General features: G+C 33.7%; 2 protein-coding genes across 4 annotated transcripts; one reads left to right on the plus strand and one right to left on the minus strand.

Annotated features, from left to right (window-relative positions):
• The first annotated feature begins 3,012 nt into the window (after positions 1 to 3,012).
• On the plus strand, positions 3,013 to 18,282 carry LOC110025912 (autophagy-related protein 18h-like). 2 transcript variants are annotated; one of them, XM_020726605.1, is made up of 9 exons: positions 3,013 to 3,497; positions 5,042 to 5,500; positions 5,654 to 6,088; positions 6,234 to 6,479; positions 6,568 to 7,392; positions 7,489 to 7,652; positions 16,918 to 17,045; positions 17,124 to 17,672; positions 17,958 to 18,282. In XM_020726605.1, exons 1-9 carry the CDS (start codon positions 3,327 to 3,329, stop codon positions 17,960 to 17,962), a joined length of 2,982 nt encoding a protein of 993 aa, XP_020582264.1. In that variant the 5' UTR covers positions 3,013 to 3,326; the 3' UTR covers positions 17,963 to 18,282. The 2 variants fall into 2 exon arrangements, with proteins under 2 accessions (XP_020582264.1, XP_020582265.1); XM_020726606.1 differs by having other exon boundaries at positions 17,127 to 17,672.
• Positions 18,283 to 22,603: 4,321 nt separating this feature from the next.
• On the minus strand, positions 22,604 to 59,180 carry LOC110025919. 2 transcript variants are annotated; one of them, XM_020726614.1, is made up of 7 exons: positions 58,833 to 59,180; positions 32,572 to 32,652; positions 31,281 to 31,318; positions 29,821 to 29,900; positions 29,050 to 29,133; positions 23,184 to 23,292; positions 22,604 to 22,857 (listed from the first exon to the last, which is right to left on the minus strand). In XM_020726614.1, the coding sequence occupies exons 1-7, from the start codon at positions 59,124 to 59,126 to the stop codon at positions 22,719 to 22,721; spliced, it is 825 nt and encodes a 274-aa protein (XP_020582273.1). In that variant the 5' UTR covers positions 59,127 to 59,180; the 3' UTR covers positions 22,604 to 22,718. The 2 variants fall into 2 exon arrangements, with proteins under 2 accessions (XP_020582273.1, XP_020582272.1); XM_020726613.1 differs by lacking the exon at positions 29,050 to 29,133.
• Between the last annotated feature and the right edge of the window lie 317 nt (positions 59,181 to 59,497).

A 59,497-nucleotide genomic window follows, 5' to 3' on the forward strand; every position in this document is an offset into this window, starting at 1 on the left:
ATATATTATTATATTAATAATATTATTATTATTATTATTATTATTGAAAGCTCTCACTTCATTTTTGCTGAACACCTCTTCGCAGCAAAATGAGGGTCTCATTCAGTAAAATCGACGTTCCAGACGCGATCACACAGTCCGTTTTGTCATCCGGAGTCTTTTTAGATCACTTTTCCAGCAATTGGGCCAAAAATGATAATTTGCGCATTCTTAGCGCACCCGTGAAGCCGTGGCAAAAATGACGTTCTCTCTAAGTGAAATCGAAGTTCTTGACTCACTCACATGGTCTGTTTCATCATCCAGGGTCATCTAGACAACTTCGCTGATGATCGAGCCAATTTGAGCCAATTTCACGCGTGACACTACAAATAATATTCGTTGACCCGATCAAAGTCGTCCAATGAATTGAATGTCGATCGGCCTTCGCCTAAGAGAAAGCCAAAGTCTAGTCAAACAACCCCAGCTGTGTGCCCCTCAACACGCACCGATGGGTCTCGAACGAATGTCTCAAGCTGCGGGTGACTTATTTGCACGAAATGTTACCCTGATACGCTTAAGTGGACATCCCACATATGTGATATCAAAAAAATGATGCCAACTTCTGCTTATTCTTTAGTCTAAGGATGATGAACTGATGCAAACTTAAGGCTAATCCCCTAACTTTAACAAAAAATTTTCAGTCCATGATCGACAAATTATGTCCCTTTATCGATATGATGACCAGTAGCAACCCATACTGACAAATGAGGTTTATTTATATGAAGTTACAAACACATTCTATTGTAATACGATAGAACACCTTTGTTTCTATCCACTTTGAAAAGTAGTTCATAGTGATCATGAGGAACTTGTATTGGTCCTTTGATGGTGGGAATAACCCAAGGATATTGAGACCCAAGATAACTAAAGGCAAATGGTTGATAATTGACTATATGAAGGAGGAACTAAATGTGAAAGATTTTATTTTGATTCCTTCCATGAATGATAATCCCATGCTTTTAGCAAAGATACTTTGGAGCCTATAAAAGGCCAATGCACGATACTATTTAACCTCTCTTAAGAAAAAAAAAACATGAATGAAAAATTAGGAAGTAAAAGATCATCTAACTTCATGTATGATTGACAACCCCATGCTCTTGGTACAAACACACTGAGCCCAAAAGTGGCACTTATATTAAGCCTATATTAGGCCATATTTAATTTTTTTTTAAGTTAAAAAAAACTAAAGCCTACAAAATCAGACTTAAGATATGTGAAATTTCTTCTGATTTATGGGTTATTTTTAAAAGAAAAGGATTATGAGTTACGAAAACTTATGCAAATTTAGTAAAATTTGAGCCTTAATATTAAAATTTCAAGTATTTGTTTAGTTATTTAAAATCATTATATGATAATTTAAAATGTGCCTCTTGTGCGTGTGTACCTTTGAGTGCTTATATACACGCACTTATCGTTGGCATCGATGGTAGTAACCCACTTTCTCTAAACCCAAGCATGCTTATTTCTCTTTATTTTGATGATTTTGACTCAATTTTTGGAGCACAATGGAGCATCTAAAATTAATTTTATGTAAGTTTACAGTTTAATATTTCAATATTTTTTGCTTTAATTAAAGTTTCAAATTTAAAAATAATTGAAATTATGATTGATAAGATTTTACTTTACGACCCTGTTGGGGGTCTGTATTGATGTTAAAGATGTGACTATGCTTTATAATTAATAATTTTATGTCTCAAATCCTCTTAGAACTAAATATATTGTTAAAGTGACAAATGCTTTAACAACCAAAAGTATGGGACAATTAACATTTCATTGAAGAATTAACTTGATCAAGTACATATCTTCTTGTATTTTAGAATTAAAAACTTTTAAAATCAAATTCAAAATAACACAATCGTTGAATTTAGTAAATTTATAATTAAATTAAACTTCTCGATAAGATAAACCCAACAATATTATCTAATTTGAGTTGAAATGAGAGTTGATCAAACACTTAAAACATAATTGAATGTTTTATGATGTTAAAACAAGGATCATCTCTAAACCCTACATGTTTATGATTTGTTGAGTATCTCAATGAACCGAATTCAATGAGGCTAAAATCACATAATTTGGATTTATTAAGACACTTGAATGCTTGAAAATCAATCTATATCCAAAAAATTTGAGATGAGTCATATGTTGAAGCTTTTTAAAATTTTAATTAAATTCGTCAAAATTCTACTCTAAAAAATTATAAATAGACTCATGTTCTCCATATGAGTGGGACTTGGACTTGACTTTGGAGTGAACTTGAAGATTGAAGGAATTTTATGTTTGAACACAATCACTATCATCCGATCACTATCGCCCAACTACTGTTGTCCAATCACCATCATTTCGTTGTCATCACCCAACTAGTAAGCAGGACTATCATTACTCAGCCATTGTCATACCATCTAACCACAATCACCTAACTGTTATTGGTAGATTTTCATCTCTCAACTGTTATCATCCTATCAGTCTATTCAAATCAATTGGGACGAGTCATTTGTACTCTACATTCCTGTTATCATAGTGACAAGAGAATAAACTACTGTGAATTGTATTATTTTGAAATCTCATATTTTTTACAATTAAGAGGGAAAAACATTCTTATACTATTAAAATAAGACGGGCTTAAATAAATATATAATATATAAAAATTAAACTGAATTTTATAATATATATAAATATATAATATAAATTTTAATTAATATTAGAATAAATATTTTAAATCGTCTCAAATAAAAATTGAACTGAAATAAATATAACTCATTATCCAACTCGTTGACACGAATTCTTGCTCAATTCAAATAAAAAAAATATCAAAATATCGTTTTTTCTCAAAGCTGTTTGACCCGCAATTTACGGCGGATAACGGATAATGGATTCTTCGTGCGCCGGAGATCCGGCGGAGCAGCAGAATAATTTTTTTCTTTTTCTAAAATTGTAATTGCAGGTTTTGACGGGAAGCAACGCAACACGAAGAGTAGATGAGAGGAATGGGATTGGGAGACCGATTGGGTTGGTTCGGTTTTGTCTTTCGTGTTAGGGAGGAAGCGTACTGAGATATGGCCGCTGAGTCAAACTCTCGGAGCTGGAGGGAGTAGACGAAGAGGTTGGGTAACGGGGAAATCTTTGTCGACGATCGAGATCGGAACTCGGATGGTATTTAGGATCTCCATCGGCGGCGTTCATCGCGGATGGAAGGCGGTCGGTAAGGGTTGGTGGCGAGGGAGGCGGGAAGGTTCGCCGGAGGAGACGGGGAGTCGTCAGGGACGACTGCTGTGTTTGTTTTGGAGAGCATGAGGCGAGGCAAGGGCCGGAACGGGCTGCTTCCTAGTTCACTTCGTATCATCTCTTCTTGCCTGAAGACGGTGTCCGCAAACGCCGGCAACGTTGCTAATAGCGTTCGATCGGCCGGGGCCTCTGTGGCTTCCTCGATCTCAGTGCCCCCGGAGGATGAGAAAGACCAGGTTCTCTCTCGATCGAGAATTTTTCACAACTTGAATAAAATTTTGGCTCATTTCAATAGGTTGGTTGCTTGCTAGGAATGATTGCCTTTGGGATTCTGCAATTTTGGTGGTTTTGATGTACTTTGTGTAAAGTTAGTTGACGCTGCTTTGTTTGTGGTTCAAAAATGAAAGGCAAGTCGTAACGATAGAGTTGAGTGAAACCATTTGCTTTACATTGTTAAACTGGTTCATATAACATTTGATTCCATGGTCTTGAACATAGAGGTTTACATTTTTTATGTCTTTACTTCTGCCACTTTTTGTATTAGCTACTTGGGTTTTGTACTTGTTTTTAGCATGAAAGTTATAATAACATTATGTCTATCAGAACCATCCAATTTTTTCTAACTGGCTGGTGAACACCTAATTTTCACCAGATGGTAGGTATATAGAATGGCGCAATCTTTCTTCATTTAACATCATGCAGGTACTAAAACGCCTAGGAAACCACTAAAACGCCTAGGATTCTTATTTGCCAAACTATTCTTAATTAAAAAAAAAGGCAGTAAAAGCTATGTAAAATATCTGAAAGACTGCAACACAATTTTATCAAGGGTAGAAGTGGAAAATGGATGGATTGATTTACATTGAAAAATAAAAGTAAAATTGATTAAGGATAAGTAACCAGTGGCTGGAGGATATCAATTATAAAAATGACAGATTGACTATTATAACATCCTTACAAAAATGGCAGTGGAAAGTTTAACTATGTATCCTGTGATGCTGGTGCAGTTTCATGGGTTTTACTCTGTTGAGGTTCCCTTCAAATGAGAAGTATCACTACATGATTCCTTGATGTGCTTTACTGAATTCATGACCTTTGAGCCTTTGCAAATGATTTAATTGATTAAAAGTTGATATTACTGCTTACAGGGATTGCTTTATGATTAATCCCTTTATAATTTCCCAAGCATTTTATTAGCAAATATGAGATTTTGTGGGCATTTACCTTTTTAAATTAAGCTGTACATCCAAATATCTAGAATCAGTTGATTTAAAAGGCTAGATAATTAAGATACTTATGTGCAAAAAAATGTGCAACCTTTGTAGATTGTCGTCTATAGTATTCTGATTTGGTAATGAGTCTTTGTTTAGTTCAAACTTCCAGGAGAATGTATTTGGTTAAAAGACCATTTTTTTATTTTCTCTTAATTAATTTTCTTGATATACTTTTGTTAAATTTGGTGGTATTACATGTTAGTGGATTGGTTTTTCTTGCTTTATAACTAAAGTTTGATTGGGTTACCTTTTGGCTCACTTACATATTTTCAATGTTATGATATCTATCACACAATTTTTCTAGTTTATTACATCAATTTTTGTACAAATTGTCTATTAAGCATTTTAATTTGTCTAGGAACATGCTTTGAGTTTTACCGCTTGGCTTTGACAGACTAGATTTCAGCTTATCTTCCTTCAAACATGTTATTTCTGTACAATTTGTCCATTAAGCATTTAAATTTATTCTCAGAACATGCCCTGTTTAAGTCTTTATACTTGAGCAGGTATTATGGGTTGGCTTTGACAAGCTAGAGCTTGGTCCAGCTTCTTTCAAACATGTTCTTCTACTTGGTTATACCAATGGCTTCCAAGTGCTTGATGTTGAAGATGCCTCAAATGTCTGTGAGCTGGTATCAAGGCGTGATGGCCCAGTTACATTCTTACAGATTCAGCCCATGCCAGCCAAGTCAGAATGGGACGGCTTTAGAACATCACATCCAATGCTGTTGACTGTTGCTGGTGATGAAACCAAGGGCTCAGGCATGGTTCAAGGTGGCCGCTTAAGTGCATTGATTCGAGATGGTTTGAGTGAGCCTCAGCAAGGAAACTGCTTAAGCGCTCCTACTGTTGTTCGCTTTTATTCGCTAAAATCACACACTTATGTGCACTTCCTCAGATTTCGGTCTGCCGTGTACTTAGTTCGATGCAGTCCCCGCATTGTGGCTGTGGCTCTTGCAGCACAAGTAAAATTCTTTTTCTTAAAAAAAGTTGAAAGTATGATCACTAAAAACAGAAAATCTGGTCTTATATTTATTTGTTTAAACACGTTTATTGGTCTCAAAAATAGTTAATAAACTTTTTGTTTAAACATATAATTATTCCTCATATTCCTGCAGATATATTGCTTTGATGCAGTTACTCTTGAGAACAAATTCAGCGTATTAACTTACCCATTGCAAGGAGCAGCTGGAGTTAACATTGGCTATGGTCCCATGGCTGTTGGTCCGAGGTGGTTAGCATATGCATCTAATAACCCACTTTTGTCAAATGTGGGGCGCCTCAGTCCACAGAACCTCACTCCCTCTCCTGGTGTTAGCCCATCAACTTCACCAGGTAGTGGTAGCTTAGTTGCTCGTTATGCAATGGAGTCTAGCAAGCAGTTGGCTTCTGGAATACTTAGCATTGGAGACATGGGTTATAAAACTTTGTCAAAATACTACCAAGAGCTTGTTCCTGATGGTTCTTGCTCCCCCTTGGCACCAAATTCTAATAGGAGAACTGGAAGGCTTCCACCGGCAACACATTCTTGTGAGGCTGATAATGCTGGAATGGTTAGTTTCAAGTTCATCATTTAATGTACATCATATTGCGAATTGTTTTCACATACTTCACCTTATGAATTAGCTCCTTATTATACTTCTGAATTTGCTTTTTGGTTTAACCATCTATCACCTTTACTAACAATCTTCAATGCAGGTAATGATCAAGGATTTTATTTCTAAAGAGGTTATTTCTCAATTTAGAGCTCATACGAGCCCAATATCTGCTCTTTGTTTTGATCCTAGCGGAACCCTTCTAGTCACAGCTTCTGTAAATGGGCACAACCTGAATGTGTTCAGAATAATGCCCACCTGCATGAAAAATGCTTCAAACTCCACATGTTATGATTGGTCTTCCTCACATGTACATCTTTACAAACTTTATCGTGGATTAACGCCAGCTGTAAGTACCCATGAATCTTGCTCTTAATATTGGAGCTTTGAAACCTATAGATAGTTAATGGTTTCCTTTTTCTCTGTTTTTATTTCAGGTCATACAGGACATCTGTTTTAGTCATTATAGTCAGTGGATTGCAATAGTTTCATCTAGGGGTACATGTCATATTTTCTTAATGTCCCCATTTGGTGGTGATGCTAGTCTTCAACTACAGAGTCCTTACTTTGATGGGCCAAATCCTATTCCTAATCTTACAATGCCATGGTGGTCAAGTTTATCTTGCATGATAGAGCAGCATTTTCTTCAACCTCCACCACCTTTGACGGTTTCTGTAGTTAGTAGAATTAAAAATTTTAGCTCTGGATGGCTTAATACCGTCAGTAGTGTCACTGCATCTGCAGCTGGGAAGATGCCCATACCCTCGGGTGCAATAGCTGCTGTTTTCCACAATTCTATAAGCCACCCCATCCCACCAGTTAATGCAAACAATTGTTCATTGGAACATCTTTTGGTCTACTCTCCATCTGGTCATTTGATTCAACATGAACTGCTACCATCATTAGGGGAAGAGTCTAGTGATAGCAGCTCAAGAAGCGAATCTGGTCCTCTATTGCAGTTTCAAGATGAGGAGTTACATGTAAATATTGAATCAGTTCAATGGTGGGATGTATGTAGGAGGTCTAATTGGCCTGAAAGGGAACAAAATATTCCTCAAGTTATCTTTTATGGTCAGAATAATGTAGAGACAGTTGAGAATACGTCTGACAGCACTATTGGCAATAATTCATGTTCTGCGCCATCTACCGATTTTTTGACTGGAAAAAAGTCTTTAAAGACTCATGAACGGCCCCATTGGTACCTTTCGAATGCAGAAGTGCAGGTTTGCTCCGGAAGGATGCCAATCTGGCAGAAGAAGAAAGTAATAATTTTAATCCTTGTTTTATGTTTGTAATTCTTTTTCTTTTTAAATATCAATAAGCCTAAATGAAATTCAATGTTTTTTAATTTGTTCTAGATATGCTTTTATGTGATGATGCTATCAAAAGCTAACGAGAACACTGCTTGTGGTTGTGATGGTGGAGAGATTGAAATTGAAAAACTGGCATTCCATGAAGTTGAAATAAAGCGAAAAGACTTGCTGCCTGTTTTCAAGCGCTCCCATCTTGTTTGCGAGGATGGGTAATGTCTAACAACCTCTCTTAGTTTTTTTTATTTTTTATTTTTTTATTTTTGTATTTGTATGTTTTCATGTTGATAAACATATATCTTGTTTATTGCTTGATTATAACGTTTGCTTCTTATAGAAAATTTCGTAATCTTTGATAAAAAGCTGACTTTATTATCGATACCTTGTGTGGGTATAAGCAGGTACAGTTTCATGTTAGGTTACCTATGGTATAGGTATTTAACTTGATTTTTTCATAATGATCAATCGATATTATAGTTGCTCTATACTAATTGTGACTCAATATTCTTGGAAAAAGTTAAATCTTGGAATATTCTTGTAGAGACCAGACGACTGTGATCGTTTCTTGTAGTTTTAAGAGATCCGTCAACCATGATTTGAAAACTTGATGGCTTTCCAAAGTAAACTCTCTCAGTTTAGGGTTTCATATGAATCTGAAAAATCAAGGCATACCCACTTGGGTTAGGATTTTTTGGAGTGCAAATCTCTTGGTTTTAAATTCTATTTGAAGACTATCTTAGGTTTTCAACATTTACGAGTGACAATGGTTAGGATTCTAGTATGTTTCGTGTTGGTGGTTGATATTTTGTTGAAAGGAACTCATTTTGTATTTGAGAGTTTCTTTTAGGTTTCTTCATTGTTTGTGAAGGTGTGTTAGAACATCAGAAGGATGACAAATGTTCCTTTTTGTGTATTCCTATTGCAGCTTCTTTGATATTTAATTGTATCCTCTCTCCCCTCTTATGGATATAGGTCTGATTAAAGTCAAACCATATTATACTTTATTTCTTTTGCATTGTTTGTTTTTTTCTTTGTGATTTTTTTGTCACATTGTACGTAATTATGATGATATTTTCATCTTTAGTCCTTCGGTGCTCTCGTTACAATAAATTGATTAAGGCGCATGAGATTATTGAGTTTAGTTTACCAAATCATTTAAGTGAAAAATATATTGGGGTTGAAATACCAAGTGCTTGACTTGCAGCCATAGTAGCAAGCTTTTGGGTTTAAAATGATATGATCATTTTTGTATTAGGCCCAATTCTATCCTTCTATAGTTTAATCTCTAGCAACTTATACAATACTTGTTATACTTGTTATAGAGTATGATGACCATGAAGTTTGAAACCAAGAAGTTTGATGGCTTCTGATTTCGGACGATCAAGATTCTTATAACAAGTTAAGTTTTGGAGGAACAAGTAAGGAGTGATTGTCATTATACTTTGATGTAGATTGTATAGATGCAATTGTTACTTGTGACTATGAGAGCTCTCTTGGCTTAGGTTTGTAGGTTTAAATTTTTTACAACACACCCTCTTGGATTGTTTTTTGTGTGCGTTTCAAGAAGCAAGGCATACCTTCTCAACTAGGATTACTTGGAGTGCTCTTTTTTTTCAATTTTCTCTTCAATAATTTGAAGATGACGTAGGATTTCTTCAATTTGGATTGGCAACATCAATTGGGGTTTTGAAATTTCATCTTAATGGTTGATTTATTTTTTTTGGGTGATCATCTTACATTTGAGATTTTTTTTTTGTGTTTATGTTTTGTTTATGAGAGATTGTTCTTGGGGATTTGCGAAGGATACTGAGTGTCCTTTCTTTATGCACACTAATTATGGCTTTTCAGATGTTAGATCAATTTCTCTCTCTTCCAATTAATGCGGGCTTCATTGAAGAAATCATTTTATTATTGTTTTATTTTTTTTCTTGTGTTTGTTTACCTTAATAATAATAATAATAATAACAAGAACAAGAACAATAACAATAATAAGTGATGATCATGCATGTCTTGTCGCTAAAGCCAACTAATTGTTCTTTCTGAGAAAATGAAAACACGGAATACTCTTTCATTTACTCCCCATTATCTCCTACCATCCTTGTGCTGATTTCTTTCTTCTGCTCTTTGTCTACTCGAAGTTGCTTGTTTTTTCAGTGTTTGTGTTTGACTCTATTGTCACCCTAAGACTCTCTCGCTCTTTGCTCTCTCTCTATCTCTTCCGAATTCCTTAATCACTCTAAGCCTGCTCCATATGTCTGCTCTCTTCATGCCAAAGCATCTAACATTGCTCTTATTAACACCACATAGCCTTGCTTCAACAACAATTATCTTACCCTTTTATGAGCAGGATTTTTGCGAGTGTAATGACCCAACATTATATGATTTTAAGATTTGTGATTTTTTGTGCACTAATACATGCATAATTTTCGATACCATCTCATAATAATTACGTTGCACATAAAAATATAAATCAAAATTTTGAATAATTCTTTAAATTTTAATTTAATTATAAACCAAAGCGGAAATGGGCACTTCAAAATTTACATTGCACATCAAAATATAAACCAAAGCGGAAATGGGCGATCAGATGGTGAGAAATAAATTTTTTATTGTCTACTAACCAGAAAAATTTATTGAAAAAAAAAGGTGAGCAAAACAAGCCAGTGATTATTCATAGTCTTAAACTACAACAATGTAAGAGAAAAGAAAAATAGTATGTATCCAATAAATTTCCACTCAAATACGTAATTGTAAACTTCATTTTTTTATTTCAAATAAATATTTCATAATAATAATAATAATAATAATAATATTATTATTATTATTATTATTATCACAAATAAAAAACTACACTTACCACTTATGTCGATTTCCTTCATCTCTTCCTCGACACCAAGCCAGGGCTTGGCAACCTCTCTATGGCAGAAGAAAACCGCAAGACTCTTCTTACCCGCACGCAAGAGACCTGTTTGACACTTCCTCCTTCGGCTTCAGCTCCCTTCTTCCTCGCTTATTTTTCGCACCATGGAGCTTGATGAACCCCTCCTTCAATCGAACTCCAAGCACACACACTTCCTCACCTTCGTTGATCGCACACAGAGATCTCTTCTTTAAGCGCAATTCAACATGACATCACAAGTGATCGACTATGCCTTCACTTTAGTCGCGGCTCAACCCATAGCGGTACAAGAAGCAAATCTCCTCCCTCCACCTTTCTTCGCAAGAGTTCGACATGACAAAGACGTCGCACGTGAGGCTCCTTCTTCAATTGAACTTGCACGGGGATTCGACTCTCCTGGTAAGTTCTTACCTCTCGTGTCTATTTATAATGTACACTCGTCTCCTAGAATTCCGACTCCTTGCTTTTTCTCCCTTTGTTTGGCTGCCCGATCCTTTATTTCCTCTTCCCCAATTCCTTATTTCCTCTCCCCCGGGTAATAAATAAGGTAACATTACAGTAGAAATAATTGATTTTAACTAGTATTGAAATTCATCTTTAGATAATTTTATCTATTCATATTTTGTTTGGATATTATTTTAGATGCTTTCTTTATTATGATTTCAAAATTCAATTTGATCAAAATTATACCGAATAATTAAAACTACCTTGCAGTTTGGTTTGTAACTATCTATATGATTTGTTTGGTTTGATTTTACTTGAGATTTGTTTCAGTTCAATATGTTTGACAAATTTGCTAGCCAATCTAACCAAATTGACTGCATACTCCTACTTGGTGTCATTGATCTTCAATTCAATCTGAGCTTGGAGACCACTTCATGTCACTGGTCTTTGATTTGCTTATAGTTTTTCTTACTTTCATTGATCATTGATTATGATTCAAGGAAATGAATGCTTGCCTCCAAGTACTACAATTGACCAAAACCTTGTGATAACCGTATTGTCATTATGTAGCTGTATGGTCATCGTGCAACTTCAATATTACTAACATACGTGCAACCTCTATTTGGAAGTAGATGGATCATGGAATGCTATCATTAGTTTTGAAACCACTAATGAGAAGGGAATTTTTTTTGTTGAAATTGTTATGCGTAGGCCATACATTGCGGATCTTAAAAATAAAATATTTATATAAACCATTATTTTTTTTAATTATCAATTACCATCCTAGTAAAAATTTTGGCATATTCTAGTATGGACTCATGCTTAATTTTAAATCAACTATATTGTTTCAAAAAACATGCTAACATGGAAAAATATATAGGAACAAAACACAAATGCCAAATATATGCTAGCACATGAAAGACCATGCTAACAATTTAAAGGCATATTACATAATACATTTATGAAGCAAAGAGTTCTATAAGGTAGCCTGCACATTGTTAGATGACGTACAAGGAATTAGCATTTGAACATTGCCTTAAAAAATGAAATAATTCCAGTACAACAAAATGTGAGTTGGTGCATTAAAAGAGGTGCTAAGGCAACTCTAAATTGAGTATATTGAATTGTTATATAAGACATGAAATGACTAATAAATTTAAGTTGCTCAAGGAAATTGTGCCAATATATCTTGGCATATATACAAACATCCCATACATTTGCCAATATCATATAATGACCCCCACATTCCTATTAATGCAGTCACTGCCCATTCTAAATGCACTAATATATCTAAAGCACGATAATACCACTTAGGCATCAATTCAAATGCATATAATGCTAATCTAGTTGATTAATCAAATAAGTTAAGGACCCAACTTTGATCTAATTGATTTTTATTTGATCTCAGGGCCTTAGTGTTTCTCTCTATATATATGTGCTAAAAAAATGTACTTCATTACAAATCAAATTCCATTATATGGGCTACCTTTTCTATAAGTTGAGATTGTAAGCCTCCTATTTGGCAAGATATTTAAACTTTACTAAACAATTAAATAAACCTAATAAATTATGTCAATTTTGATTAAATTATATATATTTAATTAAGTTTAGTATATTGATTATATATTTAAATCTATAATATCAAACATATAATTATGCTTGATTATGGCTTGACTTGATAAGAAAACTAACAAATAAGCTTGTTTGAGATTTTAGAACTTTGGGACATGTTTAAGCTTTAGTTTGAACTTGATATGAAAACGAATGAATAAACTTGAACAAGATCGTACTTGGCTTTGTGTTATTTATAGTCCTAAAACAATGGAATAGACAATCCAACAAGAATCATGAGTCAACAAAACTTCGAATGGTAAGAAATTATGAACACATGATTTAACAATGATCACGAAATTCTTGGACAAAAAAAATAGTTAACTATACATGAAAAGTGGTGAGTGATGGCTGATACATCCATATCAAACCATATGGCACAAATCACCAAGCTATTGTAACCCATTGATATGATCAGGCATCAAATTTTTTTGCACATTAACTTTGTTGGATATTAAAACATAAATGTGAAAAGAAAAGATGCCTGAGGAGTGGAGGAGAGTATTTTATTTCCCATGTTATTTTCTTTTCTGTTATGTTACTGTAGTCTAAAACATAAATGTGCATCCTCTTTATTCTTATACATGGGGACGGAAATACTCTTCCTCCACTCCCCGGGCATCTTTTTAGTTTTTATAATAATATTAAAGAATTTAGTAAGCCAAGAAACTCAAATCTTCTATTTTCATACTTCAATTGAGATATCATCAGGCCCTACAGATCTTCCACCATTGGTTTTCTTTAAAGTTTTTCCAATTTTACTTTACTAATTAGATAATAAAAATGAAACATTTTTATTATTATTAACGATACTAAAATCACTAAGGTCAATCACATTTTCCAAAACTTTATTAAATAGTTTATCAAAATAACTCATCCTCCTATTTTGAATATTTTTTTTTAAGAATAATACTTTTTGATTTTTATCTTTAATACACTTGAGCTAAATTTCTATTTTTCTATTTCCTTTATTTGGCTAGTTTGTGCAGATATTTTTCTCTCTTTAGTATCTAATCTATTATAAAAATCACTTAAAGCATAATTTTTAGCGTCATAGATTGTTCTCTTAGACTCTCTACGTGTCGTTTGATATTTTTCTCAATTCTCTAAGCTTTTACTACGTTTGATATTTTTCTCAATTCTCTAAGCTTTTATATTTAACCAATTTTTATAACATACCTTCTTATATTTTATCTTTTATTGCACGTTATTATGCCACCACCATCTATTTTTATTTATAGAAAATTTTTCTTTTGATTTTTCAAGTAAACTTCTGTCATTTGTTCAATATTTTTTGTTGTTCAATAGTTTTTGTTACTTTATCCCACAGAATTTGCTTCTTCATGAACGTCCCAAAATTTGAAATCGTGAATTTTACTCATAAAAATAATTTTATTTGTGTCTTTAGGTGCCCTTCTACGACAATGATTCCTAATATTCTTTATTTTACAACTCTTCATTTTAAAATATAGAACTAATAATCGATGTTGAGTACTTAAATCCTCACTTAATTGAGTACTATTGAGTACTTAAATCTTCACTTAGAATGATCTTACAATCATTACATTCTCGACGATCTCTTCTCATAAAAAAATAATCAATTTGTGTTTTATTAGATCCTTCTTATAAGTAATAATATGTTCATCTCTTTTCTTGAATAAAATATTAGCAATAACAAAATCATACACTAAAACAAAATCTAATATAGCTCTAACTTCTTCATTAATCACTGCAAAATCATAGCCATCATGACTATTTCTAAAATCTTCTACCACTCTACCGACATGTTCATTTAAATCTCCTCCAATAAATTTTTTTTTTCAAGAAGTATCATTTGTATTAAGTCTTTTAACTCATTCCAGAATTTATCTTTAGAATCTATATCTAAACCTATTTGAGGAGCATAAGCACTTATAATATTAAAAATCTTAGTATCAACAATAATCATAATGCTTATAATTTCATCTCCAACTATTAATTTTTACAACATTATCTTTCAAACTCTTATCTATAATTACACTTATCACATTTATAATGCGACTCTTACATAAATACCAAAGTTTAAAACCCAAGTTATCAGTCTCCTTTGCCTTTTCTCCTACCCATTTAGGGTCTGTTTAGGGCAGCTTATTTGTATTTCTTCAAGAGGTATTATTTGTATTAAGTCTTCTAAGTCAATCCAGAATTTATTTTTTAGACCCTATATCTAAACCAACTTGAGGAGCATAAGCACTAATAATATTAAAAATCTTAGTATCAATGATAATCTTAAAGACTATAATTCCATCTCTAAATCTATTAATTTTTACAACATTATGTTTCAAACTCTTATCTATAATTGCACCTACACCATTTCTAGTGCGACTCTTACCAGAGTACCAAAGTTTAAAACCTATCAATCTCCTTAGCACATAAGATATTAAGCGTTATATGAATCATAATATCAACTAATTTCATTATTTACCAGTAAGATTACCTATATTTCCAAGATTCTATCCTAATATTAGTTTCATAGGCTAACTCCTTTACCCGCAATCGTCCGTAATATGAGAACTCTTGCTTATTTGAAACTACACCTGAGCGTCGGTGTAGTGACCTTTGCACACTTTCACTGTATTCAGATTATACAACGCTTCGCTTCCAGGGGACGCTCTAGCACTTACACAATGATAAAAAAAATCATGTCATGATTTTTTTGACAAGTTTTACTCTGGTTGTCGACTACTTAACGCAACCCTCCACTTTTCACATTTGGGCTTGGGACCAACAATGACAACTCTCCACAATGATTAGTACTTAAAATCTTTTTTGGACAACTCTTTAATATTCTAAAAAATTCTGAATTGATATAATTAATTATCCTATTTTTTATATAATATTTTTTAACAAGATTTTAAGTACCATTAGAAAATTTGTAGTTGCTTAATATCTCAAACTTTAAAATGTTTTTTGTACCATTTATAAATTAACATATGTCACTAATCAATTTATATTTAAGTTTATATATATGATTAACCGCTTAAAATAAAGTATTAGTTAACACAAATTAAGTCCAACTCACAATTTAGATTTAGGTTTTGAAGTTTATTCATAAGAAAATCTAAGTAGAAATTTATCCGACTCGGTAAGCACAATAAAACTGATCTTCCGTTCTTCACACACCTACTCAATTTTATCGTCTCATTTGAGTCACATAACACTCTTGCTCTCCCTCGTCTGCTTTCATTTAAATAGTAATTTTAGTTAAAATTTAAAATGTTATTAACATTTTATTAAAAAAATTAATCTTAATTTCATTTTAATTGATTATATAAAATTGAATGAGATCCACTTGACCTCGACATACTCGACTCTTCTGTTCTGCACAAGATTGCACAAAAAGCCCTCCTGCACTGCTCGACTTCATTGTGTTTGATGCAATCTTCAAGCTCACTTACCACTGCTCACAATCTCGCTTGCTTGGCTCGTCTGTGTCACTCCCTCTTAGCGCACTGGTCTGCTTGCTTCGTCTCCTGATCGGCATGAGAACCTCCTCTGCTAGCGTGCTCACCGAAGCTATTCACTGCTGGTATCACTTTCCCTTTATTACTCAATTTTAATCTTGTGGAACCCTCCTCATCACTCTCTCAAGCATGCTATTTGTCTCATCTCTAATTCTCCCGCTCGATTTTGTCCTCCTTCAACTGTCTTATAAGCAGTGAACACCGTTCGCTTCGCCTTCCTATCCAACTCTTTCACTTCATCTCACTGTGTAATAAGACGAACCAGGGCTAGTCGGTTTAATATTACTGGACATTACAGCACGTAGCTTTAAATGTAAGACTTTTGAGAGCATCTCAGGAAGAGAAAGTGTTCTGAGAAGATACCTTCTCTACCCCCCTGATCGGGTCTAAAGACAATATGGAGCAAACAAAGGAGAGATCACATCATGCACAAGCACGAAAGAGAAATAATCCCAACCGAATTTTACAACATAATAAATAGAACCACAAAGGTTCAAATTGATGCAGAGAAAATTTGGCTATTAACATTGAAAAAAAAAAGGAATATTGTTATCTGCAGCCGGGGTCCAACTCAACCAAAAATATAATGAGAAGAGTTTTAAAAAATATGCGCACCGACTGATAAAACCTCCATAGAGCCTTTGTCTTGTAGGATTGTTTATGCAAAATTTGTTCAACAACAACAACAACAACAAAGCCTTAATCCTGTAGGATTGTTTATGTAAAATTTGTTCAACAACAACAACAACAACAACGCCTTAATCCCACTATTGAATCATTTTTCTTCATTGCGTCCTATTTAATGTTATATTTTCATTTAGTTCTAGTACATGAATCCTTTTTCTTCATTGCGTCCTTTTTAATGTTATATTTTCATTTAGTTCTAGTAAATTTGTTCGATTAATAAAAATGTAAATGGAAAGACTATTACTGAAGTAGAGAGTTACTTTTCTGAATTGCTTTACTTGAAAGGCATTCTGTCATGCTAAGTATCTAATTGCCTTTTTATACCTCTTGCAGTTGCGTTGGTGGCGAGAGAGATCAGAATTCAACAACATATAATTTTGAAGGTGCCAATGAGTTGGTCAAGGGTACCTCTACTGTTGGGTACACCATGACACCTCCAGTCGGTCCCGTATCAGATGCTGGTAATAATAAAATAAATGAGTCGGTTATACAAACTCTTTCATTTTCCTTCTTATTTGATATTTTATTTGCATCGACAGCGGCTGCTGGTTCAGCATCATCATGCACTGCAGACAACATGTATAACTTCAGTGGAGTTTGTACTGAAGAACCCGCGCCTTCTAACTCGCAATTTGTGAGCAAGTTGCTTTGTCAAAATAGCAATTTTAATAATTTCGATGAAACCATAGTTTCCTCTGAAAAAAATAATCCTGCTGGAAATAGAGTAATTTACCCCAACACAGGTTTCTGCTCTTCTTATGCTAATTGCTCTCCAGTGGATATCCCCACTGTGAAAGGTATAGCAGTTGTAAATTCAACCAATAGCTTAAGCAGTGGACTGTCAAATGGTAGCACACCAGACTCAAATATGGAACACATGGAAGTTTCTGCTTCTCATAATTCGATCAAGTTCCCTCGAAATTTTCATGAAGGTTATTGCAATGTTTCAGATCTCGATGACTGCCGTGAGTTAACTGATGCTGTCACAGATGTGGACAGCAGCATCAGCAGCCACTGTGAGAGAGGAAAATCAGAGGATGGGGACAATAATGATGAGATGCTGGGAGGAGTATTTGTGTATTCAGAAGGTATTTTTCTAAATGAGAGAGGTGTCCAAATGATTCCCTGACTCTTTGTAGTAAATCATTTTAGTCCCACAGTCTGTAAAAGCAGTCTCAAACTCCCTGGGGACTATTTCAGCCTATATTTCAATAGTCTAGGGACTAATTTGGCACTTCTCTATATTACTGGACTAAAATGTGCTCATGTAAATAAAGAGCGGACTCTTTTGGCACTTCATTCTTTCTTAAATTGCAGCTTGATCATTCTGATAAAAGATATCTTATTGTTTTGCTTATGTTTTTGTCGTACAGGTTGACAGAATATTACCAGTTTGGACTTGTATAATAGTGGTTGAATATCTTAATATTTGAAGAATGTTGGACGCCAATTTCATTTTATATGGGTCTTTTCAAAATGTTTTTGGCTATTTGGGAATGCAGAAATCTCACTTTATCTGAGCGAACGGTGACTGACAAGGTGGTCATACTCATCAGATGGCAGGAAACCTGAATGTGGATTCTGCATCTTCATTTTCTTCTTCTTCTTCTTCTTATTTTGCTGGTATATTTTGTAGATGTGCTTCTGTAATTCATAAACTCTTCAAGGGGAGTTGTTTGCTGTTCTGTTTTGCCCAGCCCTGAGGTGAAAACTCCCATGTCTCTCTGTACAGAATTGTAAGTTGGTCTTATTCATGGAAATATGAATCATTATACTCCGTGGGACGAATTCTTGAATATTCTTTTTATATTTAAGCTATGAGAACCTTTTTGGTAATTAATCTTTAGGTCCTATTTCGTTCCCTGCATTATGGTGTAAAGTAAATCAAATGTAGGGATTTTTAAAAATTTTGGTGTTTGGCTGGATGAAAATGGAGGTTCTGTTTGGGGCAGCTGTAGCTTATTGAATAATCTGATGATAAGCTATGTGAGGTAGTTATTACAAATTTTTATTTTTTTTGGAATGCCAGATCTTTGTCAATAAGCTCCCACCGCACCTAGATAGGTGCGGTGAAAATGCTAGTGTTTGTTTGGTTGAGAATACACTATAAAATGCAATTTGTCGTGGCTGCCACTATTGCCCCCCCCCCTTATTTGCCACACAGACCAGGTGCATTTTCAAAACGCCACCGCACCAAATAAGCTGCCCCAAACGGGCCCTGGAATGTACTGTAAATTTTTGAAGAATTTTTATTTTACTTTGTAGTTCAATATTAGTGTATTTTGTATTCATTGAAATAAATCAAATACAGGGATTTTTAAAATTTTAGTGTTTGTTTGGTTGAGAATAGAAAATTTTAAAATTTTTAAGATTTTTTATTTTACATTGTAGTTCAAAATTATTGTATTTAGAATTCATTGACTTTAGTGGATTTTTCAAATACACTATAAAATGCAATTTGTCGTGGCTGCCACCTATTGCCCTCCACCATTATTGGCAGCCCACTGTTGCCGTCGGCAGCAGATCACCGGTCTCCCAACTCCGCCTGCGACCACTTGCCGTTGTCTGCCGCTCTGTCACCAACGGCAAGCGTCACAAACAATTATTGTCGCCACCATTATCATCGTGCATATTTTATATCAATTATGTTTTTTTTTAAACCAAACACAAATTTAAATTTATGTATCTATATTATACCAAATCATATAATTTCAAAGTTTTTTCTAAAACATTACATTTCAATTATGTTATATTCTTTTTACAGTATTTTCATCTTCAACAAAAGGGCCGTTCCGGTTTGTGCACCGTCATCCTGCAAACTTGCGTGGTTTCTTATTGGTCTGCAATCTTCTCAATGACCCCTGAAAGAGTGCAGGACGTTAGAAATAATCTTTAGGCATTATGGGGATCACCGTAAGGGTGAATTTAGGAATCTTTTTTAGTATTATGATATTTGAATTTTCTTATTTCAAATTTGATTTCAGATTGTATTAATTGGAATATCTCCCTCTTTATGGATGTCTATTATTAGTCTTGTTTTAATTTTTGCAAATATTTTAATTCTATAGCATAAAATAAAGAACGTTTGAGGGAGATGGGAGTTATCCAATTAGACAATTCAAAGGGACAAGTTTGGGGACAAGTTTGGGGACAAGTTTCAACAATATCAGATCAAGATTAATTGTTAGCAATAATGTCATATGATTTTGGGGTGATTATGGTTTTAAAAATGCGACCGGGCCAATTTGTCCAACGAATTTCAATGTGAACTTGACTTTATGGTTGATTAGGTTTAGGCTCAAAATCATTTATTCGCAGAACCGATTAGAATCGGAGTTGAAACGAACATTGAACTAGTGAATCAAATTATTTTTTGATAAATCAGAAATTTTTAATATTTATCATTTTTTTGATTGAAATGATTAAAAAAATATATTTAGATTACAGTTTACGTTAGGTTAGCGAAAATTTCGACGCTAGTGTCTGTAATAGCCTATTAACTAGATGACACCGCTAATTCGATGCATTAGCGTCGAACATAAGGCAACACTAATTAGCGTCCGCCATCGTCGATGCTGAATAGCGTCCGCCATCGTCGATGCTGAATAGCGTCCGCCATCGTCGATGCTGAATAGCGTCCGCCATCGTCGATGCTGAATAGCGTCCGCCATCGTCGATGCTGAATAGCGTCCGCCATCGTCGATGCTGAATAGCGTCCGCCAATGTCTACGCTAATTAGCATTGGATAGGCTCAAAGCAAAAGCGGCGTTAGTCCATTTTAACGCCAGAATTATTTCGACACTAATCCGACGCTAATCAGGCATTTTCCTGTTGTGGGGCCATCTAGAATAAATATTACTCATAAGTGATATAGGCTGATGAGAGCTGGAGGCATTTTCTAAAATTTCGACGCTAGTGTCTGCAATAGCCTGTTCGCTACATGACACCGCTAATTCGATGCATTAGCGTCAAACATAAGCCAACACTAATTAGGGTCCGACATCGTCGATGCTGAATAGCGTCCACCAATGTCTACGCTAATTAGCATTGGATATGCTCAACGCAAAGGCGTCGTTATGTTACCGTCGATCGACTTTTCAATGTAAATATATAATGACAATTTTTTGAAGTAAAAGCGGACACAAATAAAAATTTGACGCAAAATCAATTAGCGACGTCCATTTTAACGGCAGAATTATTTCGACACTAATCCCACGCTAATTAGGCATTTTCCTGTAGTGGGGCCATCTAGAATAAATATTACTCAGAAGTGATATAGGCTGATGAGAGCTGGAGGCATTTTCAAAATGCCAATAACTATGCATAGCACCATAATCACAGGCATGACAGAAAAATATGAACTGATATGAAATCTTATGGAGTTAATAAATGCAAAAAAATCGTAAGAGTTCTTACTTGCTGAGACGAGCATAAAGAGACAAATGAACTTTTGCCTGCTTAAAACTATTCACAATGCTGGGACAGCCCCAGGCATCTACAGAGAAGCTGGATCCGAGGCTTCCTGCCCATTAGCCTCGAGTGACTTCTTATAACAAACCATGAAATTAGTAGCATATTAATAGATAACCCAAGTTCAATAAATATTCTTTTGAGAAGAGCTTAAAATTGAATTACTTTTTAAATTTAAAATTGAATTTTTAAATCATTTTTTTGAGGCCTAAGAGTTCAAATTTGAATTATTTTTCAATTTTTAAAGTTAAAATTTGAATCATTTTTTTGAGGCCTATGAACAGGAAGGGAAGAGGGGTCACTGTAAGGAAAAGATATTTAATTCAGATGAGCTGCGGCTGGATTAGGCGTGGGTGATAGTTCTTTGATAGTCTTGACGGCAATTAAGGTAGTATTGGTGGTATTGTGATATAATAATACCACAATATCACCAACATAGTAGGAGCAACTATATGAGAAATGCAGCCTGAAAAGATTCAGATTTTTTATATAATTTTAATTAAGTGTAATTAAAATTAATTAACATCATTAATAATTCTTAAAAGCTTTTTTGACGTTAAATTACCAAAAAAGATATAGATAACTTCTAAGAAAGATGTGCACAATATTAAAAATTTGCTTCAAGGTAATTAAGACTTTGTCACAAGCTACGGCTGATTTCTAGTTATACTATGGGAAATGGATGGGCTTGGCTTATTTTTCTCAAGATAAAAGATAAAAGAAAGTTCATCATTATCAAGATCAATTGCTTCACTAAGTGAATTAGTGCAAAAACAAAATAGAGCACAATTCTATTTGAACCAACATCATTCGTAGAAATAAACATTACAAAAGGATCACAGTAATAATGGTTTATAGTTCTAAGAGTTTTGTCCCAGTAAAAAAATTCACCTCAAATTCACCGTTCAAAGATGAATGACAGAATAATCAGAGAGAACGTTTATTCTCAATATGCTGAGAAATAAAAATGGAATGTGCCAAAATTAAATGGGCTAAACTGCTACCCTTATAATTAGCATTGATATTAGTCAAGGGTCAATATCGAGCACCAAACAAAAATGAGCTTTGGCAATGACAAATGAATCATCATTCAGAGCGGAGCCTCGGATCCAGTATTTAAGGTGGCCAAAATCATCAAATGTCTAATTTTTTCAAGTATTGGGTAAAAAAAATATATCAAGGGGGGGCAAAATTACTAAATTGTCTAAACTACTTTAAAAAAATACCATTTACATAGATAAATCTCAAATTCCAGAGGGGCAATTGCGCATTCTGGGGATAACCTGATTCGGGCCCTGATCACTTAACAATGAAAAATACTCTAAAATACTCTACAAACCCTATATTCATCTCTATTGAATATATCTTTTTTTTTAAATGCATAGAAATATAATTCATTCAATTATTTCAAGAGGAGGGACTTTTTTAATTACTGAACTCTATCAAATATGGGCTTTTAGATTGAACTTAATCAACAAGCTCTCTCTCTAAATTTGTCATTTTGGGGCCTTACGCTGTCCAAACAAACTCAGACTGACATAAATTTAGCTGGTTAGAATCATGATGTCATAAAATGAACCGTTTTGATTACAAATAACATTGAAAATTGAGTATATTTACCCCTCCAAAAGCTTGGTTAAAATATAGAACTTACATATTTAATGTTAAGACCAATCAACATACTCTGTCTCAATCGTCGGTTTCCTCTTTAGGTTTTGATACCTTCTGTTCTCAAAAATAGCCTTTGAAATAAGTGATTCGAGGAAAGCAGCTTCGCCCACATCCCAGGGACTATTCAGCACCCTGCAGTAAGAAAGAGAAGACGAGTTTGAAAGGAATAGCACAAAGTGGTATTTCTTAGCAGGAAGATTTGCAAACAAACAACTTATATCCTATGCATTTACATATATCATGCCTAAACTTCAATTTTTACATATATGCCATCAATTACCTATGAATGAAAAGCTATGTATTTCACCTTTTTCAAGTTAAAATAGTGATATTTTTTATGTGATTTAGAAGATTTGGGCAGTATAAATGTAAAAAATAAAATTTAGGTATTAGACATGTAAATACATAGGAATTGGGTGGTATGTATGTAAATGCCCCTTCTTAGTAATAACATCCACCTTTGGAGTACATCCTGCAAAATGGCTCTCTGGGAAGGGGTGACATAATGGATGCATCTCCTTGGGCACTGCCCAACAGCTAGCTGGACTTGGTAATCATCAACATGACCTGCAAAAGATTCATAAGATGGGGTCCGAAAAGAATAGACCACTCACTATTTATATATGGTTAATTTTAGTCCCAATTTAACCCCACAAGATCACAATTCTCCAATTTAGTCCCTCAATTACATAGAGTTGATCTAACATTTCCTCAAGAACTAAATTGGAATCAATTTTTAATAGTTGGAAAATAAAATTGGGATCGATTTTGTATTTTAATTTCTATATGATGAACTATTTTGGATTAATTTTATATAGTGGAGAGAATACCTTGGGATAATGTAATACTCTCAGATTAAATTGACCATGCAAGAATAGTCAGAGATTTATTTTGGAATTTAATCTGATAGGATGAAAACAGAAATTTTATGGTTTTCTTTATTTTTTGAAAGTAAAGCTTATAAATGTTTAAACATCTTATTAAATCTTAAAGGTAAGCTTCTAGATGAATTATACTGCAAAAAGATAAACTATTTCTAGGGTCGCTAAAAGAAACTTCTGCTGTACAACCAACATAAACTTGGCAAGAAACATTAATTGTTATAATTGGAAAAATAGATCTAGCACATAACAAAAATTATCAAGTGGAACTTCTGTTTATTTTTTTTATTTCTTTTTAAACCATGGATAGATTCATTTTAATTTATGACAATATATTGGAAGTGCCTCGCCTAATCCTGAAGGAAAAACCTGTATTTACTATAGCCTAAGTTGAAATTATATTTTTATACTATATAATAGGTTACCTTGCTTTAGAAAAATTTTTCATTTTAGGGAAGGCTAAATTCAGTGTTTTATGTAGTTTTACATTGCCTTTCTTTGGAAATATTTAGATCTGATTACATTTTTTTTGCACTTAAATAGATGTTTACTGCCTAAACTCGGAAAAAAATTCCTACATTTACATGAATTAGAAGCTCAAATCATTATTTTATTATATTTTAGGTTAGCTTTGTTAAGAAAAAAATTAATTTTAGGCAATTCATGTTCACTAAAGTAGATGGTTTATTGTCTCACTTATGAAGAAAAATATATAATTAACTACCTTTAGAGGTTAAAATCAGTGTTTCATGTTGATTTAGGTTAGCTTTCCTTAAAAAAATATTTTGGCTTTATTATATTTTTTGCATTTAATAAATGTATACTGCTTAAACTCTAATGAAAAATCTTATATTTACTTGAACTAAAAGCCCAAATCATTATTTTATTACATTTTAGGTTAACTTGTGTAGAAAAATTTTAATTTTAGACAATTTTTGTTCAATAAAGTAGATGTATATTATCTCACTTCTGAATAGAATCTTAAAATTAAATATCTTTAAAAGCTAAAATTAGTGCTTAATGTTGTTTTAGGCTACTTTTCTTTGAAAATATTTTGAATTTATTACATTTTTTTTGCACATAAATGGATATGTAATCCCAAAACTCTTAAGAAAAAACCTACATTCACTTAAACCAAAAGCTAAAATCATTCGTTTATTATGTTTTAGGTCGCTTTATTTTTAAAAAAAATGATTTTATTTTATTTCTAATATTGAATATCATGTGTAAAATATGCATGTGTCAGAATGATGCAATCCAAAAATATTATGAACAAATTAAAGGCAAACTGTTTGCTATAATTGTTCAGAATGAAAATAAGGCATATAATTTGTGTTGTTATTATGCACACCAGACTGAATTTAGTGTGAGGAATGGCCATATTAGTTATTGGCCAAATTCAAAAAAATATAAAACCAAAGGACTTTTTAAGCACTAAATCCGGTTTCAAAAAAGTTAATAAATTTAATAGCATCGTAAAATTTCAAAAATCAGACACCAGATGTGGTTGCTCAATCATGATTACATATGAAGTTGATCTTAATTGTAACTGAAAAATAGGGAGGTAAACAAGCCCAGCTTGAGTGAGCCTAGGCTTGGCTCGTGTTCGCTTGTTTATATATCAAGCGCAAAAAGTTTATTTGTGTTTGACTAGTTTGCTTAGTGTCTGAACACGGGCTCTTCGCAAACAACAAACCATTTTGACAACATAGCTATGTCAAATTGTTAAGACAATTGGCTCATTCAAATAATTATTCAGAGCATTCTTCCGTATAATTGATGATAAACATCATTTAACAATATTCACTGATCAAGATTAAACAATGACGAGCGTTATAGAAGATGTATTGCCCCAAACTCATCTTAAATTATGCTAGTGATATATATCTAAGAAAATTCTTTCTAATGTACATTTTTTCAATAGTAATAAAACAGTTCAGAATCTATTCTATACATGCTTGAGTACAAGCGATTATTCAGAAGAAGAGTTTGACCAAAATGGGTTGAAATGTCGGAAACAAATGATTCATGATCATGCATGACTAGACCAACTACATAAAATTAGAAATAAGTGGTCAATTATATTCAATAAAGATTCCTTTTGTATGAGAATCTTATCGACATAATTTAGCGAGTATATACATAATTTATGCAATGGTGTCTCTAAACCTACTAGTTCTATTAATGCCTGTTTTTTGTGAATGGAAAAAAAAAACATATCTCCGTAGCGACGAAATGAACATAATGAGAATATCAAATGTAATCGGTTTGTATTTGTTCTAATTGTTAGAGGCAAACCCGTATTTGTTCCAATTGTTAGAGGCGGACCCGTGTTGAGAGCATACCTTCTGCTCTACTCCAAACTCACTTTCAGGAATATTATGCTCTCCCAAAATTGAGAATGATCAACATCATTCTCTAACTCAAATTCATTTACCGCAGCAGCCACACTTATATCTACATTTTTCTTTCTCCTTTTTGTATGTCTTCAAGAGCCAGATGTATACGTCTTCTTAACTCTTCTATCATCTCTCAATTTAACAACAAAAGAAATACTAGTCAAAAAAGTTTGATCGGTAGGTTCATTTTCCTGTGCTTGATTGGATTCAGAATTAAGTTGATCACACTCCACAACTTCAGAACTCTCAGATGCTCCATCTTTTTCTTTCTCTTCATAGACAGGGACAATACTCCCCTTATTAAAACCTTCGACTTGTGTTGGAATGCCAGACCCACTAAACCTCGACTCCATCTAATTCAATCTCAAATCAAAGTCAGTCAGCATGTTAGTTATCTTATCGACAAGTGCATTTTCATTTCACTAACCCTACTCTCAAGGGTTTAAATTATATTATATTTTTTTTACAAGAGTCGAAGGTAATTCATTTATTGTTGTTGATTCATTAGATAAAGGAAAGCTATGTGTGTTATGAGAAGATTTAGGGGATAGTGATGAGACAATGAGGCGTCTTTAATCAATTGAAGGGAATGTGATAAATGACCTTTTGTTGATAGAAAGGGAGACAGTGAATGGTTTGTAGCTGATGAAAGGTCAAATGATGAATGGTCTATACTTGATGGAAGGGGATGTAGTACAATAAGTAGTTCTTCCTCCTCTAAAGTCATCCAGTTGAATGATTCAAAAACCTACATTAATCATATTAAGCACTTAACATTTACTTTACGTGAATGTATTATATGAAGAAATTAAAGGAATGAACACTATTGTTACCTGTTGAGTATGCAAGAAAGAAAAAATTTCTTCACAGAATTTTGTGCTACATGAAACAAACACTGGCCATCTCAGTATACGAGATCTTGCATCAGATATCAAAAGATGTAGCATTAAAATATGTTCAAAAAATCAAATCTGCATAAAATGTTATGTTAATTGCTTTAAATAATATAAATTCTTTCCTAGAAGCATGCATACTCACCATTAAGGGAGTCAAGAAACCACTCATATATTCAAATGACGTCTGCAGCCTCATTTTCTCCATTATTACATCAAACTCAGAAACCTGAAAACTACATATAGCTCTTGGCCAATTATATGCAACAAATTTAGGAATATTCTCGTGATATCTCAGCAAATCCCTTGGAACCTAGTATTTGTGGCAAAGAAAAAGCAAGTTTGAAAAAAGAAATTTTATGTGCATGCTCACAATTATATTTGAAGACTTCATGAATTTAACATTAGTCATCTGTTTTTTAAATTTTTTTGAGTTATCCTTTGACAAGGGAGCCTTCTCTCACATATAATTTTCTCGACTATTTGGCATTCATATAATCATGACCAGCTCATTAGCAGTGAAACAAGAAGAAAACGGACACAAATGTTGAAAGACTGCTTTTCAATATCCCAACAAGACAATTTTGACTGTCAAAACATTTTCTTATTGGAAGCCCAGCATTATAGTAATTTGATATATGTTCAACTCCCTCATCAGGTCAGCAACTTCCTCTGTCATGTAACATACAACTTAATCTAAATGCAATGTAATAATTTAATATATGCAAGTCAACTAGAATCTAAATATCATATAATAATCTAATAACTTACTAGAAAATTACTATGCAACTATTTAACATGCATATTTTTCTATCTAATATGATAAATCTATTATAATTTAAATTAGATTAGAATAAAACATAAATGAAATCAGATATATATTAATAAATAAGAATATTACTGAAATTTACAAACATAATTACTCAACTTAAACTTATCGGAGTTATCTCTTCCTCTTTATAAAAATCATGATTCAAACACTAAATATTTTGAACTTAAACTTATCACTTCCTCTTTATAATTGTTCACCCTAATTGAAAATTTTCCGTTGACACAACAATTAGTGATTTAAATTTCACAATTATCTTTCGTGGTAGGAAAACATTTATGAGCGAATACATTGACAACCCTCACCAGTACTACAAGTGCGTGAACTCCTTTTAGCATGCACATATAAGCATTTATATATACAATATTTTCATTTCATATATCATAACACATTATTTTTTTTAAGAGCAATTTGTGTTATTCTACTAATTAATAGATACATCTCTACTAGAATCTTAAGGTCATGTAATAATATAATATAAACACCTCTACTAGAATCTAAATATCATGTAATAATCTAATAATTTTATAGGAAAACCATTGTGCAATAATTAAATATACATATTTCTCAGTCTAATAAATATGAAAAAACTATTGTAATTTAAATCACACTAAATATACTATAAATGAAATCAGGAATATATTTGTAAATAAGAGTATCATTAAAATTTAGAAACAAAATCACTCAAATTAACCTTATACCTCAGTCATCTCTTCCTCTTTATAAAAATCACAGTTCAACCACTAATTCTTTCGAATAAGTTTTTCAATTTCATGATACATAACAATTTGAAGTGGCTTGAGGGTAGGATACGTGGCCACTTGGGAATGGGATACGATATTTATCTTATACTAGTGAGTCCTGGAACTTTGTTTTTGAAATGTTCTTTGCTTTTTTAGCATACAGGGCTAAGAACTAAAAAAAGATAATACAAATTATTCAAAATAGCATGTCATTTTTCTCCATTTGATTTTTCTTTTGACTTCTGTATTATCATGGTGAAGGAGGGTGCCCTTCTACCTTATCATAGAAGCGAGGACCATTTTTTCACTCTTGCTTTTCTTCATCCTATTCAGTTTTGCTTCAAAATAATTATTTACTCTGTAAAATTTAATTCGACCATGCGAGATATTTCATGTTGACCTTAACTGTAAAGCATTGTTCCCAAATATTTCTAATAAATCTTACCATTATCTATTCTAAATTGACTTCGATGCAACAGAAGATAATCAAGATATAGCGATAGAACTTTGCTGAGTATAACTAAAAGCATGAATGAAAATTAGCCTAACATATAGGCATATAGTGAGTTGAAGAAATACCTTGAGAAATTACTCGTGCAGTTCCATTCTCAAAATTAAATGAGAAAGCATAGGGTGCTCGTTTTACGCATGAATAGGGGCAACATGTGAGAAGAAACACATATCAGCACTGGGAAATAGAAGTGAAATATAAAAATATTTGACTGTTCACAATAAGAGAAAGGTTTTTAGCAAAACAAATTGAAATGAATTTTGATGAAAAGTATAAGGAAGGAGTCAAGTGACAAAATGCTCCTCTTGATTATTTACATTGAGTCATTTTAGTTCCGGAGTCTATAAAAGTGTCAAATTAATCCCCATTTTTTTTAATATGAGCTAAAATAGTCTCCCTTAAGGATTATTTTAGCCACCATTAAAAATTATGGAACTAAACTGGTATTTTTATACACTCTAGGATTAAAATGCCCCTGGACAAAAGGTTAGAGATCACTTTTGATATTCTGTAATGAATGGCGATGAAATTAAATAACAATTAGAAGAACATGCAAGGCCTACAAACTTCATGGGTGTTTATGTTTTAAGCTAGTAACAAAGTGTCGGTTGAATATCGAAACAGAAACAGTAGCATAGAATAGCTAGATGAGCAGAAGAACTGCATAAGAATCAGAAATTTATAGAACAGTACATTCTTTAGAAAAATAATTTCCATCAATTTACTATATCCCAAAATAGCTTAATGCGATCAACCAAAAATCATCAAGATAGTTGTTCTGAGACTATTTAAAATGGAATGATTAAGTCAAAAAAATATGATAAAGGAACAGGTGGTACCTTTTCCAACACAAAGGAGTTCATTAACAAAGATATCACAAGCCTCAGATTCTGGGTCCTCAAATGGGTCTGAAGACAACCTACCAACAAAATGGCGAAGGGGAACAAAGTAAGATGCAATGAGTTTCTTTTCAGAAAGCTGTGATAAAAAAGTGTCAAATGTTAACCATTTAGCATTCAAAATAAAATTAAACATCTCATGATGCAGAATTTTACGACTGTGCTTTTCAGAAATGAAAAATGGAGCGATTTCCCTACTCTATGAGATCTTAAAATCAACAGCAACAACAAGCTTTTATCCTACTAAATGGGTTGGCTACATAAATCAATTTTCTTAATTCAAATAAATTAAGATCATTTTTTATACATTATGCCAAAGTGTTTTTAGGTCTGCCTCTATGTTTCTTAACATAAGTCAAATCTAAAAAATCTACTCTCCTAACCGAATCGTCAGATGGTCGACGTTTAATGTGAACAAACCATCTAAGACGTCTCTCTCTAATATTGTCTGACGCTAGTGCTACACCAACCATTTTGCGTTGTCTCTAAGAGTGAAGCCACTCATCCACCTAAGCATTCTCATCTCAAACGACACTTAGTTTTATGCTTCTCTTTTAAAGACTAGCATTCAGTGCCATAAAGCAATGTAAGTTTCACCACCATCTTATAACATTTTCCTTCAAATCTAAGCAGTACTTTTCTAGCACAAAATAGGCCCGATGCATTCCTCCACTTCAACTACTCGTCTATATCACCACCACTTTGAACAATCGACCCACGATATCAAACGTTCACACCTTTTAATAATTTGATCGTCAGAAGTTACAACTTTATCACTATATTTGTTACTACTAAAATTACAATCCATGTATTCAGTTTTAGATCTACTCAAAAGAAGGCCTTTAGACTCTATTGTAGACCTCCATAATTAAATTTTTTCAAGAACAATTTCTCTAATCTTATCCACAATAAGGATATCAACAGTGAAAAGCATACTATAATCCTATTTTTCTTACTGTATGTGAGATTTTAAACAGAATATCAACAGTATCAAAATTAAATATTCACGTTCCAAAATCCAAAACATAAATAAGAGCATTTCTAGACTTATTATTTTGTACTTAAATTCTGAAGAAAAAAAATGTGAAATCAGAAATCGGCTGTCTAGTATGTCAATGAAAAGAAAAATAAAGAAAGAGAAAATGCAAATTAACACTCTCATAACTTGCATTGGAGTGCACATGCCTTCACAATAAATACCAATTTGACTAGTCTCAACCATGCATACTATATTCATTGCTCTATTATGAAGCACAGACCAGGCAAAAAAAATATTTAATCTCAAAATAGAATATAATAAATAAATCCTATAGTATACTTTTGGAATAAAATCAAAAAAGATAATAGAGTTAATAAACTGTCCAGACACCAATTAATACTTCATCAATTAATTGAATTACCTTTCTACAGATTCAAACTGGAAATGTTTGGATAACATCTGCACGCCCAATGAATTTTCAAACTATCAGAAGCTTCTTTTGCAAACATTAAAGCATGTAATAATTAATCTATCACACTTACATGAGTATGACATGAGTATGAATATGAGATAAAGCATTCCTCAAGTAAATCATAAGTATGAGTAAGAAAAATATATGATTAACAATAATAAGCTAATATATCAGGAGTAAAATTTTCTACAGAAACACAGAGAGAATGCATAAACCATTTTAGGGAGCCATTGTTTAACATGTTAACCATATGTCAGAATGAAAGTTAAATATCTTGCGGATTATAAAATTATCCCCAATGAAGGTGCATATCAAAAGAACATGGTTATAGCTAGAAGCAACATGATTAATCTTAATTGATTAAGAATTGCTGAAATTTTCAAAGCAATTAGTAATTGAAAATTTTCTAACTCCACTATTATAAGCAAGGTGTTCCAAATGAAAGATGGTTGAAATCCCATTAGTTGGAAGAGAAAGAGATATTTTTGAAGTTTAAGATGCAATTCATTTCTTACATCATTGTTATAGATGGCAACTAACTTGAATGGCTTGATGTACTAAAAGGCTTGTTCGACATCACTTTCCTTTTTTGTTTTTGTTTTCGTTTCTGTTATTATTTTTGAAGGCATATTTGGTTAGTACAATTTTTATTTCTTGTTTTTAAAAATAAATCATTTTATTTTTAAAAACACTCAAAACTCCTACAATGTTTTATCAAGTGTTTTTAAAAATAGCTAAAATAATTAAACATATTTTAATTCAAATCAAAATATAAATAAAATAAAATAAAAATAACAAATGAAAGACAAAAAAAACAAAAGTGATCCCAAACATCCCCAGTTTAAACAGATTCAGTGATTCTAAAAAACTGCAACTACAAATACCAAAGTCTGCAACAAAGAAAATCAATACCAATATGATTAAGTCAGACATGGACATGATGCATATGGCACGGATGTATATAAATTTGTGCCAAAAAAATTGGAGATCGGGGCAGTCCGGGTGGAAATATTGCATTAATGAAGAATATACTTTTCAACTACTTCGGCAACATTTAGTTTCTGTTTTCCTTTCAAAAGTATGACTCAAGCATTTACCTAAAGCACATATCATCAAGTACAAAATGAACATACACTGAAAATGAAGATGATAACTTTTGTTTTAAAATCTATTATATTTTAGGAGGGATTATTCTTAAATTACTCTAAAAAAGTGTACCCAACAAAATCTGAGGGATTACCTCATATGCACCTATTACTCGAAGGATAATTTCATCTGAATTGCTTGCACCTTTGTACACATCAGGATGAAATTCCTTAACCTACACAAAACACAATCTTGAGAAAACATAAATCAACAAGCATGGTGCGAGACTTTTTTTTTTGTGCGTTTGTGCTCGTGCATATACATACAATAAATTCCAGTTTACATATGAGGAAAACAAAGAAAAGAATGTACGAGTATCACTTGACATAAATCAGTAAAATGTCAATGATGCAAATAATAATACAGATTTCTACAATTAAGTAAAGAATGCCCGAGTCAGCAATAATCTATAAAGCACATCAACCAGTGTAGAAAATAGATTTGAAGATGAATAATTCTCTTCTTTTTTATTATTCACATGTAGAGTACATAAAAATAGGAAAAACAATTTCTCCTAATTTACAAACTTACCAAACATATCTAACCTAAATTAGAAAAGAAAATAATTCTAAAATTAAAAATAAAATTACATAGAATAGGGAATAAATTAATCAAGAATTTCCTACGTTATCCCAATCAATTCCTCTAGGATGTTCTCAGATTTCCACACTTCCCCTCAAGCTGGGTTAAAGATGTATTGAACTCCTATAAGATGCTTAAAGAAAGAGCTTTGGTGAAAACACCGACAACTTGTTGGTGTGTCGTGATGTAGCATAGTAGTATAATTCTATCATTAACCTTTTCAGAGATGAAGTGTTTATCAACTTCAATAGACTTAGTCCTGTCGTGAAGCACGGGATTCTTGGCAAAACTAATAGGTGCTTGACTGTCACAAAATATTTGTATAGGCCTATTGGACTTACATTCTAATTCTCTTAATAATTTTTGAATCCAGATCTCTTCACAGATTCCCAAATCGAGTGTCTTATACTCTAAGTATGCATTACTTCTAGAAACAACCATTTTTTCTTCTCCATGTCACCATATTTTCCCGTACATAGGAGCAAATGACCTGTGGTGGACTTTCTATCAATGAGTTACCCAACCCAACTAGTCACCATATTTTCCCGTACATAGGAGCAGTGGACTTTCTATCAATGAGTTACCCAACCCAACTAGCATCAGTGTAGAATTTCAACTCTCTAGTTTTGGGTATCTCAAAAATTAGTCCATGATCAAGAGTCGTCTTGAAAAACGTCAGAATTTTATACACCATCTTCAAGTGCTCTTCATTTGGGCTATTAATGTGTTGGTTCACAATACTAACAGAGTACGCAATACCTGACCTCGTATGTGATACAAACCAAGTGCGGCGACGCACTGGCGAATCACGCAAGTATAAGTATCATATTAGTAGTATACTGAATTGAGTTTCATGTATCGATCCGCAGGAAGTGAGCTAAATTCCAACTTGAAAAAATTCTAGTTTAATAATGTCGTACCTAGCCTGAATAGTAAAAGTTTTTAGAGTTAAGAAAAGTTTTTAACCTAATTCTTTTTAAAAAAACAAGTCTTCCTAAGGTAGCAAGGATAAGTTTTAAAGAGTGTCAAGGTACGAGAGATTTCTCTTTTGAATTAATCTAGTGGTGAATAGAATCAAGAAAGTGGAGCTAATTCTTATTTATCCCCTTCTGAAAGTTTAAGAAATATCTGCTATCATAAGTTTAGTTCTCTAAATCCCATGATCAACCCAAAAATTAAAATCTATTTGCACAAGCTTAGAAACAATATTCTTACTACCCTAAATTTATGTGGTTAACCGTTTCGTTCCACTAAGTATTCTTTTGAATCTCAAATTTCACAAAGAATTTTAAGGTTTCTATAGGCCAAGAAGAAAGTAAAATCGACATTAAGGTTAACACAACACTTTAAGGAAAATTCCAATGCAAATCAAGAACTTAACTCAATTCAATCCAGCCACAATTCCAATTCAAGGAAGAAATGAAGGAATTACTCACTAGTCATGATTAAACTCGCCAACACAAACATTATATTAAGATGAGAAATTACACAAAACAGTCTTACAAAAGAAATCCAAAGAAACAACAACTTCAATGTACTTATCTCCTTCCTATTAGAATAGGATGATTGAATCACAACTGGCAAGTTTACAAACTTTAAATCTCTCAATCACTCTACTTGCTTCTCTCACTAGCACCTTAAAGATCTTCCTGGCCTTCTCCTCAAGTTCTCTATGCTTCAAATAGGCTGAGATGACCATATTCATTCTTAGGAAGCCTTTGGACACTTCTCCCGGTGAAAAGTCACGCCCCAACTGCAGAAACCGTTAAATCATGTGAACTGACGCCTAGGCACTGGTCTGTGGTGCCTAGGCGCTAGACACAAAGTATGGGTTTAGGGCTTCAAGCGCTTAGGAGCTCTGACTGTAGTGCCTATTCACTGTAATCGAGACGCCTACTTTCTGTGCGCTTTGTATTTTGGACAAAACCTGTGTGGCAATCAGCCTAGGTGCCCACTATAGTGGTGCCTACTTTCGAGCCGCTCTTTTTGCACTACGAACCTTGCCTTCTTTGGGCACCTAAGTGCCTAGTCTTGCAGCTTAGGCGCTACGCTACTAGGTGCCCACTATAGTGGTGCCTACTTTCGAGCCACTCTTTTTGCACTACGAACCTTGCCTTCTTTGGGCACCTAAGTGCTTAGTCCTGCAGCATAGGCACTACGCTACTAGCGCCTACATTCTGAGCACCTGGTGCCTACTTTCCAACCGCTCTGTCCGGGAGATGAAAATTCCTGGAATTGATCATCCTATGACATCTAGGCACCGAGTTCTGACGCTTAGGTGCTGCTCCAACACTTTACCCCATTTTTGAGATATTCTGAGCTCCAATCAACCTCCTTCCTAGATCCTGCAACACAACACTAAACCTTTCAAAAAAAATGTAAAATAAACATAAAAAGGATAAAAAATAGCCATCTAATGAGCTCATTTCATATGCATATCAAAATCCCTCAAACTTTAAAATTGCTTGCTCTCAAGTAATTCTAAAAATCTAAAATTGATTCATTTGCAATTCATATAGTGTTAGGCAATGGTTAAAGATCTAGTGCAAACTAAACAACAACTAAAAATATACAAATTTCAGTAAACATATATCCCCTTCAAATTAAACTTTCAAAGTTAGCTTCGAAGATCTTGAATTCTTAATAAGTTATTTGAATCTATATATTCATCCTAAGACACATATATGAAGCTTGGATCTGCTCACAATGGTTATTGACAAAAAATCATTATGGAACAAAAATCATACTACTGCAAACACTGCAAGATGTTTGGACACCCGCAGGAGAAATGTTTCAGATTACACCCACAATTGAGAACCAATAGTCAAAAGCAGAAACACGCTATTAGTGCACCCCATGTGCCTGAACGCGCTCCCATTAAACCTGATGACAGCCAACCTGAGGAGAGAATCACCATAAGACAGGAGATTGTGTCTGCCACTGGGATCCCTTCTCCTGACCATACTACAACGCATAATGTTCGAACTGAAAATCAGGATAGTCATGCAATTTCAATTCAGGAAGCATTAGGTGCAGAGGTAACAATTCACACTTCACATACACTGGAACCTATCACGGTGGCAATAACTGACTTTCCTCCTACTGCGATGCTGACATCAAATCAGATCGATGATCACATGAGCCAGTCTTTAAATGAAGAATGACAGGTTTACACTTCTCGGCGGAAGAAGATGGCCGGGGGCTCACTCCAACTTAGAAACTTAATGGATGATACTTTGGTAACTCCTGGCAATGGCACGACACTTTAAAGTTTGTTATCTGGTTCCACTTCTAAAATTAAAGGAAGAGGCAGGACTAAACTAGCTCGTCCCTAGCTACTTGTTTTCTGCATGTTTTAAATTTGTTTTACATTTTATTGAGTCTATCCGTATCTTTTTGTTGGGGAATTACTGTACTTGTATCGTATGATAGGGTGCCTCTTTTGGGCTCTTCTCATACAACCTTTATGTATCATTTTCTATTTCAATAAATTCAGCCCTTGGGCTTTTCATAAAAAAAAGGCACATATATGAAGCTTAACTACAATAAAATTATATAAGAACCATAAATGTTCAGTATCTATTTAATCAATTCATTTTGTTCCAGTTTTTCATTTTATAAACACAATCTTTTACTTAAGTTAGAGTCGTTAATGAATCTTAAATCTTAAAAAAAGAGATTGAAACCGAATTTTAATTAGAACTTCACCTCAAGCTTCTCCCCAAAGGCTCTTTTAACCTTTCTTTGAATTTATTTTCTTCATTTAGTTTTTTACATTTTGATTTCCTTTTTTCTCTCATTAGTTGGGATTATTATATCTGGTTTAGCTCTTTAAAAATTTTAAATTTCAATTCACCTTCACAACTTAAATTTTCATTACCACCCCTTCTTAATTCAAAACGTTGTAATTGATAAAATCACAACTTAAGGCCCAATTCTATTGTGGTTAAATAGCGACTGAGCTTATGATCAAGAATCGACTCCATATATTTAGAATAACAAAATGTCAAAAATCAGTATTTAGATGCCAACTTATTCAGTTTAAATTTTCTAGATATACATGCTACATATTCTATATTTTCAACGTTTCAAATTGCATTAACCTTTAACAAATACCACCACTATCCAATAAAAAATTCAACAAAAAAATTTTAGCTACTATGATGGGCAAATAACTTCAAGTAGATATTCCCCCTAACTTTTCAATTGCTAACAAACTAAAAAGGGAGAAGGCATGCAGATATATAAATAAGCACAAAGCAAACAACATAACGCAGCATGTAACTTCTAAAGAAGATAAGCACATAAATGATTATAGCAGTAAGTATCAAACATCACAGATATCGCTGCCACATGCTATTATCTGAATAAAACCATGAACATCATCACAATAATGCTAAATAGTATGACCAACACGTCACCAATAATATGCAGTACAAACATCAATACTACATAAATGTTCTCAAAGTAACATAAGCAACAACTGCAGATTAACATAACAATATGACACAAAAAAAGTTCATCTCAAAACAACTGAAGCTACTCCTCATCATCATTAGTGTCCTCCATCGGCTGAGATGCAACGTCAAATGGTGCATACAGTGGAGTAGGGAATACTACAGGATCTGGACCAATGTTCCACTGATTTCTTCTAAACATTTCCTGCACCGCAGCATGATACAGAGCCAAGTAGTCAAACCGAAGCATATTCTACTCAACATAATGATGGGAGTGCTCACCAGGTCATGTAGCTCCCACTGAATGATGGTTGAATCCCGTGAAAGGGTATCGGGGAGCTCAGAAATTGAAACAATCAAAGCAGAAGGATGGCGCCCAGAAGTAGAAGAAATGGACAACTCTCATCTCTCTCAAACAATGAAGAGGAAGTCTTACTGTGCACCCCTATGTTCTTATTCGTGATAGCCTTAACGGGATGCAACTATTCCTTCTAACTTTCATATCCAACCCAGCTTTCAGACAAAGCGTGAAAATAGTAGAGGGGTGCCCCAATCCTATAGTAGATCCGCCTTTCAACATATTATGGATGGGAGTATTAAGCACGGAACCTACATTAATAGATAAACACCATTGAATGCAAGAATTCAATACGGCTCCCTCAAGAGTTACCTTGCCCAAGTTGGCGGAGGGGAGGAGTTTTGCAAAAAAAAAAAATGATGCTAAGAATTGGACTCAACGTTCAAAGTAGAAGTAGAAAAATTACTTTTACGCTCAACCCTCATTTTCCGCCCATCCCTCATTTTCCACTCTCCCCGACCGTTAGTAAGATACTGGATGATCCCATCATACTCAGAATCAGAAAGCATGAAATGTGAAAAATAGTCATTAGGCAAATCAAATAGACCGAAAAGAGCATTGATTTTCTTTGAAGAGAAATTATCCTACTTTCCCCTAATAAAAACCTTATCTCCCTCATACTCTTTCAAGATTGCAAAAAATTCTCGAGCAATGGGAATCACCGCCATGCCGGTTTCATGGCAATATTGTTCGCAATCTCTTGTGTGAATCACCCCTTGAACCCTCACCTCAGGCTTGGATATGAACTTCTTTGATACTAAGAAATCGCTATAGTGTTCTTCTACCTTGGCGCTAACAAATTTCCTACTATCAAAGGAAATTTACTTCACCCCGCCCCGAAAACAGGGAGAAAGGTAGAAAACAAAGAAAATAAGATTAAGAGGGTGAACACAAGATTATTGTAACATAGCCTTAAGGAATGATGATTAGATCTCAAATAGCCCAACTCAAAGAGAAAAGTCAACCAAGCCAAGCGAATGATTGAGGGAGAAAGCTAAAGAGAAGAAATCTCACATAGGGATCACAAGATCTATACTTCTCCCTCCTCTTCTTCATCAAAAATGGAGCTTTCTAGTTGGCTAGTGCACAAGGTGAAAGAGAAATGCAAAGGAACTCAAAGGTCCGAAGAAAGCCAAAGAAAATTATCCAAACAAGGAAAAATAGCAACTTAAAGCAATCACGGGGCCTTAAGTGCTGCTCCAGATCTAGTTTCGGGTTTGATGGGCGCCAAGGCATTCATTCTAGTGCCTAGACGCTGACCAATTAGATAGAGCGGGAGTGCTACCTACTAGCATTGGAGCGCTCTAAAACCAAATAGCAGTGCTTAGGCGTCCGAGGGTAGTGCTCATGCCCCTAACCCAAATTTGCCCCTGTTTCATAGATTAAATGCATGACCTTTCTGACTTCTTAAACTACAATCAAACCAACAAATCACACAAAAAATCAGCACAAAAGTACAATCACTAATAATAAAAACACAACAAACACACAGATACACTTGGGTTGCTTCCCAAGAAGCGCTTGGTTTAATGTCCTCAGCCAGACAATACCAAATTTATTAATTGGGATAATCCAAAATCTAAGTCTCTCTATGACAGATCCTATCTCCCTCTAGATATAATTTGAGCCTCTAACTATTCACCTTAAACACTCTCTCTAGGGCAGCTGCAGCTGAAAAGCTAAGAAGCTGCAGTTGAAAAACTGAGAAGCTGGATCTAAAAAGCTGAGAAGCTGCAGCTGCCCTAAACAGACCCATAGTTACTCTCATCGGTAAATTAATGAAATTAGTTAATATTATAATTCATAAAAAATATAAATATCTTATGTATTCAAGAAACTAAATGAGTTAGAGAAAAAACTAAAGATATTGAGTTATGTTTTAAAATTTGGTATTCTGGTAAAAGTCACACTAGAAATGTAGGTGTAACTATAGATAAGAGTTTAAAAGATAATGCTATAAAAATTAATAGAATTAGAAATAGAATCATAACACTTAAGATTGTTGTTGATACTAAAACTTTTAATATTATAAGTATTTATTCTCTTCAAGTAGTTTAGATATGATTCTAAAGAAAAATTCTTGAATGACATAGAAGAATTAATACAAATGATACCTCTTAAAGAAAGAGTTTTTATTGGAGGAGATTTAAATGGACATGTCGCTAGAGCGATAGAATATTATAGAAATATTCATAGTGACTACGGTTTTAGAGTGATTAATGAAGAACGTAAAGTCATATTAGATTTTTCTTTAGCGTATGATTTTGTTATCGCTAATACTTTATTCAAGAAAAGAGATGAGCATATTATTACTTATCAGAATGAACCTAACAAAACACAAATTGATTATTTTCTTATGTCAAGAATAGATCGTCGACAATATTAAGATCGTAAGGTCATTTCAATTGGGAATTTAAGTACTCAACATCAATTATTAGCTCTAAATTTTAAGATGAAGAGTTATAACATTAAAAATACTAGGAAACATTGTCATAAAATTAGATTGGAGCACCTAAAAGACAATTAAAAGTATTTTTATGAGTAAACATCAAGATTTCAAGATTTTGCATGTTCATGAAGAAGTAAATTCTATGTGAGATAAAGTAAGAAACACTATTAAAAAAAGTTAATAAAAATGTACTTGAAGAATCAAAAGGAAAAGTTTCTATAAATAAAAATAGTTGGTGGTGGAGTAATAATATATAAGAAAAGATAAAATATAATAAGCTATTTTATAAAAATTGTTTAAATGTAAAATCTTAGAGAACTAGAAAAAATATTAAATGCCCCGTAAGGAGTCTAAAAAAACAATCTGCGACGCTAAAAATTAAATGCCCCGTAAGTAGTCTAAAAAAACAATCTGCGACGCTAAAAATTCTACTTTTAATAATCTTAAAAATAGATTAGATACAAAAGAGGGTGGTAAAAAATATATGTATAAACTATTCAAATAGAGAAAAAAAAAGTAAAGATTTAGCTCAAGCAAAGTGTTTTAAAGATGAAAATAAAAAAAATGTCTTAGAAAAAGATATTTAATAGAGATGAGAGTTATTTTAATAAACTTTCAATAAAGTTTCTGAAAACACGATCGACCTTAGTGATCTTAATATCTATAATAATAATAAAATACTTCATTTTTACCGTCACATTAGTAAAAAAGAAATTGAAGGGGTTTTAAAGAAAACCAAAGATTGAAAGTCTATAGGATCTGATGATATCCCAATTGAAATATGTAAATATTTAGAAAATTTGGGAGCTTCTTGGCTTACTAAACTCTTTGCTATTATTTTAAAAATTAAAAAGATGCCCGAGGAGTGGAAAAATAGTATTTTGGTCATCATTTTTAATTAAAAAGAGGATGTACAATAGTGTGCAAATTATAGAGGAATTAAGTTGTCATACTTTAAAATTATGGGAGAGAGTAATTGAACATAGGTTAAGAAGTATTACAAAAATTTCTCATAATCAGTTTGGATTTATGGCGAGCAGGTCTACTATGGAAGCTATACATTTATTGAGAGGTTTGATGGAGAAGTACAGAGAGAATAAGGAGGATCTACATATGATTTTTATTAATTTAGAAAAAGCTTACGTTAAGATTCCAAGAGATATCCTTTGGAGAGTTCTAGAGAAGAAGATTGTTGATATGACTTATATTCAAGCCATTAAAGATATGTATACTATAAATGTTACTTTCGTTCGAACAAAAGGAGGATTGACCAAATATTTTCCTATTTCAGTTGGATTACATCAGGGATCAACTTTAAGCCCAAATTTTCTGCTTTAGTTATGGATGCACTTACTAGACTTTTACTGGAGGATTTACCTTGGTGTATGCTTTTCGATGATAATATCCTTCTTGTAGATAAGACTAGAGAAAGTGAACAAAAAAAATTTGAATTATGGAGGTCTATTTTGAAATCTAAAGACCTTCGTTTGAGTATAACTAAAATTGAATACATGCAATGTAATCTTAGTAGTAGTAGCGCTAATGACAGAGATGTAACTATGAGTGATCATATTATTAAAATGTGTGAAAGTTTTAAATATCTTGGGTCTATTGTTCAAAGTGATGGTGATATAAATGGGGAAGTTATTAGTAGAATTCAAGTTGGTTGGCTGAAGTGGAGGAATGCATCGGGCCTATTGTGTGATAGAAAAGTACCACTTAGACTGAAAGAAAAATTTTATAAGATGGTGGTGAGACATGCAATGCTTAATGGCGCAAAATGCTTGCCTTTAAAAAGAAGCATAAAATTAAGCTAAAAGTTACTGAAATAAGAATGCTTATGTGGATGAGTGGCTTTAGTTAAGCTAAGAGTTACTGAAATAAGAATGTTTATGTGGATGAGTGGCTTTACACTTGGAGATAAATTGTGAAATGAATATATTCATGATAGGGTTGGAGTAGCTCCAATGGCGGACAAAATTAGATAGAGTCGTCTTAGATGGTTTGGTCATATTAAACATCGATTATCTGATGATCCAGTTAGCAGAGTAGTTGTCTTAGATTCAACCTAAGCTAAGAAAGGCAAATGAATACCTAGAAAGACTTGGGCATATTGTATAAAAAATAATCTTAATTTATTAGAATTAAATGAAAATATGCACTCACTAGGAAACAATGGAGAAAAAGGATTCATGCAGTCGACCCCACTTAGAGAAGTAAAGGTTTGTTGTTATTGTTGGGAGTTCTACAATAAAACCTCTTGCCTAGACTCGAAATTTTTCCTGAGAAGCTTCTAATCATGTCATTTTTTCATTTTCTCTTTATAGAGCTTGGCATTTTCACGGGTATCTTCCTTAATTTCTTCCAACTCATTTAAACGCAGTAATCTCTTTTCTGCCAAATCTTTTGAATTATAATTGAATTCCTTCACAGCCCAAAAAACTTTGTGTTCTAATTCCACAGATAAATGACATGATTGTACAAATATAAGTCTATAAGGAGACATTCTTATGGAAGTCTTATAAGTAGTCCTATGGGCCCAAATTGTATCATCAATTCTCAAAGACCAATCCTTTCTATTTGGGATAATAGTTTTTTCAAGTATTCTTTTTGATTCACTATTTGACATATCCGCTAATCCACTAGTCTAGAGGTGGTAAGCACTGGAAATCTTGTGCTTAATTCAATATTTTTCAACTAAAGTTTTAATATTTTTATTCCTAAAATGGATCCCCCCGTCACTTATAATCACCATAAGCATTCTAAATCTGATAAAAATATTCTTCAAAAAATTAGAAATGATCAGAGCATCACAATTTGGGATAGCACGGCTTCTATCCATTTTGAGAAAATTCACTATCACAATGATATAAAGGTTTCCTCGAGATGATACGAAAGATCCCATAAAATCTAAACCCCAAACATAAAAAAATTCTACTTTCAAGGTGTAATTTAAGAGTATTTCATCTCTTTTAGAAATATTTCATACTCTCTGATATCTATCACATGATTTAATATATTTATTCTCATCTCTAAATAATATAGGCCAAAAAAATCTAGATTGAAGAATCTTAGCTATTGTTCTATAACCTCCAAAATGTCTTCCATATTCAAAATCATGACACATCTTAATTACATCCTGGGCTTCTTCCAATGGGAGATATCTCCTAATGATTTGATATTTACACATCCTATATAGATATAGGTCATCCTAATAATAAAATCTAGCATCAGACAAAAATTTCTCTTTGACGGTAGGTCAAATCATAAGATAAAATATCGCTAATAATAAAATTCACTGTGTTTGTGAACCATGTCACGTTTTCATCAAAAAATAGTAAGAAATTTATCATAAGAGAAATTCTCATTAATTTTAACATGAGAATTAGTAGAACTCCCAGGAACAAAGATAGATAAATGGTCTGCTATTTGATTCTCAGTACCTTTTCTTTCCATAATATAATATCAAATTCCTATAACAAAGGGACTCAACGAATCAAACAGGGTTTTGTATCCTTTTTAGTTATAAGATATTGAACCGCATCGTGCTCACTGAAAGCAGTGCGCCTGATACCAATCACATAGAGTCTAAATTTATCGAAAGAATATACTATTGTCAGAAGGTCCTTTTCAGTGATGGTATAATTCACTAGAGCATCATTAAGGGTGTTGCTAGCGTACTATATGGCTCAAAAAACCTTCTCTTTTTTGCCTTAACATCACCTCTACTACATAATCACTAGCATCACACATAAGCTCAAAAGTACTGTCCTAATCAGGTGAAACTATAATAGAAGTTGTGACTAATTTAGATTTTAATGTCCCGCAGTGTGGCAATCAATATCAAAATGGAATGTGACATCATTTTCTAATAAATGACATAAGGGTATGGTGATTTTGGAAAAATCTCAAATTTATCGTCTATAGAAACTAACGTATCATAAGAACTCCTCCACAGAAGTGGGTGGGAAAATTTTCTCTATCAACTGAATTTTTTATGGAATCACTTTCATTACCCTCTTAGAAATTTCATGCCCCAAAACTATTCCCTCAAATTGACACCATTCTCACTTCAGAATTAAAAGTGTCTCCTCACATCTCTACAATACCCTAGTGAAATTGTCTAAGCATGAGTTAAAGGATGGACCGAAAACAAAAAAATCATCCATAAAAATTTCGATCCCTTTCTCTATCAATTCACAGAAAATATACATCATGCAACGCTAAAAAGTGGCAGGCGCATTGCAAATTCCGAATGACATTCTATACAAGAGAAGGTATCATAAGGGCTCGTGAATGTAGATACAGTCTTATCCTAATACTCGAGAGCTATGGGAATCTGATGGTACTTGAATAGCCGCTAAGCAAAGGAATGGGTGGTCAGCTGGTTTATCCAATATTTGGTCTAGAAAGGGAAGGTGGAATAGTCTTTTCTGGTGGCAGTGTATAATTTCCTACAATCATACAAGTTTAGGAATTTGATGGGACATCATAATTGAGTGGGAAAACTCAATGAGATGAATGTTCTTTCTCTGAGCTATCTCATTTTGTTCTGAGGTATCAATACATGAGCTTGCATGAATAATTTCATTTTTTTAAAAAATATGACCAAATGATGGAGTTGAAATATTCAGTTGCATTATTAGCTTTGAGGATTTAAATTTTGCATTGAAATTGAGTTTGAATAATGTCATGAAAGATTTGAAATATTTGGTTGTTTCAAATTTCTCCTTCATTAGGAATGCCCAAGTGGTTTTAATGTGATCGCTAATAAATGAAACAAACCATCTAGCTCCACTTAAACTTTTCACCTTCAAAGATCCCCAAATATTATTGTGGTTAATGGCAAAAGGGTGTAAGAGTTTGTATTGAGTTAGAAAATAACAGTTTCTAGTGTGTTTGATAAGTTGAAAAATATTACATTGATAAAAACTAGTTTTTTTTTATAAATAAAGGATGATACAACTTAGCATAATTGAAATTAGGATGATCAAAGCAACAATGCCATAACAAGACTTAGTTTTTGACGGACATGAAATCAATAGAAAATGGAGGTGGGATCATTTGTGTGTTTAAAGAGAAAATTTCTTTGAGCAAATACAAGTTTTGATGCATTTCAGCACTGTCAATCACATTTCCCGACTTCACCACCTGAAATTCACAAGAGTTTGTAAGGAATTTAGTTATACATTTCATGTCATGAGTAAACTTACTTATTTAAATCAAATTGTTGTCCAACTGTGGAACATATAAACAGAGGAAAGAGTAATCTTGAGAGAGCTCAACATCACTTTTCCCAACAATAATTGAGTGTGATCCATCTGCAAGTCTTATTGATCTAGATGTATAAGTCTCTTGATAGTTTACTAGAACATTGATGTCTCCGGTCATATGATCATAGGCTCTTGAATCTATGATCCAAATTCTAAATCTCTCATTACTGGTATGAAGGGAGAAAAATATATTACCTTGGTGAGTCACAAGATTCGCGTGTTGCTCCAAAGTACCTCGAAGATATTTTTTCAGTGCTTCAAACTGCTCCTAAGTGAATAGTTCAACCGACCATTCTTATGTGATAGCAACATTAGCATTTTTCTTTTGATATTTTATTTCCTACTGAGACTTCCAATCTATAGGCTTTCCATTATGTTTTCAACATTTGTCCTTGATATACCCAATCTTCTTGCAACAGTCACATGCAGTACGATTCTTATTGTGTTTTGAGTCAAAAGAGGAATTATGAGTGTATAGGGCCGAGCTTTAAGCACAAGGTGAACCCCCATTACTAGTTAGAATTAGCTACTTTATGCTCTCTTCTCTCCTGACTTCAACAAAGGCATCATGAGTAGATGGAAGGGATTTTATTCCCATGATCCTCCCTCTCACCTCATCCAACTACTGAGTTAGTCCTATTAGAAATTTGTTAGTTCTCTTCCATCATAATATCATGTGGACATTTTTACATGTGTCTCAAACATATCGAATTCTAGTCAAATACTTTATCAAAGTATTGAAGTATTAGGTGACACTTAGCTCTCCTTGACGAATGTCATGAAGCTTGGTTTTGATCTCAAACAATTTTGCAGTGCTTTCTATGCCGAAATATGTTTCTCTTACAGCCTCCCAGATTTCTTTGGCAGTTTTTTAGAGCATAGAATTTTCTCCCATTTGAGTGGTCATTGAGTTGACTAACCAGCACATAACCATATGATCTTGATCTTCCATATGTGATGGTTTGGGGTTAGTGATATCATGAATTGTCTTCTCCCGTGAGATGTTTCTCTTTCCTTTTATCACAAAAGTACATAAACACGGATTAGGACCATTAAAGTTAGTTATGGTCATTGAGTTTATGATTTGTGATAAAGTTAGAGAGTTCAAAAATCATTTAGACAGAATCCCTGATCTCTGATTCAAAGTTATTATTCGTAGTAGAACTTGATGTCTACATCCTATACTTGGTTATCAACCCCAAGAGTAGTTGATTGCAGTGGTAAAAGTTCATTACAGTTTCTGCAGGTAGATGAAACGCCGGTGCAGAAAAGAAAGAATTTTGGTGGAAGGATTTCAATGAAAGGATAGCTGAGAAAAAAATTGCAGGTAAGCCTTCAAGGAGGCGTGCAAGAACAACCACTTGCCAAGGAATTAGGGTGTGGTTGCTGGGAAGCCTGTTTTGTTTCCTATCAAAATAGTGGAACGCCTGCAAGGTGCAGCTACAGGGAGAGATATGGTAGGGATGCCTGCTAGGAAAGCAATAAGCAAGAACCAAGGAAGGGCCTGCAGGGAAGAGTTCCGGTAGGGAGATTTCAGCTGGCAGGCCTGCATGGATATGGAGCAGCTTGCAGGGAGGAGCGTCTAAAAGGAAGCTTGTAGCAAGGAGATTCCAACAAGGAGCCAATTGCACGGAAGAGAAGATGTGGGCCTGCAGGTCGCCAAAGGAGATTCCGGTGATTGTTGGAGGGTTCCGGCAGCAGGGGGAAGCTAGGGCTTGTTCCCAAACTCTGATACCATGTATAAAATAGATTTGGAGAAGAATAATTCTCTTTTTTTAATTATTCACATATAGGGTACATATATATAGGGAAACAATCCCTCGTAATTTACAAAACTACCAAGTATATCTAACCTAAAAGAGGAAAGTAAATATTCTAAAAAAATCATAGAATAGCAAGGAAATAAAGTAATCAAGAGTTTCCAAAGTTGTACTAATAAAATACTACAAGATCGTCTCAAATTTCCTCCACAATCTTCTCAGATTTCCACAAACAGCGTAGCGGGGAATTCATCTTCGGGATCAATTCTTAATATCGTTCAACTTTGAAGTTCAAGAAGCTCATACTACAGACCATGCCAATTTTAGAGCAACATTAACATAAGGCTTTGTAGTCAAATATAATTATTGCAAAATGGCAATGTAAATTTTTAGAATAAAAATTTCTCCTGCAAATTTGACAATTGCATGACACTTGTTTATTCATTTTTTTTTTTAATTTGCTGCTTGATCATGCTAAATACAATGTAAAAATTTTCATCAATAACTAGATATACACTTAAAAAATTCAAAAAGTTACTATTATTTTTGCAATAGGTTGTGTATTGCAATGTGTAATTAAGTCTATTTTAATTTGTACTTTAGGTATATAATTTGAATGAGAATTTAATTTTCCACTCATTTACAAATCATCTAACAATACATATTCTCCACATGTACTTTAGTTTGAACTCAAGTAAAAATTCGATTACAATTTAGCCACTAAAATTTATGTACTCATTTTACTAGAGTTTTGTTCACTCTAAACTTGGATTCTGGCTATGCCATTGCCTATGACAGTTCCTATGAACATCCATGAGAATTTCTGATGGCTGCAAAAAATTAATACATCAGTCTATTCACTTTCACCACTAAATTTCCAAATAAGCAAGGTTGTATGACACGAGGCTTTGGAGAAGAATCAGCCGATCCTCAAGGAGAGGGAGAGCTATCGACCCCCCTTTCCCCTTCTTCCATTCCCTCCTTTCCTTTCCTCCTATTCCCTCTTTCCTTTTCCCATCTTTCCTTCCTAACAGTTGTCAATTCCGAATTTCTAATCTTTTTATTAGTCTTTGCAAGTTTTGAATTATTCTTATTATAAACATTGCCTAAATTATGAATTCTTATTATTTTTATTCTCTTCCTTATTTTAAAACATTGCCTATTATAAATCCTTGTCTATTAAATTCTATTGCTTAATTAAAAGCATTGCCTAATATGAGTCATGATCCCTCTTATATATAGGGGTTGTTTTGCTTAGGCGAGGTCTTTTGTTGCTTAAAAATTCAACGTTCTATTTGAACAACCACCGACATCCTGTTTTCCCCTCGAGGGTAATCCAACACTCCTCGAACCACTGCAGCCCCCGTGCTCTTCCCCCGCAGCTGTACAACACTCCTCCCACCCATCACAGCCCTCCTGCTTTCCCCTGCAGCTGTCAAGCACTCCTCCGACCAACACAACCCTTTGCTCCTGTTGTTGCCACCGCATCCCTCTCATAACACCGCCTCACAGTCTCTGTCCCAGTCATCTCACACGGATATCTTTTATTGTTATGTTGTTTGTGTTTGTTTGTCGGTATTTCCTCCTCTGCAAGTGTCGTGTTTGTAAGCTCTTTTAGTTCAACAAGAATATTGTGTTTCTTTTGTTGTTTGGGCTTCCTCCTCGATATAATATGGTATCAGGATTAGCCCAACCCTAATCCTATTCTAGGGTTTCTAGCGTCCACGTTACCCCCACACCAGAAAATTTTCTTTTATACCATGAACCACCCATGCCAAAACCAAACCCTAAATTCTCTTTGCTGATTTTCAAAATCAGCAATCCCAATCAGCAATCCCAAATCAAATTTTTTTTATACACCATCAAGTAGTCTCATGCACCATCTTTCACCTCCTAACCCTAAACCTGAGCAATGTCACTAATGAGATACATGCTCCAGCCTATTCGAGAGGAGATATGGCGAGAGATCCACAGACTTTGGTGATGGATTACAAACAAAGAAGATGAAATTCAATGGAAGATTACCCTTAATCGTGATCTGAAAGGTCAAAGGGGCGAAAGAGAAGAAATAAAGATGAAGCACGAAACACAGTGTCAGTTCCTACTGACTTACTACTGTCAAAAGTTGCAAACTCTAGCTTCCAAAGTGGAAAGACCACATCAGCAAGCAACCCCCCCTTGCTACTACCCAGCGAAACCAATCCTTAAAACTATCACAGCCCGAAGATATTGCAAGTGTCACGGCTTTGAACAAGTTGAAGAAGAATGCACAATCAGGGGAGTGATCTACTTCACCGAGCAAGGCGTGTCATCAAAAAATTGGGTAACGACACCACAGGTACTGAAGTGAGTGAGGACATAAATGAGGAGAATCAGTTTTCAGTTGAAGAGATAAACGACAATCCAGAAAGAGATGCAGACTTCAAAGATGATCCACAATTGTCAGACAACAAGGAAGAGACGCCACAAATTCCCAATTGACCCTAAGATAGAGATTCCAGCCGATATAACATTAGTTGTTCGTGAAAGTAGTGAACTTGATGTAATAGGCATTCAGACAGAGGATGAAGTGGTGGTACTTCGAGCTACTGGTTCACAAACGATGAGAGAAACATCAGCAGGATTAACTTGGGATATCCAAAGAGGGCACGAGTTTAAGAAGCCGACGACAGATACAAGACCACCAAAGATCAAAACATTACAAATTTTTTAGATGTATAGACCCATTTCAGAGTTATCCTTACGGAGGGAGGTCTAAAATGTCAAAGGTGTGTCAGAAATATTATGATGGATTATTTCAAGTTTCATGGTACCAATCGCCAGAGGTCCTCATAGAAGAGGTGAATCCCAAATTTGTAATTGGCCCTAGGAGCTTGATGGAGACGAAAACTCTTTAATAGGATCTATTTCCTACCAGTAAAGAGGAGGTGTTAGTGAGTGGGGTGTAGCCTACCACAAATTTCACCCCTGCATTGAACCTCCCACACTAATTCCTCATCTGCACTCAATCGATTGTGAGGGATGGAAGAAGCAGGATGCCCCTGGAATGGCTCAATATCTAAGTGGTGAGAATACCCGTCTACCTATATTTCCAACTAAGGTCGTGCCAAAGGTGGACGGATACATATTATACCAAAATGTGCTTTGGAACGATAACGCATACAAGATTAGCCTACCAGAGGACTGCAATATTTCAGTCACGTTCAATGTCCAAGATCTGACATCGTACTTCAAAATCTGGAAGCTTCGACAAATGAGGTGAAGATCCCCTGACCCCGGGAGATTGAAGCAGGGCATTGGAGAGGAATCAGTCAATCCTCAAGGTGGGGAGTGCTGTCGGCCCCCCTTTCCCTTTCTTCCTTTCCCTCCTTTCCTTTCCTCCTATTCCCTCTTTCCTTTTCCCATCTTTCCTTTATAGCACTAACCAATTCGGAATTTCTATTTTTTTTCTTATTCTTTGCACAATCTGAATTTTTCCTATTATAAACATTGCCTAAATTATGAATTCTTATTATTTTAAAATATTGCCTATAATACATCCTTGCCTATTATATTTTATTTCTTAATTAAAATCATTGCCTAATATAATTCCTAATCCCTCTTATATATAGGGGCTATTTTGCTTAAGGGGTGAGGTCTTTTGTTGCTTAAGAAATCAACGCTCTATTTGGATAGCCACCAACGTCCTGATTTCTCCTTCGAGGGTTGTATCCGAAGGCGAGGAAGTATTTTGGTTGTCCCTTGTCCTAGGTGGTGACCGTCTCCAAAGGTCCAAGTGGTACTTCGGCTGTAGCTTGACCCCGAGGAGGCATTATCTTACTGTACGTATGTTTTCCTAGTGTCGTTCCATCATTCCAGCCACCACCACTCCTTCTTTCCCACTGCCAATCACCGGCTTGCCCTCAGGCCACCGTAACCCCTCATGCTCTTCCCCCGCGGCTGTCCAACACTCCTCCCTTTAACCACCGCAGCCCGTGTGCTCTTTCCTTGAAGCTATCCAACACTCCTCCCAGCCATCACAACCCTCATGTTCTTCCCTGCAGATGTTCAACACTTGTACGACCATCACATCCCTCTCCTGTTGTTGCTACCACCACAAACCTCATACCACTGCCTCACAGCCTCCATCATAGTCGTCTCTAGCAGATATCTTTTATTGTTATGTTGTTTGTGTTTGTTTGTCAGTATTTCCTACTTTCCAAGTTTCGTGTTTGTAAGCTCTTTCAGTTCAACAACAATATTGTGTTTCTTTTGTGGTTTAGGCTTCCTCCTTCGATATCACTCTAAGCTAATCAGTCTCCATCAAGAAATAGATATGATCTTTAAGAACTTATTTTTAGTGTGATATCGACATTATGCACTGCATAATTGGATATGACTAGAGGAGCATTCATAGAAAATAGAATAAATATAACGTTTGTTATTTCCCAAGATGATTGAGACTTTAAAACCACAGAAATCAAAAGATTGATGGAAGTAAAATTATTATATATGTGGAGTTTAAAGTCTAGCAACACTAGAATGGCATGAACACTTAGATGAACACTACTTGAATAACAACATTCATATTTTCAATAATTAATTTTGTAATTAACAATAATCAGATTTAAAAATCTAAAACTACAATCCATATCAAATCAAATAATGTTATTGTGTAAGCCCATGATAGGCTAGAAAAATTAGAAAAGTTTATAGGATTTTTTTCGAAGGAAAGTTTAAAGGATTTTTTTTTTAAGGAACCCTGATGACATATGAATCAAATTAAGGTTATTTCAATTGAGTTTTCTCTTTGTAGATGGCAAGTTCTCACCCTTCTTTGAGCTTCTCCTCAAGTAGACAATAAACCAAATTAAGTTCAATATATCCTTAACATTGTCATGCAAGTTTGCTTTGTCACAAAAATTACGAAGTGATGTTTGCCACCCTAATAGTCTTTTTTTTTTTTTATCCTTCTATCTTGCTTCTATTTTTTAAAGAAGCATTTAAAGTGTAGCTTCCAACAATTGTTTTTGGGATGACCAAGTATCCAAGAGTGGTTGTAGAACTTGCCTAAGCATTTGCTTTGTAAGAGTCATCATCTTGTTTTCCCTCTTTCTTTTAAAGAAAGAGACTTATCTTCAATATACTCTTCAGCAAAGTAGTATGTACTTTATTCAGGAATGAAAAATGACATTTTTCTAATTGAATAGCACTTTTGACTGCCATGAAAAAGAGTAACATATTTTTGAGATAGATTTAATTCTTCTAGAAAACCTTTTAGCTAAATTATTACTTTGTAAACTTAAGTGAATGCAACATGCACGGCTTCAATGGTTAATGTTACAACTATCGTATGAAGTGACACATGACCAAATTAGTAGCCATCACCCTAGGTGTAAATATGCCCAATGATACTTCTTGTATCCAGGACCCCTCATAATCGATATAACCCTGCTGTTTTAAATCTTTCTTTTAAACTTCAAATAAAAGTTGATCAAACATTTTAGATAGTGTAATAAACATTTCACAACCTCCCAATATTCTTTTCGGGATTTGACACTTTTCTAGATAATCTTAAATGAATAGCAATTAGCAAACTTATAATATTTGCATTTATTATATTAACATGCTTAATAACTTTTCAATACACAGTGTTTGTAAAAGAGTTGGTGTACATGAGACCTCATCGAAATCAATTCTAATCCAAAAACCTTTTTGCTTCTCCCAAATCCTTTATGTCAAACTCTATTGACATTTGTCTTATCATCATTAATTTTTTAAATATCAACAACTACAATCACAATGCCATTCAAACATACTAACAAGATAATATAATCCTTTTTTGCTCCTTCTACATAGCTACCATGGTCAGCATTTTATTTACAAAATTTGATCTTATGGATTAAAATATTTAAATTTTGGTATCATTGATGTGGTTTTTGTTTTAAGTCATAAAGACTATTTACTTTATAGATAAGACTTTTTTTTATAAGTTCAAGAAGGCTTTCTAGTTGTATCAAATAAATATCTTCCTCCAAATCAATATAAAAGAAAGCTATTTTTACATCCATTTCTTTAAGACAAGACTTCTATTATTGTAATGCATAATATTAGAGAAATAGACAGTAGTTTAACTACAAAGGATAATATCTCTATAAAGTATATACCTTCTTTTTGCAAGCCTTACCTTAGACCTTTTAGTTCTTGCTTGTTCTTCCTTCACTTCGTATGTCTATTTACATTGCAAAGTTTTTTGTATTTTTAGGCAGCTTGGTAAATGATTAGCTTTTATTTTTATAACCTTTTACATATATGACTTCATTTCAACACTCAGGTTCTTCTACTTCTATAAGCAATAACTACCAAATTAAGTGAGAATAATGGAATAATGATTAATCTATTTGTGAATATTTTGTGTTTTAACTTAGGTCACTAATGAATTGGGCTTGCGTTGCTCATGAATTTCATGAGGTGTTTTCCTATCTTTGCTCTTGGATATTTGCCTTCTCTAATTCCACTTGCTCTAGAGTAGAGCTGTCTTTTACAATAGTGCTCAACTTATTTCTATATAATATAGATTCATTGAAAAATAATATTTCTACTTTTAAAAATTTTATCATCATCACTATTCCAATAATTGAGCACTTCTTAAATTTCGGATCAAGTTTACCACTGCTAGTTTAATCAACATAAATATATGACAAACAATCCAAAACCTTCAAATGTGATAAACATACCTCATTTCTTATCTAAGATTCTTCAAAAAATGCCAAAAATGAGTATAAATGATGGCACTTGATTGATCAAATATGATGTCGTGTTTATCGCATTTGCTTAGAAAGCCTTTTAAAGAACTGCATGCAATCTCATGGTCCTGGAATGTTTATTGAGAGTTCTATTCATCCATTTAGCTACAACATTTTATTGTGGAGTTCTTAGGATTATTCTCTCCATACATATCCCATTAATAATGCAATGATTTTTAATTCTATAAATTCATACTCTCCACTATTAGATACATAATTTTAACTTGATTTTTATTTCCCTCCAAGCTACTCCACTTGATACAAGTAGTAGTAACCACATTAAATATACTTTTAATAAAATAAACAAAAATATTTTTTATACAATCTTCAATGAAGGTAACATAATATAGGAATCCTCCTAAGAAAGCAATGAGAGATAACTCTCATATATCCACGTGTACTAGCTCCATCTTTTAGATCTAAGCTCTCTACCGATCTTTAAGAAAAATCTCGTTTTTAATTACATAGAATACGATTTTTACAAAAGGTGGATTCAGTGGATTCTAAAATTGGAATGTTATCTTCAAAGTGAAGAATTTGCAGACCTTTCTCACTCACAGAGTCTAGCCATTGATATCATAAATTTGAATTATCTCTGTATCAGTAGTTGCTCATATTATTCTCATTTTAATAGTGGTGTAAAAAGTGTCTATCTTATTAACTTAAGTAATACCCTAGACATCTTTTATCAATTTTCAAGTATTATTATTGAAAGCAGCATAACATTCCTCTACAGCTAGCTATTAGATAATGATAAAAATTCTCCTCTTATTAGGGATATGACTAACTTTATTCTACTTTCAAGTATTGCTACTATCTTAATTATCACATTCCAATGCATACAAAATTTAAGGGCTCACCATCAGTAAAAAATATATTGCCATAATTACTGGTTTAATAGTTTGCTATTTGATCTTTATTAGAGGAAAAAAAAAAGACGCATCTGACTCTAATATTTATCTCTATTAAATGTACTAAGTACAGCATATCCTGAATTTCTTTCATAGCGACATTCATTGCCTCTTCTTTTGACTTCTAGCTGTATTCATGTATCCTTTTTTGTATTCTTTCAATATGTGGCCAAGCTTGCCACAAAGTTGATCCATCTCAAGATAACATTTAGATAGTCAATTCATATAAACATCCTATATTTTGAGTTTCATTTAGTGGACAGATGCTCAAGTCAGATGAAGACTTGCAATTTCACTCTTTCTTACTTAATGAAATAACATCCCATCTCCATATAATGAATGTGGGTTTGGTCGTTAAACCACTTAATTTCTCTTCTCTTTCTTTTCTCTCCCTTACTCTATTTTCCTTCATTGTAATTTTCTCACTTCTTGATGTCATGTTCATCTCCCAAGTTAAAAATTAATTCAATTTTAGCCGTCACAGGAATTAAATAAAAGATGACATGGGTGATCTCGAGATTTGCTTTTATTGTGAATTAATTGATGGTTTTTGCCATGAGATTTTAACCTACCAATCCATTTGTAGTTGCTAATATTTTAAGAAATACTTCTATTGTCATTATTTCAAATAAAAGATGACATACTTTTACCTTTTTGTAACCCACGATATTCTCACTAAAGATAATATCTCTAATATCATTAAGCATCATCTTGGGTAATCAATAAATACAACTGACAGCTATTACAATGTCATCCCAGCTATCAAGCAAATATGAAAGCAGACCCATTATGAATCTCATCATCAAACTTGATGTTGACAGAGTTTAGCTGTCGCATAATTGAGTTGAACTTGTTAATGTGATCGGTGATCGGAGCTCCTTCTATCATCCTAAAATTAAAGAATCGCCTTATTCACTACGGAGGGCTTTCATATATATCAGAAAGCATCTTCATGACACATTTTTCTGTCAGCTCAATGGGGATGTTAAATGCAGTGTTCATAACAACATATAAGCCAATGATCACTAATGTTTGTCTGGAAGCAATATGCCCTTGCTATGTTTAATCTGGAATGCAGTAAAAAAACAATTGAATTAGTGTTTCCCTCGGACTTAGGTCACTATCACCGCCTAGATGCAATGTGTGGCAATGGCAAAAATCAGTAAGGAGTAACCAATGATTGTACAATAGATGGAGACATTGGTAGAGGGAGTAAGCAGTGAGTTTTAGAGTTATTTTACAGGCCACATCAGCAAGAGGAGTGGGAGCGGAAAAGAGGGAAGATTTTTTGAGAGAAAGAATTGACTTTCATAGAATGAATCAATCATATAAATAGGCATTTATAGCAATAAAGAACTTTAAAAATAAAATGTATCTATGATAAATTGACTCCACGGTAAAATTCCCAAACAAATTCCACCATACTATAAATTCCCCATATTAAAATGACAAAGAAGAAAAGTTCAAATTAAAAAAACAATTAGAACGAGATTTATTGCAATTAAAATTTAAATTTCCAAGAAAAAAATCTCTACCAATGTTATACAAAATGCATCTTATCCTACTTCAATCTAGATTTTGAAGCAATGGCCCAAACTTCTCGCCTCACAATCTTGATCTTCCAACCTTCATTAATAATGTCTTAATCAACGAACTCCTGGAGATATCCTATTCAATCTTAAAATTATGATTTGAAAATTAACTCCACTTGCAATCCAATCAAGACATCCTTAAAACTTTAACAAGTATGATCACTTCAATCTTTTTATGATTTCATGACCAAATCACAATCATACATGTTTGATTGAATATTTACTTGATCTAATTTTCATATCACACTTTTAAACTTTTAGAAAATAAATTTGTTTGTTAGAAAAGAACAAATTCAATTTATCAAAATCACCCACTACTTCCAATAATCAGATCCACTTATTCAGTAATCATATTCATATTCATATCCATATTCAATTGTTTAGAAAATGTTGTTAGACATTAAGTAATCATATTCAAATGGTACAAATTTATTTTTATAAATTCAATGGCAAGTAAGCACACCAAACTTTCAATACTCAGATTAACAAAGAAATAATTTAAGGTATAATAGGTATTGTAAGGCTGCTTTTTGAAGAAAACTCTTATAGGAAAAATGATATGACTAAGGAGCAGACATAAAGTCCCAAAATGAGTAATTTATATTCCTTCAAAATAACACGCCAAAAAACAAAGAAGTCAACGAGAGAACCTTATATAAATTTCCCCCAGAAAAGTACCTCCAAGGAAAAGATAAGGACAACCGAAGGGGTCAATAGTCTACTCTCGTAACGGCTTTTAACCTAATCCCAATCATAATTCCAAATAATACGGAAAAAAGGACCAAGTTAGACAATAATAAGAAGTTCTAAACACTCGGTTCATGAAATACTAATAGAAAGTTTAAAACTAAATCTACTCCCACTTTTCTCTGAATGTAACAAGTTCAATTAAATCCCCTGTTATGATAACTCTCAGTTATGTGAATTAAGACGACGCCGCAATTTATAAGAAGGTTTTCTATAGTTAATGGGTACAACTATCATTTGGCTATTACAAGTGTTTAATCGGTCATCTTGTATGAGTCATTGTCTATATATATGTAATGATGTATATAATTTGAGAGGGTTAAAAAAGAGAAAATTTCAGAGAGCAAGGTGAGGAACCAAGAAAGCTTGTATCGAGATCAAGATCGATAGAGAGCTATAAGAGATTAATTCGTCTTTGAAATTGTGCGGTGTAATATTCAGGATTGTCTTAGTGAAATGTTTCTTGATTCCCTCTCGTTGACGTAGTTTTTATGGATCGAACCACGTAAATTCTCGATGTTCTTGTTTGCATTTTCTTTGTGGTCTTCCATTTCCTGTTTTGCTGTCCTGCGGTTCTCCTGCAGCATATTTCACTACAATTGACGATATTTGTAGAAATTCTAGCCACGACAATAGGATCTGCTAAGTTCGACATCGAGAAATTCTCCGAAAAGAATGATTTCGGCTTGTGGAGGGAATCCTTTTTTATTGAGATTTGTAATTAAGAGTCAAGGTGGAGAATTGTTATGATGATTTTTCAGTTACGTGAACTAAGACGACGTCGCAGTTTATAAAGAGGTTTTCTATAACTAACGGGTACAACGGTCATTTGGCCATGACAAATGTTTAATCGGTCATCTTGTATGAGTCATTGTCTATACATATGTAATGATGTATATAAGTTGAGAAGGTTAAAAGGGAGAGAAAAATTCAGAGGGCAATGTGAGGAACCAAAAAAGCTTATATCAAGATCACAATCGATAGAGAGCTAGAGAAGATTGGTTCATCCTTGAAATTGTGCGGTGTAATCTTCAAGATTGTCTTTTGTGAATTATTTCTTGATCTTCTCCCGTAAAAGTAGGTCTTATGAACCTAACCACGTAAGTTCACGGTGTTCTTGTTTGCATTTGTTTAGTGATTTTCCTTTTCCCATTTTGCTGTCTTGCTGTCTTGCAGTTCTCTTGGCAGCAGATTCTGCTACAATCCCAAATTAGTCACATCACATACTACCTAACAGTCCGCCTTGAGAGTTGAAACCTCTCTGTCTCACCCAAATACCGCCTTCCTCAAATCATGACTTTTCCAAAGCTATGAACAGTGCTAGTGCATTATCCAATTTAACTTCCCGTTGAGAAGTGAAACTAAACAAAGCCAAACATAAACCAATTAAAAAAACTAGTGCATTAAACTTCAGAGGCAGGGTTGAAGTTTCAGCGTGTACTCGAGCACGAAAGGCAGCTTTGAGTCGGGCTGGGGAGCAGCAAGCAGGATCGATGCCAAGAATCTGGTACGGGGAAGCTGATGGCGATGAGACCCAATCCTCCTGCTCCACTTCGTCCGAGATTCTCGCCTCACTGGCGTCACTTCCGATTCCAGCAGAATCTTTCTTGCGAACTTTGCATCTTGGCCTCAAGCGATTAGGGTTGATGAGGAAATTCGATCTGAAACTCGTGAAGTCAGCTGTTTGGAAGAAGAACGGCAACGTACAGCATCCCGCGCCGAGCAATGCGTTCATCTCTCTCTCTCTCTCCCTCTCGCGCGCACTCCTTGGGCTAAAAGGCCAAAGTAGGCTGAGCCAAGGCCTACCCACACTCTCATATCACAATTCATTATTAAACTCCAACCCATATTTTTGACTTTTATCAAATTCTCAATACTTTGTTAATTTGTAAATATTAATATTTTAGATGATTTGTATGTAATTATCAAAATAAGAAAATGAAAGCCCTAACTTAAAAAAAATAATAATAACGCATTATATGATCACTTTTACCTCTACTTAATTAGGGAACACTCTATTGTTAAACATAAAACACAAGTGCAAATTTAACTTTGTTTATGCCAAACAATTGCTAGAAATTACTAAACTTATATATATATATATAT

This window comes from Phalaenopsis equestris, unplaced genomic scaffold (assembly GCF_001263595.1).
Source record: "Phalaenopsis equestris unplaced genomic scaffold, ASM126359v1 Scaffold000342, whole genome shotgun sequence".
NCBI classification, from domain to species: Eukaryota; Viridiplantae; Streptophyta; class Magnoliopsida; order Asparagales; family Orchidaceae; genus Phalaenopsis; species Phalaenopsis equestris.

Excerpts from the sequence above, each read along its gene's own strand:
- LOC110025919 (XM_020726614.1), bottom strand. The coding sequence starts at position 59,126 with ATGAACGCATTGCTCGGCGCGGGATGCTGTACGTTGCCGTTCTTCTTC. Across the intron at positions 31,319-32,571 it reads GAGTAATAGGTGCATATGAG|ATGTTATCCAAACATTTCCA; the intron begins GTAATCCCTCAG and ends TTGGGCGTGCAG. Across the intron at positions 29,134-29,820 it reads ACTCCTTTGTGTTGGAAAAG|GTTGCCCCTATTCATGCGTA; the intron begins GTACCACCTGTT and ends TTCTTCTCACAT.
- LOC110025912 (XM_020726605.1), top strand. The coding sequence starts at position 3,327 with ATGAGGCGAGGCAAGGGCCGGAACGGGCTGCTTCCTAGTTCACTTCGT. Across the intron at positions 7,653-16,917 it reads CATCTTGTTTGCGAGGATGG|TTGCGTTGGTGGCGAGAGAG; the intron begins GTAATGTCTAAC and ends TACCTCTTGCAG. Across the intron at positions 17,046-17,123 it reads CGGTCCCGTATCAGATGCTG|CGGCTGCTGGTTCAGCATCA; the intron begins GTAATAATAAAA and ends TTGCATCGACAG.